Raw genomic sequence first — 72,089 nt, 5'->3', positions numbered from 1 at the left:
TTGTCACACTTTCGGACATATGTTTTCGAGTCTTCTTGTAGTGTGGGCCAGTAATACCCTTGCCTTATTACCTTATTTGCTAGCACTCTAGATCTTATATGACTTCCCCAGTTTCCCTTGTGAATTTATCTTAAGATGACAACTGCCTCCGGAGCCTCTAATCATTGTAGTAATGGTCAGGTCAGAGACTTTTTGTATAACTTGTCGTTTCTGTTTTTGTCTCTTTTTTTACAGCTCTAGCTTCTTTTGGATCTTCGGTAGTAAGACATTTTCCAAATAATTGACTATGAGTCATCCATCCATGTTGGTTTGTACTCATCTGTCGTTATGTATTGGAGCTCTTCCATGTATCACGGTTCTGGCATCTGTTTTCCATAGCTAATCTAGATAGAGCATCTGCTTATTCATTTTCTGTCCTAGGGACTTGTTTGATTTGGATGTTTTTGAAGTGTGGTCTATATTGGTCGAACATAAACAGATATCTACTCATCCGCTTTTCTTTTGCTTCATACAGTCCGTTTACTTGATTCACAATTAATTGTGAGTGCTCTAATATCTATGTTCTGATGTCGAGGCCTTTGCTATACGAAGACTCGATTAATGCTTCATATTCCTTCATTATTTGAGGTTTTGAATTTGAAGTGCGTACATATCTTATTTGAATCCACCGCTTACAGAGTAATCCGCTCCACTTCCTTGTGCATTACTAGATCCGTCTACCAAAGTATCCATTTTTTGACTTGAAATAGCTTCTTCTTCCTGCTTATGCTCCAGTTTTGAAGTTTCGAGGATGAAATCAGCGAGGACCTGTGCTTTAATAGCTGGTCATGGTTGGAACTCAATTTGATGTTCGGTTAATTCGATTGCCCATGTACCCTCCCCCCTCGTTCGTTTTCTTTAGAGAAAATTTGTTAATCGCTATAGGATGTCTAAAATATCCCTTAGCTTTCTTGCCTACACCCCAAAGCTTGTTTATCTACCTCTGATACCTTGTTTCGCATCAAAAGTATGTGACTCACATAGTAGACCGCTTTGTTGTTTTCTTCCTCTATCGAACGCATTGCGCTATAGACGAAGTAGCCAAGTAGATGATCAATTCTTTTCTAGTGGTCGTCTCAAGCAAAGGTGGAGTAGTCAACTTTTTTTTAATTGCTCAAAGTTTGACATTCTTCCTCCATTTCTCCTTTTTGGATATATTCTTTAGAGATTGAAAGAAAGGGAAACACCTTTCCCATGATCGGGCAATGAATCTGTTTAAAGTAGCAACCCAACCAGTGAGACTCAATTTCTTTGATGCTTTTTGGTTGTTTCATCTCTTATGCTTTAATCTTTTCTGGATTGGCCTCTATCCCTCTTTGGGATACCATAAACCTCAAGAACTTTCCTGATGATACTCCAAAAGCACACTTTTTTGGGTTGAGCTTCATTTTGTATGTGAGAAGTATCTCAAAGATTTCTGCTAGGTCTTGGAGGTGGTCGGATTGAGATGTGCTTTTAACCAACATATCGTCAACATACACTTCCATATTTTTGTCTATCTGCTGTTCAAATATTTTGTTAACTGCTCTTTGATAAGTTGCCCTTGCATTTTTCAAACCGAAGGGCATTACTTTGTAGTAGTAACTATCCCTACCAGTCATGAATGCTATATGCTTTTGATCATTTGGATTCAACAAAATTTGATTATATTGTGAGTAGCCGTCCATAAAACTTAGCATCTTGTGGCATGCAGTTGCATCAATGAGTAGATCTATTCTTGGCAAAGGGTAACAATCCTTTGGACAAGCCTTATTGAGTCGGTATAATCCCACTTCTCCATTTCCCTTCTTTTTTCACCATTACCACATTGGCCAGCCAAGTTGGGTGATCAATGGGTTTAATGAATTTGGATTGCTTTAGCTTATGCACTTTTTTTTAGATAGCCTCATGCTTTTCTAGAGAAAATTTTGTTCTTTTCTGAATTGTTGGAATTGCATGAGGTTCGATGTTCAATTTGTGCTTGGCTACTCTTCTATCTATTTCCATGTCTTGCCGCCCAACGTTAATTTTCTTGTAAAAATTTGGTCAACCTAACTTTGAATTCTTCTTCTTGTTTTGCTCCGATCATTGTTCCTTGATCTTCTTTTGAATTCAGACTAATTCTTTCCAACTTTTTGGTTCCGCCCATTGCATTATTTCTTCGTTCGATCATCCATGATTTACCACATGTATTTTTTTTTTTTTCTCATGTAGTTGCGTAACTTTGTCTTCCTTTTGTAGATTCTCAATGCCCTTTTTTGTGGGAAATTTCATCTTCATGTGTAGGGATGATACTACTGCTTCTAGAGTACAAAGGGTTGGTCATCCTAAGATCACATTATAAGCAAAAAAATCCTGGATGACCATAAAATTTGATTGAATGACCCTATCTCTAGGGTATTCGCCGATGCGGAGATCTAATCTAATAGTTCCCTTTGCTCGTGTTGAGGATCTTGTAAAGCCATATAGGTGTGTCCCACAAGGGATTAGCATACTTTCGTCCAGCTTTAACTTTCTGAAATCTTCTAGTGACAGGATATCTGTTGATGACCCTGTATCCACTAGAACTCTATGGACCTCAGTTTTGGCCAAAGTGACCTTGATGACTAGGGCATCATCATGGGGAGTGTTTACCCCTTGTTTGTCTTTGGCTGAGAAGGTGATTAGTTCCCACGTGACCTTCTCGTTTGGCTTTTCGAGTTCGGCGTTCCCTACGTATCATGCCTTTCTCTTGGTTGTCTGTTGATTCCTCTGTTGGGCCGCTTTTGGTTCGTCTCCGTCACCTCCTCCCTCCTTTGGTTGGGGCTTGTGATTTGGGTATCTTTCCCTGCTTGGAGATCTCAATCTTTTTTTTATTCCCTTCTACTTGTAGTCGGCTGATCTGGCCTGGTTGGATATACTTCTTTAGTTGTTCTTGAGATATTAATTTCTCAATTTCTGTTTCAATTGTTCTGCAATCATCCGTCCAATGTCCATGATCTTTGTGGAATTCACAATATTGACTTTTATCACGTTTCTCTGGTCGGGAATACAGCTTGCTAGGCCATTTGAGAATTCCTTGATCTTTGATTTGCATTAGGATCTCCAATCTTTTTAAATCCGATATCCCTTCTTGGTCAGTTCGACCATCCCTGGTCGGCTTTATGGTCGGTTTCTTAACCTAGATATTTTCTTTATGCAATCTTGCTTCAGTGATTGGATGCTCCTTTTTTCAGGATTTGATTGTTTCTGATATCTCTGCTTGTTTGTGACATCGTTCAAGAAGGTCTTCATATGTTTTAGGCATATCTAGCAGGAGTCACTCAAGCGGGCCTTCATGACTGAGTCCTTGGTACAATGCGTGGAAAGCAATCTTCACATCATGATTTTCAATCTGCATGGTTAGATTGTTGAATCTTTGAAGAAAACTTCGGATGGACTCTGTTCGCCCCTGTTTTATAGAAAACAAGGTATCTTCCCTCATTTTGGTACCTACTCCAATTTGAAATCGTAGTAAGAAAGTCCAACCTAGATGGTCGAAACTTTTGATAGAGCCGTTTGGAAGTGCCAAGTACCAGTCTAACGCTGCTCCAATTAGTGAGGCGGGAAAACTTTGACACATGGTTGCTTCACTATGTCTAAAAGTTGACATAACGGACTTATAATGTGTGATGTGATGCTTTGGACACCGCGATCCATCGAAAGTGGTAAAAGTAGGACACTTGAAGCCTTTTGGCATCTTTGCTTCTGAGATGCTTTGGATGAAAGGATCCTCTTTTAAGACAGCGTATAGCTCATCTTTGCTAGGGTTCTTTAATTTTTTGACTGTTTCATCCAACTCAGTGATGCATTTATTCATCTCCTCATCCCGCTTATTTGGACCGTTGTGACTTTTTTGGTCCTTTGAATTTTTTATTGGATCTGTACTGCATCCTCGGTCTCCATCCTCATAGATTGGAGGATTTTCTTTTGGAATAACTTCTTTCGAAGCTCGAGATTTTTCTATCTCCTTTCCCTTCTCTTTCTGCAGCTCTTTTTGGAATGGTCAGACTGCTTGGTCGAGCACAAGTGGTCGGTCATGTGTGCTCCCCCTCGGAATTTTTTGTTTTTCCTAAGGACCTGCATGGGAGCAATTATATGACGCATGGCCATCCTAACCAATTCGCTCAGGGATGAGATTTCTTTTTTGAGCTCAGATTGCTCTTTTTGAATTTCGTTAATTTGATGCATTGTCGCGAATTGATTTGCTGGAGGCTCTTGAAGAATTGGAGGATCTTGCTGAATTTGGAGCTCGGGAATTTTTTCAATTCCTTGTGGAGTTTCACCCTGATTGACCTCCTTTTCTCCGTCAGATTCGTCTCCTGTCAATAATCCTGATCTGGTTTTCATAATGGCTTTTCGATCAAAATTCTCACAGACGGCGCCAATTATTACTACGCAATCCTGCACGTCTCCTCAACGGAATGAACCTGCAAGAATGAGCTCGACCGGGGTGGTCAAGTTTCACCTTCGACGATCTAGTTAGGAATTTCTTCGATCAAGGAAGACAAGAAAGCAATGAACAATAAAGTATTGAGTAATGATCGCTCAATTCAGTGTACCTTTCTCTTGTGTTCTCATACCTTTTTTATAGCTTTTCTATGTACGAGTTTGACTGGGACTCAAACATTAGTCAGACTGTAATACGAATCTCAATAATTGAATCCTACTCAAATATGAGTAGTTGAATCCCAATGAAATACCTTTTCTTTGGCTACAAGTCTTTTTGGATTCGTTTTGCTATTCTGCCGACCTTACCTTGGTCGGTTCGACTTGGTCCAAGCTGCTCGGTCTAACCGAATTGGTTCAGGCTAGTTTATTTCTCCTTTATCACTTCTGGATAGTAATTGTATTACTTCAACAATGTTAAAAGCTAAAGAAGGGAAGGAAATTCTAAAACTTGGCATTTACTCTAAAATATGTGACCATAAACAATAAATTCAGAAAACCTATTTAGAAAGGCAATAATTTGGAAATGTTCAGAACAGTAAATATAACTGAACACCCAAAGAAGATTGAAATAGCAGACTGCATGAATTCATAATAAAAGGAGGAAATTTCAGGGATACCGTAACATATATAGCAAAAATTACAGATACCTCAAAAATATTTTAAGTTGAGAGAGACACCACACCATATCCCTTGAAATGGCTCAATGGTACATTTTGTTAGTAAATTTCGTTAAGTCATGGTTAGATAACTCATAATTTCTAAATTGCCCTTAATGTCTTGTGATTTTATAGTATTATCCTTAACTACTTGTCTCTAATTTTTATTTTTTTTATAATTTTCCAGTGTTGACTTTATTGAAATTTTAATCCTAATTCAATAAATCCCAATTAATAGCATCTTCATCCTTAAAAAAAAAAAAAATAAAATAAAATCATCTATAAAATCCTCTATAGTTTTTTTTTTTTTTTTTTTTTTGGAAATGTAGCTTGTTACTACGGGGTGGGATTTAAATTACTAATATAAGCCACCGAGTGGGTGCAAACCCAACACCTCCCCGTGGGAAGGCAAGTTTTTAACCGCTTGACTAACCCATCATTGGCAAAATCCTCTATAGTTGTTCTAGGGTTCCGATAGGAATGAGGAGGATGAGATCACCGCCATTTTAGGTCTTTCAACATCTGCGGAAACTATCATTCTATCTCTCAACTTCTAGTAGTGCAAGTTCTTCGAAATCCACCCATTTTGTTTTCCACGAAGGATCCTAAGTTGACTCTTCATTCAAATTATGCAATTTTTCTATAAATTTGTATCCACAAGCTTCCATTTTCCCAACCCAGAAGTTTGATTTTCATTCTAGAAAAACTATGGCTTCTTCAAGCCTATTCGTGTTTCTCCTCGTCATCTTCCTCTTCTCTCACTTTTCATCCTTTGCCACTCATGATTCCATCGGTTAGTAAACCCAATATCCTTGTTACTACAAATTTGTTCTCCCAAATATCAGCTAGTTTCTACGATTAGCATACAAGAAAAATAAAGAAGAAACTGAAACCAATTGAAATCAAAAGGAGAAAAGAAGGGACCAATCATGATTATATTTTTTTGGGTAGGAAATCAAGAAATATATTTAATAGATAATAAATGTGTAGATTTTAGTTTTTGGTAATAAAGAAATTGCAAAGTTTGACGGAAGAAGAAAAACATAAAATGTATATTGGCATTTCTAGGTAAAACATATAGAATAGAATGAAATGATAATTATAACTTTTAGTAAAAAATATTATTAAGGATATATTTATCTTTTTCTCTAATTCAATCTACCATTCTAACAAAAAAGGGGCAGTTGCCATTTGAAGAGATATTTTGCGATATTTCTGCCACCTTGAAATATTTTTGGCTTGTTTGTGATTTTTGATATATATTTTGGGTTGTCTTTGAAATTTACCCTATATTGACTTAAGAAATCATGAATGAAAGAAAGTTAGAAATAAATGCCATATATATATAGTAAAGATCATGTATATAAGGTCTAAGAACGATGTTAGTAAATCTGAGACAGAACAATCGGAGGTCCCAATGAATAAAAACAGGAAGAAAAAGAAAGATAAACTTAGGGTGATAAAAAAAATTTTCCACCCAACTGAGAATTAGGGTTATCAAGTCACTGCCGCTTAAAAAACAATAGAGACACAACCTCATACAAAATGGAATAACTGAAAAAACAAATCCCAAAATGATAAAGATAACTTAGTTGGTAAATACCAAAACCTCATAATTAGTAATCATATGCTCATATCACCTTAGAACCAATTTACTAATTACATGTTCATATCATCTTAGAACCAATTCAAATAAAAAAATAGAAAAAACAAACACCTGTTGCCTAAGAGCTTGTGAAGCCGCAGAAGAAGGTCAATTTCATCGTGAGTGAAATTTCCTCTCTTTATATTTGGATTGAGATAGTTTACCCATCTCAATCTGCAGCTCTTTGGGCATCTCCTTAGCCCTGTGGATAAGTAAACCTTTACTTAGTTCATTTTTCTTCTTAAGCCGTCAAAACAGATTTCTCCCGCTCTCTCTTTCTCTTTCTGTGGACAAAAATAGCAAAAAAAACCAGTTTGTAAAGTTACCTGCTCTAAGAGGAACATGACGCCATTTTTGCACTCCATACTTCTCAATGCACTGGCGCAGAAGCATGTCTTCTTCTGCAGCCCACGCTCCTTTTCTTAATGCAAAGGACTGATCCATTCTTTCAAATTTGGATACTCCAAAGCGTGTACCTTACCTTTTTATAGACGAGAGAATCACTAAGGTCTGCAAATATAGCTGAATTAATCAATTCTAATTCTCTTGAACAGGGATTCCTGTTGGCCAATAAAATCCACTAGCATGCGGTTCAATCAAGAGGTAGAACTGTTTCTATTTGTAATTTTCTATTGGTCTTATAAATGGATGTTGTGGTTGTGGCTTCATCTGGACTGTACGCAGCTCAAAGGATATACTTACGTACCATAAATACGTTAAGCTTCAGTTCAAGAATATCACTAATCAATTGCTAATATGATCACCCCTACACTGCACTTAAAATTACCAGCCACAAAGAGCAACTAGCTGTTGAGCAGAAACTTTCTATATGCAGTACGCCATGGGAGCGAAAATGAAAAAAAAAACAAACCTTTGAACGGGGGTTGATTACCAAAAAATGAAAAAAACAAAGTTCAATATGGATTGGGATGACTCCTTTGTTTTCAGAGGTGGGACCTGGTAGGGAGAAGTAATAAATTAGATGGGACTTACTTTCAATCATATACTGCATATTAAGACTACTGTCTTTTACTTTTTTTATACAAACAAATACTGGCGGGCCTCCCCTCCAGGGGAATTGAGGTTTAAATTGGCCAAACTATCTTCTCTATTCTGACATCTCACATCTGGGCTTTAAGTTTCAACTTTCACGATCCTTCTTATTTAGGGTTTTGCTTGGTCAAGTCATGCATTTGGGATGGTTGGATCGAGATTTCGGTTGAGATTTAACGGTCAAGATTTTGATCTCGACTGAGATTTCAGATTCGACGGCCGAAAAATCTCGGCTTAACCGTCATGCCCATTAAATGCGCATGACCCAAGTTTTTCCCGTCTTTTTAAGACTCCCATGTGCGGCTATATCTGGAAATAAAAAAGAAACGTACCAACTTCACTAACTCACCGAATATGTTACTTTGCCATCCCGTGATAAGGAAATGATCATAGGAAAATAAGCAGCACTAGGAATTAGGGCTACAACTGGGCCGGCTGGGTCGAGCTTTTGCAATCCCAAGTCTAGCCCTATATGTTCTAATCCGAGCCCATTCCCCCTCTGACCCTAGTATTGGGCCAAGGATTATTGTCCCTGGCCCTAAGCCCTACAGGGCCAAGCTAAACCCATTCCCACCCTAATTGGGCCGGGTCGGGATGAGTTGGCCCTGATTGGCCCTATTGGCAATGGCTCTGGCCTGACCCTAATTGGCCCTGATTAGCCTTAATTGCCCCTGTCCGTAGCCCTGATTGGCCTTGATTAGCCTTGATTGACCCTGTCCCTGGACCCTAATTGACCCTGACTCTAATTAGCCTTGTCCCTGGCCCTAATTGACCATATCTTGGCCCTAGCCTTAATTGATCATATTATTGGACCTAAAATAACAAATGTAAATTCATAAAATAATAATAATAATAATAATAATAATAATAATAATAATAATAATAATAATAATAATAATAATAATAATAATAAAAGTATCATAAGTAAACTAAAAATATAATTCATAGAAATATAAGATGATTTAAGCTTAAGCAAAATGTTAAAATAGTCAATAAGTTGATAGTGTTGCTTTAAACATAAATAAATTCATACCCATAATTCTATATTGATAAAGTCTCTCATTGCTTTGATGATGGAAATTGAAAACCTCTCCCATTACTTTGGTGATGAAAATTGAAAACCCCATTGATATCCTTATTGAACAAAAAAAAATTCATACTCAAAACTTTGTTAATAAGTAAATCAACGATAATTTAGTATTGATAGTTTTTTCATAGTTAAAGAAAATTATATTTTAGTTACAAACATAGCTATGTGTCCTTAATAAGTTTTTTTTTCTTCTCTGAAATATCACATTGGAGGCAAAAGAAAGATGTCAATATTCATGATGAGAAGTTGGGGTGTAGATTTGTTAGATATTAATTCTCTATATATTAGCTTTTATTATTTATAATATATTATCTCGCCTAAGTCAAAAAAAAAAATCAATGATTTTTTGGAACTAAAAACGACTTAATTCGAAAAATAAAAATTATCTTAAAAATAATATAAAAAGTGAACTCATAGTCTAATATTATCAAAATGACTGAAGGTCAAAGTCAAGACTTATAGTTATATCAATGTTAATGTGAAGATTAGGGTAAAAATCTAATCCATGATCAGGGTCAAATTAACATTAAGATTAGAGCTAAAATTAGGGTCAGGATCGGGCCAAAATCAGGTGGATGCTTACTACATTGGTAATGAAGATATAATCTATTTTTATTAATTTTTTTTACAAAATATGATCATGTTTTCAAAAATTGACAAGTGTCAAATATTCACCCGTGTTGATTATAATTAATTCCTCTCCATATGGGTGGAGAGTCCAGATTCAAATCAGGGCCAAAATCATGGGCCTAGATCAAGGCCAAGATTAGGGCCAATATCAGGGCTAGGATCAGGGCCAAATTTAGGGTCAGAATCAGGGCCAAAATCAGGGCCAGGCCGGGATGGGTTGGGCGGGCCAGAGAGTAATCACAGGCTCTCCCTTGGCCCTAACCCGCCCTTAGGGCCAAAATCTTTAGCCCAAGCCCTATTCGAGCTCAAGGCAGGCTTAGGGCGGGTCACGGCCGCCAGGGCCAAACTTACACCCCTACTAGGAATTAGTATCTCTTAATTTTAAAAGGCTAATATTAGAACAGAGATCAACAGAAATACAGAAAGAATACATGTAGTCTCCTACAATTGGTTTTTGCTCCTGAAGATGTTTTACTATGTAAGGAAGAAGGTTAAAGACTTAAAGTACAGATTTCATATCAGGTTTCTTTTGCAGCCTCAAATCTCATGCATGCTTTACAAGAAAACCTTAACGCATAAATAATTTTTCACTCGAGTTCATTAATAAAGTGTCTTTGGATCCCCATTAGAATATGTCATAACTAAGGCAATCCTTAAAACTGAAGAGCTATTTGGAGAGTCTAGAGTGGAAGATTTCGCACTCCTTTCGTGAGGCTAACTCATGCTGACTTCCTTTAAGTCAGCAGCTATAAAGGATCAGACTTCAACCCCCTATTGGGGAGTGGCCAGAGCATGTTCAAAGGGAATTACAGTGGATGCATTGCAACTCCCTTGCTTCAAGTTTGGTTGAGTCTAACAGCCCTAGCCTTTATGGGGTTTTAGCCTGATTTGTTTTGGCTTTATTTAAAGACAAAAGGGCTAATGAAAATGGACGTATTGGGGAAAACTGATGTTGTAGAGTTGAGTGGTTTGGTTCATGCGTGTATATTTTTTTAGTTAAAAATAAAGCCTCATTCTTTTATTCAAAAACATTAAAAAATAAATAAATAAATTAGTGGGAGCATCATTGAAGGAATATATAGGGGGTGAACGAGCTATACACAACATGCTTTTGCTTTCATTTCTGTTGCTCCAAAATCTGACTGTAGGCCAACTGGTTTGTTATGAGACCAGACATGGTTCCTAAGAAACAACGAAAGTGAGTGTAGGCCGCTTCTAGGGACGGGAAGCCACCTCCAATGATTAAGTCATACTTAGAGGAACACAAATCCTAGTAGGGAGGAGTAATTGCTCACGGAAGACGAAGAGAGAATGTCTTATTGGGTAGTTCCAAGAGAGTAATAGGCAGAGTTAATGTTCTTGGCCTTACCCCATTCGTATAGAGTGTTTACATATATATCACGTCCATACCTCTGAGGTGGTGAAGATGCATCGTGGCCCTTGGATCTCTTGATCCTAGAAGGAGGGTGGCGATAGTATTAGATGCATAGCTTGATTAGCAAGCTAAGTGCCCAAAACTTTCGAAGAAGCCTCAAGGCAGCTGTACATAATTCCATCAAATAAGGTAATCAGATTCACGTTGATATAGACAACAAGTCCAATCTTGGGCAAACAAAACGGTAGAGTGAAATACTTGAGGAAGCTTTCTAGCTGCCAATGAACATTTAATGAATCTCAGTGCATTCAATGTTGAAATTAATGCATTGATTGACGTCTGAAGAGAGATGCGCAGAATCCTCTGGCAACGCTACTTTATCCAATATGTGGCTTGTCGGGTGCTTATTGTAAGGTCATCTGAGAAGTCCCTCATAACAGCTAGCCGTCACCAGGAGTGCTCTTCTCAGGCAAGCGTTCTGCGAGAAGTGCTCAAGACTACTATTTGAACAAAGATCTACAAACATACAAAGAGAATAAATATGTTCATTCGTACTTTTGCTATTGAAGATATTTTACTATGTAAGGAAGAAGTCAAAATAATAATCTCTTAATAACACCTAAAACAATAGGGCAAATCCGGTGCCAAAATGATTCTACAAAAGCAAAGTTGGAGTGGGGGGATTTTCCTACGTACCCAAATTAATGCAATTTTTGCTGACAAGGTTCTTCAATACCTTGACCTCAAGCTATAAATGTGGTCCACCAGCCATTGCGTCAAGACCCACCTCTTCTAAAACCCTTAATATGATTAGTTTTCTTTCACAACCTCAAATTCAAGTATCGGTATGGAGTATCATATCAGTCATGTGATTTTAAGAGGTGTATCATCTCATATTGAGTATTGAATCGTACTATCTAATGTATTATAGTACAATTCAATAGAGAGACGTATCGAGATGTATCGTATCAGTTGTGTCCAATATGGATATGTATCGGCTAGTATCGTATGGTATCGTAGGATAGTTGCTCAAATCTTATGTAGGCTTTGCAAGAGAAAATAAAGACATGAATAATACTTTAATCGAGTTAATCAATTATTTCTATGGATCGCTGTCAATCATTAAAACTGATATAGGAATTCTAGGTAACACCTAACAACTACATGGCTAAACCAACTTGAAGGTTCACCAAACATTTAAGGGAAAAGGAAAACAGATGGAACATCATTGAAGGACGCAGGGGTGAACGAGCATTACGCATGCAGCATGCATTTGTTTATCTTTTTTGTTTGTTGACAATCAAACATAGTGACAAGTGACATGAAAATACGTAAAAGAATTTTAAAATCTTTTAAACAATTACGAAACTAAGACTTGTTACATGTCCTTATTATTGTCTCCGTCTTTTCTGATTCTCACAGAAAAACATATGTGGTTGTATGTGAAACACGAGAAACATCTCAACTTCATCAATTCACTTGATATGTCGCTTTACCATCACACAAGAAGGAAATAGCGATGGGAAAACAAGCAACACTAGAGATGAGTATCTCCTAATCTTAAAGACTATTATTAAAACAATGATCAGCAAATATACAAAGAGAATTACTGTGGTTCATAATTGACACTTTTGCTGCTAAAGATGTTTTAGTATATGTTGATACGAAATCTTGCTCGTCCTTTCCTGTCACGAACCTGCAAAATACGTGTTAGACCTTATGTGGTCGAGGTTCGTCTCCAACGAGCAAGTCAGTACCAATGATATGATTTCAACTACTTAATAGAGAATTCAAGTAATTGATCACACAGAATATGAATACTTACTACATAAAGCCTGCCTGAGGTGCTTATATAGCTTTAGATATCAGAGTTAGACTCCGAATATAACTCTAAGAAGAATTGTGTTACGAAAATAACTCTAGAAAGAGTCTTTTACCTGACTTATCCTTTCTAGGAAGTTGGCAGATGATAGAAGTTTATCCTGATCAGGTACTCTTGACACGATGGTCGGACTGTCCATTAACACTATGGTCGAGACAATTGTATTGAACCCGTTGGTCGGACCGGTCAAGGTAGAATGACTATTTTAGTCATTAAAAGTATATAATAGAAGAAAGTTAAAATAAAGATCTCTTAATACACCTAAAACAACATTGCAAGTTTTCTTCCAAACCCTCATTCTCATGTATGCTTACAAGAAACCCTTAAGACATAAATAATCCTTCGATCGAGTTAATCAATAAAGTATCTCTTCGGATTGCCATTAAAACATGTCATAACAAGTAAATTTCTTAAACTAATACAAGAGTTCATGACGCATAACAATTATATGATTAAATCAACTTCGAAGTTTATTAGAGCGAGTAGAGATGGAGCCTCCCATCTCTCCTGCCCCCACCTCATTGAAGCCCCATCCTTGTCTGCTCTTTTGTCCTCACTCCCACTCTAGTCCTTCTAACCTATCTCTGCATTACTGCCATCCCCCTCCAATAGCTCCTATGTATGCTCTTAATGTAAAATCCCCTAATATCCTAACCCGATAACCTGTCATTTGAGATCTGCGAACCCGAAGTACAAGTAGAAGGCAACTTTGGACCATTCGAGCTGAGCCCAAAAATTCAAAAATAGAATCTATGGACTGGAATGAACTAGAAGTAGACTCGACCACCCTAATTGATTTCAAAAGCAGAGAGAAAGTTAGTCCAGAAGGCCTAAAAATGAAGTTTTGGCATGCAAAACCTATGCTAGAAGACTCCAATGCCAAGGTAAAGTATACCGTGATTCAGAAATGTTTAGAGGATTTTACCCTTTGAAGTCCATCGAAAATGACTTTAGCATGTGAAAGATATAGGGCCGGTTGATTGGGGCTTGTGATCGGTTTGACCGACTGCCCTTGCCCAAAAAAGAGCAGTTTTGAAAATTTGAGTCAAGAAACCCTATTTTATTGCTTTATCACCTTATAAACGAATTGTTTATGCTAGTGGGAGGCTGAGAGCGTGGGAGAGCTTGGAATTTGGGGGGATTCTTGCATGTGAGTTAGTGATGAAGCGCAATTTGTGAGGATAATCTCGTGTGAAGGTAAGAAGACCTAGAAACCCTTCATTCCAACTATTTTCCATAGTATTTATGATGGATATTTGCAATAATGATGGTAGTTGTAGAAGCTAGGTTGAGTTGAATGCTCATTATTGTTTTCCATTGTGTTTCCCAACCTCTTTGAGTATTGATTGGTTTCATTTCAACCATTTGAGACAGAACAACCCTCTTTGAGATGCCTGCGGGCGACTCTCTTAGAACCAATTTAGGGCCTTTTGATTTGGGGTTAATAAGGATGATTGGAAGGTGTTTTTGAGACAATACTAATGTTCCATTGAAGTCCCAAACCCCCCCCCCCAAATTTGACTTTGAAATGAGCTCAAACTAGGGCATTTTGGTCGCAACTAAGGGCGGTCAACCGGCCCTGGGAGGCTTGACTTTTTGCCTCCTATCTGGGAGTGCAAGTTGGGTTTGTTTGATACTTGTTTTGATTCCCAATTTAAACCTAGCTTAGTCTTTATGTTTTCTAGGGATTTTGTAACTTGTTAACATCCTTGATTGTGGATTTCTTGGACTCTTGGAGACTATTTTGTCATTGGCTGGTGAGGAATATATTATCATGTATTATGTATTTGACTTATTCTATTTCTTGTTATTACAAATGTCGAATATCTTCTTATGAATTGCATGAGACTTTGCACAAATAAAATGTAATTTGATGTTTATGAAGCCCTATGCCCTAGCTCAGTCTTGGGTCATTTTCGTCTTACCTGATTTGTCGGAACCTTCTACACGTGTTATTACTATATTCTTGATCCATCTACCAAGTCCGTCAACATCCAAGTTAGATCTTCTTCCAAGTTCTGAAAGAACTCCCAACTTAACATCATCTCCATCTATTTCCATTGGTTTGGAAACCAAACTGATGTCTCAACTTGGATGACCCACAATTGCTTTCTACTCGCACTCCGGGTTTTACGACCTACAATATGAATTTTTGGATTAGGGTTTTGGGGGATTTCACAAGTTTGGCCTAATGCCTCGAACCTTTTAGGGCCTGTTTGGTTACATGAATCCAGAGATTTCAAATCTCTGGATTCATGAATGCGAGATTTATACCTGTTTGGTTGTGAAAATTCATGAAATCTAGAGATTCATCTTTTTACACTAAAAACGTGAATCTGTAGATTTATGGGAATGAGATGAAATCCAGAGATTTCATCCCTACTATAAAAATGCTAAGTATTTGCGCATTCACAAAAATCACAGATAAATCCATAGATTTCATTCCACATATTCCGCTAACCAAATAGTTAATTTTATAAATTATGACTCCATAGATTTGAAATATTTAGATATTTGAAATCTCCAGGCTCACGTAACCAAACAGGCCCTTAGCAATCCTAAACAGAGATACAAGATGAATCTCTATGAACCTGTCGTACTTAATGGGTGTCTCTAAAGAAATTGAGGTACGAGAACTCTACTTTAGGAGTGCCAAATAGGTCAGGACATTGGACCCCACGTCCACAACCTCGACCCGCACCGCGACCACCTATGGGTGTGCGTTTGCCTCCACTGTGAACCATCTATATAGTAAAAGAGATTATAAAAGTAAATGAGAGAATTCAATGAGTAGAGGAAAATTTGGAAAATCTTATAGATGGAGTAAAATATATGCAAATCTGAGCTAAAATGCATGGGATGTAACAAAGAGACTGTACAGAGTGTGAATCTACTGTAATATTCAAGTTTCACGAGTAAAAATGCAGAGAGACATCAAGTATAACATGAATGTGAGGTGAAATCATGAAAAATGAGCTAGATAAAGAGATTACCTATGCTTTCATGGATAAATCATCGATGAAATAAGCAATGAAGCTTTGTAGAGAGCAAGAAGCAAGCGGGAACTTCACCTCAAAGCCGAGAGCAACCAGAAATGAGTGTGAAAAATGAGAAGGGAGGGGTAGCAGTTATTTATGTCACAACCAACCCAGCTGGATCCGGTTACACCCAAATACCCGTGGGGGTGATACACTACAGGACCAAGGTTCAGTGACAATCCCATACAAACATATGATTAGCATAATCCAAGGACAAGAACAAATCAAGTTCAAATACTAAGTTATAAAATCTGAGTTTGCACTGAGATTACAATCATCCATCAACTAAAAGTTAAATATTATCTAACGTTGATCAAAATGAATATCAGAGTTTGAATGAATCATGGTTTGCGATGGAATTTAACTAAGTGTCTTGGTCGAAAATGCCCTCTCCCTTCTTGAAAGATATGAGGGTAAAAGTGTAAAATAGTGCCATGAAAGATACTATCGAATCCCTAAGCACTACTAGCTCCCTACTGGAATTCAAGTTCATAGGAACAGTCCTAGCACGAGCACGAAGTTCCATGCTAGTCCACATTCTCTCCAGTCGCTCCTTCATAATAATCAGTTGGCAACAGATCCTCTACTTGGAGTCCTCATAACTTGCAGAATAATCTAATAAAAACATATATATATATATATATATATATATATATATACTAGTAAAAAACATACGTGCAAATGCACGTAGTGATATATGGGGAAAAAATTGAAGCAACTATAAATTTGAAAAGAAAAAAAAAAGGATTTGCAAAAAAAGGTAGAGTACATGCTTTTATAATAGTAGTATAAAATGCATTCCACGAAACAAGGTAATCATAACTTTCAGCTGCATTTTGGCACGTAGTTATGCGGTTATATATAAGGCTAATCCCAAATACTGGGCACGTGATTTATAAAATATCTAGAGCTTGATATAAAATCATAGAGTATATCCCCGTGCCCAATATAGTGGTAACGAAAATGTCAGCTTTTGAAAGCACATCTTTAAGGGTCAGGACATTGAAGCCTTCCATCAAAGCTTGAAGGGCACAGATGGGCACAAATAATGTTAACCGTATCAGTGATAATGTTAGGATGTTAGCAAATAATGTTAATGCCGTATCAGAAGATAAGATAATATTAATTCTCGATTTTGCGAATCCAGAAGTCAACAAATCAGAATCCAAATTTCGAGTTCTATAACAAATTCGAAGAGCTAATAAAAAACTCTTTAGCAAACTGTTGAATTTCAACGGAATTGAAATTCAAAAAAAATGTAGAAGACGAACACTACAAATGGTACAGAGAGTGGATTAATACCTTGAAAACCCTTGACAGCCCGCTTTATTTTCTTGGCACATCCTTTGCAATATGCATGTCGACCTTCAAAACCGCCATTATCGATCCATCTTCTTTCTTCCCCCATCTCCTTCTTCTCACCATTGTTCAGCTTCTCACCATCGTTCGGTTTCTGATTATCTTTCTGCAATGAGAGAACAAATACATAGAAACCCAATAAATTCCTCGAATATAACTGAACATCAAATTCAAATTTCAAAATTGAGAGGAAGAGAGAAGTAGAAGGCAACCCACCTCACCCATTATAGCTTGCTTTTCTGTGAACATGCGTTAACAATAATATACCAAAAGAAGAACTTGAACTGTGCAAGGGTTTACTTCGAGGAGCTCTTACCTTCGATTCAACGGAAGGTGCGAATATCTCTTCGGTTATTACTTTAATCGAACTCTCGCAGAGGTAAATTCTGCAATAATCGAAAGTTGGGAATTTGGAAAAATTAGATGAAAGAGAAAAAATCGGACGAACGGGAAAAGAAAGATTGAGAGAGATTCAGAGAGATTGAGAGGGATTTAAAGAGATTCAGAGAGAGAGTTCGAGAGGGAGAGGGGAAAAGAAAGATTGAAGACTCAGAGAGATCGAGAGGGATTTAAAGAGAGATTCAGAGAGAGAGAGAGTTCGAGAGGGAGAGGGATATAGAGAGCGACAGACTTTGAGAGAGATTGAGAGAAGTCGTAGAGAGATTTAGAGAGTGCGGTAATTTAGAGAGAGATTCAAAGAGAGTTTGAGAAGGAGAGGGATATAGAGAGTGACAGACTTTGAGCGAGATTGAAAGAGGTCGAGAGATAAATCAAGAGAGAAATTGAGAGAGGGATTAAAATTAATGATAAATTAATAATAATTAATGACTAAAATGTCTAAATTATCCTTATAAAAATAAATAAAGAAATAACAAATAGTACAACATTATTGGTATTTAAAACAATGATAGGGACAGAAAAGGACAGAAAAAGATTTGCGAAAAAGGTAGAGTACATGCTTTTATTATAGTAGTATGATATATATATATATATATATATATAAAAGGAATGAGTTCAATAGAACTCATGAGGTCAATTCGACAACATATCATGCATTCATTCACAAGTTCCCACATCATACATATAAGATTAATAATGATAATATAAATAGTGATGATGATATAAATAATGAATGAATATGATGTTATGCTCTTAACTCTCTCATGAAGTGTCTATAGTAGATATGCATTAAGTTCAACATCAGTCTCCTTTAGGCGGTCTCAATCACTCTCCCTCAACAAGGGGCCTCTGTTGGGTTCTCCGTGGTTGTTGGGTAAAGTTGCACCAATCCGTGGCTGGAGTATAAGTCACCACTCTCTCACATTACCGTTTGGCATGAAGACTAGCGCATGTTAAGGACAACTCTAGCTCAATGCATAGTCATACGGTCCCATACTACATATGGTATGGATATCATTCCTTAACAGAAGACATCTATTGATTTGATATCCTTATCCACCTAGAAATGGGATCCTCAACGGGAGGCATCTATTGGATTCCATTTCTTAACACAATAGTCATCCACATATAATTGACAGAATACTCTCAATGTCCTCTCACGGGTTGGTTACTGGCCTTGAGCCCCCATAAGCCCTTATCTATTATATACAACACTACCATTCCATGATGGCAGTGGGCCTGTTTGGTGCTCACAGGACCCAGCCACTGACATCACGGGTTAATCGATTTTAATACTCTTACTGGAAGGGTATTAGTACTCATAGCGTTATCTAGCCAAACACCTCAAACACCTAGGATTCATGTGTTTAGATCTAAATACATATTTATATAAGGTCATTAGGGTAATAGGCGAACCCACAACCCTAGTTGGTAAATAGATACAAGAAAACTAAGTCTCAAAACCAATCCACACATTCTCATACCATCATCCACAAGATTTAAAAAAAAAAAAAGAAACAATCATATTTTTTTACCTTTCATTCGTGCAAAGTCAAACACAATAATCACAATGTACAAGATATAAAAAATAATGCAAGATACCAACAATAAGAGTTAAATAACACCATCAATCATACAAGATATGGTTAAGTATATTTCTCACATTTCAAGTTAGTAAAGCTCTCCAAAATCTTACAATGTTCATCGAAGAGTATGTAATTTACCCAAAATAGTTTTAGTTGCATAAGAAAAAAATATATATAATTATGACTCAATTTGAGTTCAAAAGAGATCAAAAACACACTTTAGACATTTATAAAAAAATAATTTTTATAATAAAAAAATAAATAAATAGAAGAAGATTGAATGCAAACTAGATGCCTTGTATGTTGTAGTAGTGACAATCGACAAAAACTAAACCATCGCCAATGGTGGAGTAGTAGAGCGGTTAAACCCCAACTTCCCACGGGGAGGTCCTGGGTTCGCACCCATCCGGCGGCACCTATATTAGTAATATTCCTCCACCCTATATATAAACTCTTCGGATTAAAAAAAAAAAAAAAAAAAAAAAAAAACACTAAACCATCATCTGCTCTCTAGATACTCAATCGCTGAGGAGTGTGGAAGAGATATGGTTGAAATGGCGCTTCCAAATTTTTCGCAGTTGTTAGGGGTAGATCAACATTACAAACAGTGAAAACGTGAAAACCTGAATGCAAGCAAACGGCGAAGGGTGGGTTGGTAAAAACCAACTCGTCTAAGTATGAGATCAGCGTTCGAACTCCCTCGGGTGTAGGGCAAAACCTCTCCTACCTATTATGTAAAACCCCATCCCCAATACATTAGAAAAAACATCTGCACCAAAAATAAAAAATAAAATACATTAGAAAAAACATCTGTTACACCAAAAATAAAAAATAAAACACTGAATGCAAGCCACAGTCCAAGTAAACCGAATCAGAAACTCTCATATGATAGAATCAAACGCTGTTGTTTGACTCCATTAGGTCAATTCGTCTTGTTTTCAGATCTGGCCCCAGATTCATTTTGTATTGTCAGAACTAGTGCTTCGAAAGTCACCAAAGCCCATGGAATCATGTAAGACAAAAAAACAAGCTATACCAGAAAACAGTAGCGTGTAGAGATTTTGTTACACAGATAAATGGTCCAACTACTTCATTAGCCACACAACCCTACTACAATCTATTGAATTACCATCAAACAAAAACAGACCAGAAGGGTCTTCCAACACAGAATGACATATTCTACCATGACAGAACAAAATTTATAGAATTCTGGGATACTGGGATATTCACCAAGTAATGTATATAACTTTTTTTTAAAAAGTATAAATTTGAGCTACTAGGTAGTAGATACTGTTTTTTTTCACCGCAGAACCAAACAATCTTGAGGAAGATGAGGGGTGGAAGGCAACACTGGAGTGTCGATCACAACCTCATGCTGCTCGATATCCAAGTCTTTGGCCTCTGTAAATGCCTCTTGCAATGCTGCAGCTTCGAGGATGTACGCCTTGACCTCTTCGAACCTCTCATTTGATAGAGACACTTCAGCTAGTAACCTCCACGCATAGTCCTCTGATGCATCTTCATAATCCTTTTTCCTCTTCAACACCATATGCCCACTTATCTCCCACACTGCCGGGTTCACTTGAGTGTCCAGAAGTTCTTGGCTAACCTCTCCAAGGGCTTGTTTCTCTGCATAACACTGCATGATTCGAGAAGGTATCAGACGATGATGTATAATTTGGTTCAAACATTGCAAAGAAATCCAACATTAAACATTTCCATTTTTGTATACCATCTCTTCAGGGGAAAAATAACAAAATGAAAATTTATTTTAAATCAAAATAGGAACACTAATTGAGAACTAAACAATAAATTAGACAACGAGAAATAGGTTTAACAGGTCTGTTTGCTAATGATTTTTTATCACATTGTTTCTGGGGGAAATGGAACTACACCACGGAAAATAACCATTTTCATAGATATAGGCCCAAAGAAACTGAACCGTATAAGAAAGAACTGTAAATTCCAAACCCCACCACCCCAATCCACTGGTTGGGTACCATTAACAACCCCCCCCCCCCCCCCCCAAAAAAAAAAATAAATAAATAAATGCAGGTATTAATTCTCATTCCCAACTTCTACTTCTAAACCCTCAAAAACCAGCTCCTAAGTTTCAATTATTGTTTTTGGAAACCATACTCCCCCTCAAAGGTCAAAATCTCACCCCCCCCCCCCCCCAAAAAAAAAAAAAAAAAAGAGAGAGAGAGAGAGAGTCGATTCCATCGGCTGCCTCATTCAACAATTAAAAACCCAAAGTTTCATATTTCTTCACTAAGATCCTGATCCACGACTTTTTAATTACTTGGCATTTAATGATCAAAACCCTTCTATTTTTGGACCACAACTACATAAGCCCACACTTGACCTAACTTACAGACCTGCATTCTCCCAACTTCTCATTCCCAACTTCTACTTCTAAACCCTCAAAAACCAGCTCCTAAGTTTCAATTATTGTTTTTGGAAACCCTACTCCCCCTCAAAGGTCCAAATCTCACACCCTCCCCCCCCCCCCCCCCCAAAAAAAAAAAAAAAGGAGAGAGAGAGAGAGAGTCGATTCCCTCGGCTGCCTCATTCAACAATTAAAAACCCAAAGTTTCATATTTCTTCACTAAGATCCCGATCCACGACTTTTTAATTACTTAGCATTTAATGATCAAAACCCTTCTATTTTTGGACCACAACTACATAAGCCCACACTTGACCTAACTTACAGACCTGCATCTCATCCACCTTCGAAACCCAAGGATTCCACCATACAAGCTTTTGACATGAAGACCCAATTTTCAAATCTCACAATCCAACCATCAGTTCCAGCCCATATTTGGATTGATAATTCTCTCCCATAGGTATGAAATGCAAACCAAACTTATCCCCGAATTCCAACTCAAAGCCCTAAAACCCAGTTTCCCCTCTTTTTCAAAACCCAAAACCTTACACCCAAATTGCTGAAATCAAATCCAGCTAACTAAATCCTTCCACGAAACCTTAAACCTTCACTGTTGAGCTTCCCATCATCAATTACTGTAAACCTTTCAACAAATTAAGCCAAGAAAAAGGAACTTCCGCTAAACCTTAAACCTTCACTGTTAGCTTCTCCATCATCAGTTACCACACCCTTCAAAACAAATATAAGTATAGACATAACCTAGCTTCCAAATGCACAACCCTAGTTTAACCCTACCAGAATTGGTTGTTTCATATAATATACTACTGTGTAATTGGCCCCTAGGTTATCCTTTCAACCTGGGGCTACACCAGGGAGCACAATGGTGGATTGAGGAGCAGGGTCAGGGGTTACTTGCAAGGGGACTCCAAAGTTGTGGAGAATAGCAGTGGCGGTGAAGCATGCCTAAATTGTGGAGAAGCGAGGTGGGCAGGCAAGAGTGGAGGGTACTGAAAGTGAGGTTGGTGTCAGGTGTTACAATGCATACAGGGGCTCTGGTTGATGCAGGATGTTCGGATACAAGGTATGAGAACAATGTAGAATTTAGGGCCACAGCAAGGAAGGGTCATGAAGAGGGAGAGTCATTGAGTGTGGTAAGCATAAGGTCATGTTGGTGGCTCTGAAACTCCAATGAACATGTCTTGTGAGTGACATCTCCATCAGGGAAGAACTATACATACTGTGGGAGAGAATACAGGAGAAAAAAAGAAGAAGAAATAAACCTATACTCTGAATTGTAGCAGGGAGAGGGAGAAGAATGCTGATACGAATAAGAAAAGAGGAGAGAGAGAGAAGGGGGGCTGTGGAAAAGCTAAAGCTTTGATTCATCTTTTCAATTCCATTCTCAATAAGCTGATTACAGGTGTTTAAATAATAAAGACATACTTCAATAAGGAAACAAATATAGTATCACTCTTGGAAATTTAAAACTAATTAAAACCGATCCTAAATATCCAACCCAAATTAAAAATCTGATTACATAGTCATCCCAATAACTAAAATCCTACATTATTTTCATAACTCCCACGCAAAACAGCATCTCCTACTTTATCTCCTTGCAAGCTGGACCTGGGGCCCACTAAATGGGAAGAATAATCTCCTGAGAATTGTTCACATTTCTGTGACATGAACATAATGGGTTGTGCTGCATGTATACATGTTCATTTACGTTGTCTTCGTATATATGGCCGAAAACTCTTCTTTTAATTTTTTTGCCACAGCATATAAAGGGGTCTTGAACTTATTAATTATTATGGTTTTAATACTGTTAAGATTTATTTATAACAATATAGGGTCTAGGATGATACAAACACCTACTAAAACATTTTTAGGTAAGAAAAGTAAAGAAAAGAATGATACCGTAAAAGAGCCAAAGAACGCTAATTATCTGGACAAAATAAGAATGATACCTAAGAGAATTTAAGAATGTTGAATCACTTGACCAAGTGAGCAATGTACTCAAAACACCTACCAACCATGGATATAAAAGACCTGTGAATATCGTAGGACATAATAACCCCATAGTAAGAGCAAGTGTTCTAGCATTCCAGGAAAAAAATGAAGTTTCATTGTTATTTTCTGTTTGACCTGAAGATGTAGCCTTCGAGTATTTAAATACCATAGCTTCTGTGATGGAAGCTGTCTGAATGGAAAAAGACCAAAAACCATTTTAGCTAGAGGCCAAGAAGAATTATGGTCAACAATCATCTATTGTTCTAACCATATGAGATATTACCAGCCATCAAGTAATGTAGTCCTTTAATGCAAACCAACCAGAGACAAATATTTGACAGTCTAACCAAAGTTTGTAAGCAGAAACGTATTGACAGTCTAAGTGATGAAAGTAATCTCAAAAATAATGGCAGGCAAAGTAAAGCAAGTAAAATATGAAATGATGTAACCTGTAAAATGTTGAGAGAAGAGAATTTGAACAAAAGCACCAATACCTGGGGGAAGATGAAGACCCGTTTGCCAGAACCCGAGATGAGGATATTAAAAGGGATATTGCTATCTTGAAGGCAAATACAAGAACTGGCAACAGCATCAGAAAGATCTTGCATTGTGTTTCCACCTTCAAAGACCAGTCCCCTAACAGGATAATTTAACAGCTGGGAAACCACCACTCCCCGTTCTTGCAGCCCCTTCACCATGCTTATTTGTCGAGTCTGGGTCTTCTCGACAGGGAAGAGTACAGCTAAGTAGTACGCCTGTATAAAAAAGAAAAAAAATTATCAATCCCAAAGTAACGAAGACACAGCCATTTTTTCATAATGACAACACAAGTAGGTCATGCATTAATGGTGGAGAAGGCAACCAGTTTTCTAACCCAATATGGATTAAGGTCAAAATGGCCAGAAAGTTCAACTTACCTGGAAATGGAGGTGATTAATGGTGGCAAAGGCACCCAAGCTGTTGTAACCCAATCTGAAGAAGGGGCTTGCAGCTTCAGAGGCCATATGGAGAGCAAGCAACAAAGTTTCACGGTCAATCCTCTGAGGCAAGCAGTCAAGCAAACGAGGGATCAGAAGCACATGGCCATACTCGATTGGGCTCACCTGAAAACGAATTCAAATAAGCATTGGAGAACTGAGATGAAGCTTCTCTTAAATCTTAAATCCAATTAAATGGAAAAACTCTCGCAAAACAATAACTTCCTAAAGAAAATGTTCAGGTAAAAGAACCTGGAAACTAAGTTCTGCTTACGTTAATAGCAACTACATTAAGAGAGTGGGCGGAACCAGCATTAACAGATGCATTAGGGACGTAGAGGGTCTTGCCATCATCGCTGGGTTCGAACCTAAAGAGCACCTCCTCCTGTCCAATCTTAGTGAAATTAAACTTGTTCTCATCGAATGGCTGCAGAACCCGGTCGACACGAAACTCGGTGGGTCGCTTCTTCAGGTGGCGACCTTCGTTAAGCTGAGCAATGAAGCCATATTGGCCTGGGATAACCTTGGTCTCGCAGGTGGTAACATCGTAACGGAAGAGCCCTCGACTCATGCGTTCCTCCCACTGTCCCAATAGCAGAGTATCAAGGAACGATATCTCAGACTTCTGTTCTTCCTCCTCAGAGGAGCACACCGGCACAGCTTTGCCTTTCGTCGAATCCACAGCATCTCTATTGAAAGAATAAAGAGGAATCTCTGATCCTAAAAAGAATTAAACTAAACAATTCAAAAACAAACTCTCACAGAATCAGAAGGCGAAAAACAGAAAGATGAGTAATGTTTACAGCTTTACCAGGGAGGCAACACTTGCCGAGGCAATTCCGGCCGCAACCAGAAGATCGGAGGGCTTCGTCCTGGAAGTTGGATACTACAGTTGGAACCCTTTTGATTGTCAACATCTCAACAAAATTGAAAGCAAACGCAGAATTTGGAAAGGTAACAAGCTAAAGCAAGGGTAGGTTAAGGTACGTAAAGAAAGAATTTGGTTTTGGTTAGTAAATCCCCTGTTCGTCGACGAGATTGAAGATTGAAGAAATCGACGAGGGAGTTAGGTTGAAGAAAGCAAGATAACCACCGCCGGCAAGAAATAGGAGATCAGAAGGACTACCGCCTTCGGAAGGTAAAGCACCTCTACCACCGTTAGGGGATGGGATTCGTTTCTCCACCACCAGATGATTCCACTTCTTCTTCTGAATTTTCTGCACTTGCGACGACACTTGTGCCTCTTGCTGGTGGTGGAGATCCCACCAGAGTGTTCCCAGAACAGCCGTGATTACGAATTTCTGTGATTCTTCTCTGCTTCCTCTCGCGCCTTTCGTTCTCTTATCGACTCTTTCTCTCTCTCCCTCCCTCTCTCTCTACTTCTCTTTGAATCTCCGACTCCTTCATGACGGGCTCTTTATAGACGAGAACTTAGGAGAATATACTCCCAAGAGTAATTCTAAAAGTTACGTCCTTATGCGCCCGTGCATGTTGGCCATGGGATCTTCACTCGATTCCAAACTGACGGTTCCCAGTAAAACTCTCATGACGTGAACGATTTTAAGTCTAGCTCTTATATTGATAATACCTAATTTCGATAAATTTCTATTAATGGCCAAAAAAATTAGAGTTTGAAATAAATTAGCATTTACCTGTGGACCAAAATTTCCACAAACAAGAAAGCCAAGCGCACGAAACAAAACCGAAAAGGATAGACCGTTTAAGGTCGTTAAAGTTAAGGCACAAGCGAGAAGGTTCGCGGATGTTTTTGGATTCCAATCCGATGGTCATGATTGAAAAACTTCACAGCATAAACTCAGACTTAAGACGGCTAATTCTTTACTCGTGACGTCGACCAAACCAAATTTTATGGAACAGGTAAAGACCAAAATCAAATTGGATAGGCCCGAATGCACAAATTGGAACGTAAATTTTTTAAATCGATGAACTAAACCGTTAAGAAAAAAAATTCCGACATTTATCAGAAATCGGACTGTACTTAATCCGGTCGAAAAAGACTAATGCTGTCGATTGATGCCGTTGCTTGAGATGAATGTAGACGGGAAGTCTTGAACAAGAATTGCCCCTTTCGGAGGGAGAATTACGAAGTAAACCATTCAATCGTAAATAATTTTCTTTTTCAGTTACCAAATTTGACTTCATTTTTTTTGGGTAAATTACCAAATTTAGTTTTTTTTTTTTTTTTTTTTTTTTTTTTGGTAAAACCAAATTTGACTTGAAATCATAAGCTTTTGGTTCCTTGTTCGACTCGAAACTTCGAGTTTGGAGGCTTAGAGCCCATTCATTCTTATACCTCCTATTAGGCAAAGAGTTGTACCTTTTATTTAGTATGGTTCATTTTTTTCTTTTTCTTTTTTTCTTTTCGAGTAGGGTAATCTTTAGTATAGTCCGGTTATGTGGCTTGTCATGGACAAACCGACCACCTATCGGTTCAGCCGTGTCAGCCGGCAATCCAAATAAGAACCAAAATCAGACCATTACTTTAGATCTCAACCATACAATTGGAACAAGGGGTTTGATCGACGTTCCAAACAAGGCCAACGCAAGAATCACGAATTATAAATACGGCAGAAGTGGAGACAAGGGTAAGATAGTTGGATTAACAAAGAATTATTTGTAATCTTTCTTGCCTTTTTACTCATTTGAGCTAGGGTTCTCAAGAGCTCTAGCTATTTGTTCTTCCAATTTCCACTAATTTGATCGTGAGAGACGGATCGTCAATTGAGTTGAAATATCCTCTACTGTGTACAATAGTACAATTCTATACTAAAGAAGACTAGGGTTAAAAGCTTGATTTTAAATTAAAAAATAATATTTAATAATCTTTTAGTTTTTTTGTTTTTTCAACTACTTACTTGGCATATTAGTACAATGTTGTTGTACACAACAGAGGATTTTTTTCCCTTCTAACACTATCTTCCAGAGTGATTGCACGTAGTCCAATCATCTTTGGTGAAGCGTTGTTCACAGTAGATCACTTCAGTTCATCTTGAATCCCTTGGAGTTGGTTGAGATTGATTTACCTCGGAGGCAAATCCGACACCAATACGCCTTATTGGTATTCCTCTGAGATTGAGCTACCTACTCAAAGGGATGTAGATTTATGAAAGATCAACAAACAGCGTGTGTCAGTCGATCTCAATCAAATACTTACCATAAGTGGTGTAATCTAGTACTTAACTTGCTAAAACCAAAAGGATTATCGATATACTAAATCCATTTTTTTTTTAATGGACTATAGGTAGATGAATATAATTAAGTTTTTGTGGTAGGTATTCTTTTGCTTACAAAAGGCAAAAGTAGGAGGATTGGTTTTTTCTCTTACTGTTGACTAAAGAGGGTCTCGTGGTTCACAGAAAAGTGAATGCGACTTCCATGGCTTCAACTGTCCAATAAAGAAATACTGTAGGCCCAGGAATGCATGGCCATTGTTCTATCGCATGCAAACGAGAGATGGAAAGGGTAGCAACGTGGGTGGTTTTCTATCTCACTTGCTTGTCTGTCTATGTAAATCTCATGGAATGTGATAAGATGAGATGGGTGTTGGATTGAATCTCTTTTCCTTGTTATTATTGATTCCATAAATTTGATGAGATCTCCTGTGGCCCTCCTATTTATCTATTTCGATTTATTTACCAGCTAAAATCTTATGCTAATTTGTGGCTTAAGGTCCCTTCTGTTTGTCATTATCGAAATAAGATCAGATCTTTATTTGATTTATTGAGTAATTAATGTAATGTTGTATTTATATTGCTAATAATTGGAATTATGGTTGAAAACAAAATCTTAATCAATTATAAAGAACCGATCTCATATTGTGCTTAGCAGACATGGTGGGAGGTCAAATTACTAGTTGTAAGCATAGAACAAAAATTCGAGGAAAACTCAAGTTCTGACTAGGTGAAAATAGGAAACCTAGGTGGGAAACTAGAAAATTTCGAAGAAACTTAGGACTTTTTTGTGCAAGTTTTGATATGAAGTTTCAACAGATTTTAGAGAGTATTTTAGGGTGAGATTCTACACTTAAGCTAATTAGAGTATAAAGAACACATTTAATGTATTTTGTTAAAAAGTATATATATATATATATATATATATATATATATATATATGTCATTTAATGTACATATATAAGATCAATGTAGAATTGACCAAGAAGTACAATATATATTTAACTATTTAAATATATAATATTCAATATATAATTTCTAACTTCAAAACATCAAATACAAAATAACTAACAATAAAAGGAAAGTACAACTCAATGCCAAGATGTACCTCGGTGGATCCATCCTGTGAGCTGAGTAATATTATGTATGTATCATCCTCTCTTCCAACCAACTAACATAGACATCTTTTGACATTTTATGCCTATGGTTGTCAAGGTAATTTGACAACTGTAACTTTATAAGTCTGGTTATCAACATGCTTAAGGTAACTAGTTTGAAAGAATACACAATTTGAATAGGGAAGTCTTGATAGAAAAGGTATTTGGGAAACATGAAAGAAACAAAAAAAAATATTGAAAATATGGGAAAGCTAAAAAACTTGCAGGAAAAAAGTCAGGTTTCCACGAAATTTTTCATGTTTTTTATGAAAATTGGAAAAAAAAATTTCTTACGAACCAGCTGGATTGAACCGGGTTTTGAGGTTTCGATAAGTTTCGACAAAATTTCGACAAGTTTCGACGAAATTTCGACAGTTTCGATTGAAACTTTTGAATTTTTTTCTAGTCCCCTAGCTTTTCATTTCAAGGTTCCCAAAATGAAAAACTTTTGTGAAAATTTCACAAATTTTAACGGAATTTTGTTCTATGGTTGTAAGTAGAATCCTCTGGACCCTCTCTCCATATGAGCATAATCACAAAATAGCGCATTGTGGGAGATCAACAGTGAAAAACATCAAAAGCTCCATTGGTATTTACATTGTTTTGGAGATAATTACGAGTAGTAGTCAAGCATCTATATTCGTCTCATTTGATCTATGGTGAGCATTTGCATCCATTTCCATTAAGTATGCAAGGGTTTGTTTGGTTACATGAGTCTAGAGATTTCAAAATCTAGATTTCTAATCTATGGAGTTATAATTCATAAAATTAACTATTTGGTTACTTGAATGTGTGGAATGAAATTGGTGGATTCATCCTAAAAAACTGTTCAATCAACTTGATTTTTGTGACTACGCAAATGTTTAGCGCTTTTATTGTGGGGGGGGGGGGGTGAAATCAAGTCATAAATCTATAGATTCACGTTTTTAGTGTAGAAAGATGAAACCCCAGATTTCATAAATTTAGGAATTTTCACAACCAAACGGGTATAAATCTTGTATTCATGAATCCAGAGATTTGAAATCTCTAGATTCATGTAACCAAACAGGCCCAAACCTCTACTACTAGCTAGCTCTGTTTCCTGCCCCATCTACGCTCAATTGGCTCCGTACCTTTGTTCTTTCTCCCGTGCGCGTCCTTGTTTTTGTCACGGATTGTGCTCCTGATGACTCTTTGCGCGGTTATTTATTTTTATTCATGTATGTATCTGTATCTGCCTTAGCCCCTTGTGACTTCTACTACTATCTCTAGTGCTAGGACAGGAAGGGATGTTGGGCCGAAAAATGGTAGGATATCACGGGCACTGAAACCCCCTCAGTTGTTGCGCTCACATACAATTGGGTTGCAAACTAAAACAATTTTGAAATTCACCTTTGCCTCCTATCGGCCATCTCTTTAGGTATGTTGTCTCTTTTCCCACTTCCAATGCCCTTGCCTTCGTTGGTGCCTAGACCACTGGTGTGGGTTCGCCCCGATCTACTAGCATAGGATCTGGAGACCAACCCCGTATCTCCAACTAGCTCAAGAATGGGTTCTCCAACTAAAGGCTCTACTCCCGCTCTGGGCACTTTGTGCTTTGTTGCAGCTTCCTCCCCAGTAAAACATCAATTGGATCGCTCAATCTGAAACCGGAGAATCTGAAATGGGCTCTCGACCCAGCCCATAATTGCTTTTTTTTTTTTTTTTTTGCTTTGTTTACCTGTCATGCCTATACATACACCTTTGAAGCCCCTACCTATGCCTTCACTGGTGCTGGTTCAACCTTTCAGTTGGTTTGAAGTATGCTGCTGGGCGTAAAATATACTACTAGGCTTTTAAAACATAATTCTCATTGATCCCGACCTTGATTGTAACCCTAGAAGACCAGCTTGGGCCTAACCATGTGACAACTAATCTTGACTTTTGAGAGAATAGAACACTTCATTTGATTCATCTCTAATTGGATTCGAATCTCTTGAATGACTTCAAATCCATCGCCCTATGGTTTCTAGTAAGGAATCAAGTTTCATTATATAAATAGTGGGGGAATTGGAATTCACAAGGATTCCAACCCAAATTGATGGACCCCATCGACCCCATATTCTGTTCTACATTCCCACTATGCCAATATATGTGACATTATGAAATCATGTAAGGTATTCTAACAAATAATAAAATCTAGAGTAACTTATAGATTCTATACTTTATTGAGACTTAAACTATAGGTTGCACATTTTTTCAAAATTACATGTTGCACGCTTATCACTTTCTATCTAAAGATTATATTAAGTTAGGAGTAGAATGTCCATATTACCCTCATTATGATATAATGATCAATCTACTCATTTAAACCCTCTTATGCCCAATCTTTAGCTCCTTTCACCCATTTTTTACCTATGCCTCACGAATTGTCGCCAGCACCGCCACCACCAACCTTCCCCCGCCGCCCGGAAAAAATAATTCCTGATCAGTGACCCACAATGTGAGTGCATATGCTTCAAGAATCCATGAGAGTTCAAAATCAGTTAAACGAATGATCACAAGAATAAGAAAGTATCATCACTGGAATGCAAAGTTGGAAGTAACGTAACGAACACTAATTTTCTTTTCATTCTCAATTAATCAAATCAATCTCACATGGAGAAAACCATTGACCGAACGCTTCAGTCCGGCTCGGTTCGACACCATTCTTGATCTTCTTTACATCGACTTCCATGGCGACTTGGCTGTTACAGAGACGATTCCTCTCCGTCTTTAATAGAAAGCAATCGCACATACTTCTTTGTATAGGTAATATTCTCTCTCTTCCGTTCTTTACACATCGAATTTCAATTTTGGGAACCCTACCGCATGTAATGACAAAAGCCTAATTCAGAACAAATATGCAAGATTTCAAATCGATAACGATGAAGAATTTCGGTTCTTAATTCGATTAAACGATGAAGATCTCAAATTCCGTTCTGTGCACGTCGAATTTCAGTTCTTAATTTGAAATCAGAGCTGGAGATTTTCCGTGAGTACCCGTGGGTTGCAAATGGACCCGCAACGGTTCTCTGGCGACGATTTTTTTAAAGACGAATTCCTTGACTTCCCTAACGACGATGTTGAAGAGGGTGTTTGTCAAGAAGAAGAAGGGGACAAGCCCTGCTCCTCTTTTTCTTTCCAAGCAGATCAACCCCTCCATGAAAACTCAAATTCCGACTCCAACTCTGTTAGCTTTTCCATTTCTGAGCTCAGCGTTTCGGTATGTAACCATACCGTAAAACCCAGAAAGAAACATAGAGCTCCTCCCTTTCAGATTCTTATAACTTGATTTTTCATTTTTTTCCGTTCAGGCGGACGATTTAGCAGACCGAGAATAGTTGTCGCACTTCATGGAAGATTCAATAAATCATCAATTCTGCATAAATCTCGCGTCTGCAACAATGAAAGGTTACTATTCTCAGATCAAATATTTCAAAAAAGAAAAAAAAAAAAAAAAAAAAAGTCGAATTGTAGCGAGATATCAACAAAATTACAGAAAAAACAAGGAGAAGTTGGGGTGGTTTTCGGCGGGAACGGGCAGTGGCAGGGGAGGATTGGGGTGGTTTCCGACCGTGGTAACAAACCGGCAAAGGTAGAAGACAGGTGAAGAGAAATTCTCTTCTCCCTTGGGTGTGAGAGGATTTAAATAAAGGTAGATGGGTCATTATACCATAATAATGAAGGTAATAAAAATATTTCACTTCTAACTTAAGAGAATCTTAGACGGAAAGTAATGAGCACGCAACTTGAAATTTTAAGAGTGCAATATGAAATTCATGGCATTAAAGTGTACAACCTAGAATTTAAGCCTCATTAAAGGGTGCACTCTATAATTTACTAAAACCTAAAAAGGTATAGATGCGTCCAAAAATTGTTTCACCCTCGGGTTCCTACAAAATAAGGTTAGATGTGGTTTGACTCAATGTTTGGGAGGTTATTTCCAAAAGTTAAATCAGTAATGAATCACCACAGAGGCTCTAGCTAGTTACAGAGCTTAATTGAATAACGTTAATTGAGGGAAACGATTCAAATACCTTTGTCGTGTGCAAATATTTAGTTTATATAGGGTTACCTGTTATTCTCGATTGTTGAATTCGTTTATGATCCTTCTTAGTGGCCGTTTGATCGTAAGGTTTCCCCCTTCTTTCGGAGTTAGTTACAGTTTCCTTGTATGGAGTAATCATGCATCCCGAAAACGTTTTTCTCCATAACCGTCGGGTTCCTTCTTCCTCGCACTACTAGATGATTCCATCTCCGAATCAGTCCCGACCGGCGTCATCAACCTGACCTTGGTTGAACCCGGTTCAATGTTATTTTATCCTTATCAGGTATTTAGGAAAAGTAAAGAAGCAAATGCTAACATGTTCCCATTCTCTTTTTTGTTTTTTTGATACAAAAGCGCTTTATATATATAGGGATAGAGATATTACATATGTTGCCGGTAGAGTTGAACCCATGACCTCTCCATTATGTTTTTTTGATACAAAAGCGCTTTATATATATAGGGATAGAGATATTACATATGTTGCCGGTAGAGTTGAACCCATGACCTCTCCATTAAGAAGTAGGTTTCTAACCAACCTACTACTCCTCCATTGGCCCATTCTCCTTTTTTTGGAATGAGGTTCATCTGGGCCAGCTTGCGAGCACCACGATTACATCCTCAAGGCGTTTTTTGGCTTAATCAGGCCCCGAAGGGATTCGAACTCTGACCTCCTATGTGGAAGCGTTGGTCTTTGCCAACACGTTCCCATTCTCCTTTATTCACATTTAAGGGTACACATGCCAAACAGCCGTTATCCCGAGCAAAAATGCCGTGCCAACAATCTGACAATTGCCAAACCGTTAAATGATTCAAGATATAAAATTTAAAATTTAAGTTATTATTATTATTTTTTTCATGCCCTTATGGCTAGAGACAATATGGGTAGGAAATCTTTTTCTTATCAATTATTTGCATATTTATTTCTCTTTTTTTTTCAAACGCGTTATTCCGTTGATTCATATTTCTTTACTGGATTGCTAGAAGCAGATAATCACTCTTTCCTGATAATATATTATCCCTTATTATTGTAGTATAGTAGATGATGCAGAGATATACCGCAATTCAGAGCTGCGGCTTCCATAATCTTCCTAAGTAGATATATTAGAATCTCATTTTAGGCGCCTAACTCTTTATTCAAATTGGAGTGTTTAATTTTCAGTTTAAAAACTCGATCTATGCAATGAGAGCTTGGGCATTGAAGGCCTTACTCAACTCAGCAGCCAAATCCAGATAGGTGGTTGGAGCAGGCACTTCTATATTTTGCCTGCTTCTCGTATACTCGATAGTCCATTTGACTGTGTTCTTGCTGCACTTTGACATTGGCTGCATTGTCGCCATGTAGGATTTGTACGGTTTCCCTGTCTCCTTCATAGAAACTCAGCACAAGCTTCTTGTTGTCGTCGAGGGATTCGATCTTCTCCATTGTTGTCCAATAATCGTCTCCCCTGTAACATAACAACTCAATTAGAGCCAGCTATTCAAGCTTTTTGGTCGTGTATATAATGTAAAACCTTACATACTTGTAAATCTCGCCACCCAATAGTTCAAAATTTTGTGGGTTGATGTTGATAGAACCTTGCGCCTTGTCACTTTTGATGCCTTTCGATCAGAATCTCAAAGTGACATTTGAGACTGTTCTTCCAACGACAACAAGAACTAGTGATGGAGTGTATTATGGAAGGAAACATATAGTCACCCCAGACAATTTTTAAATGAAGAACAGGATTCGGGCCCTTCCCACATCCTTGAATAATCTCAGTATTCTTGATCGTGCCAGGGGCAAGTTTGGTGTAGAGATTTGCATGGTTCTTGTAAACAGCAAAGGATTTGTCTGTTGAAGATTGTATCTTTGTTTCTTTCTCAACCTTACCAGTAAAAATGGTTAATCGACAAGAAGGGCATGGCAATGATACCTCATTCTGGTATGATCATTGATTCCCTGAAGCCATATTTGTGACTGAGAAGTACCATCTTTCTAACATTTGGTCACATGACACTACTGTTACCCAAATGTCGCACTACATTTTAGTGACCAAGGAGTATCTCTAAAACTTTAATCTTTCAAATTTCCCTATTTCTCAATTTGAACTCAATCTCTCTAATGATATATGCTCCCACGCATTTCTACAAATGGTGAATTTTCTGCTAAGTTGGCAAGCAAGGCTTTAATGAGACAACAACATTCTTCAATGTCCAATGAGTTCATGCAATGGTGGAAAATGTTTTGAAAATTACCACTACATCCCAAACTCAAATCTTTCTTTCGGTGTCTCTTGAATGCAGGACTACCAATTAGATCTGGATTATATTAATGGACGGAGATGCACGATGTTTATGAATTGTGCGGAGATAAGATAGAGACTCTCTGCCATGTTTTTATCTCTTGCGAATGGACCAAGAGAATCTAGGCGGTAGGACCACTTGGGCTCAAAATGGAACACTTAGCCCAATAATCCATCATGCACCTATGCAACGACTTCCTAGTTGATTTCCAAGTAGACAAGCAAAAAATCTGGTGGTTTTTTTTTTTTTGCGTTTGTGGCAACATGTTATTTTATATGGGTAGAAAGAAATAATGTAATTATGAACAAACATAAACCCAATCCCCTTAAGATATTAACAAATATTAACGGGTAGCTCATGGGGATGATCATATCACTTTCCATTGACAAGGATCCAAAATCTACTTTGCATGATGCACACCATGCTACTCTTCATACTACCTTGTCTATATCATGCATTCACTCTCTTATATTATTGTGTGCATGGGTATATAATGAATCTCTAGACAAAGCAAGTTGGAGCGTGGACTTGTAGATCATGGTAATATTATTCAATGCTAAGGTAGGACGTTTGGAAAAAGGCAGCTACTGGATTCTTTGCTTTGGGTGATTAAGGATGGCCTGTGCTAGAAACCTTGAGGATTGAGAGAGAGTGTCACATCCCCCCAGTTGGTACCCTAACTGCAATACCCGGAGGTGCGATCCAAAGCCTCGAAGATCAATTCTCATCAATCAACCTTCCACATAACACAACAGTATAATTAAGAGCAAATATAAATCATCGTATAAATATAATTAAAGAAACAATCAATGATGTATTTCAAAAGGATCTCAAATCAATAATCAGAGTGCAGAAAAATGATACTAATATAGAATCAGAGTATAGAGTATAGTGGAAATAAATTCTAGAATCAAATGTGGAAAGGTAGATTAAAATCTTAAAGTATTACAACTGAATAAACTATAGAAGTGTAAGAATAAATCTAAGAACTATTCATAAAACATCTCCAACTCAAAAAGAGTATGTCTAAACTCAAAGATTTCCGTATTCAGTACAGGGTACTCTAGCTCCAAAATAGGACTAATCCTAGTACGCGCAGTCATTACACGCACGTTCTTCATAGCGATGTTTGTGATCGCGAATACTTTGTAGACAATACGGATCAGTCGTCATTGTCTCATAGTCATGGATCTCATCGTAATCTATACCTGCAGCAAAGTCTTAAACGTTGTCCCCGAAGGGTGAGCTCAAAAGAACTTAGCAAGCAGTAGTTCAAGTACAAATAACAATTACAATCAATATTTAAGTACAAAGCATGATGCAAGATGATATAAGACAATGTGCATGTATGCATCTAACTCTAACATATGCTAGTCTCTAGTGGCAAACACGCATTAAGATAGAACACCATATTCCTCTAGGCAGTCTCAATCACTCTCCCTCACGGTTCTTAAGCACGTCTTTTGGGTTCTCTACGATAGTTGTGTCAAGGCATCCATCTCAAACTTTCACCATGGCTGGGGTTTAGGTCACCACTCTCTCACTCCACAATTGGAATGAGTATTGGTGTGTGTTAGGGTTTTACTTAAGCCAATGTGCATCATCTACTGAGTCATATCAATCTTGAGGTCAGATACTTCCCTTTCGTGCCCCTGACAGCAGTCCATTCAAGTACCTTTCCCCCTAAAGTCATCGTATCCTATGGCTCCAACCAACTCAGACTACGAACTCTTAACCAATTTGTCATCCACATATAATAAACGGGAAGCTCTGATGTCCTCTCATGGGATGTCTACTGGTCTTGAGCGCCCATGAGCCCAGGTTTTTTTGTACGATCCTACCAATGAATGACACCCACAATGTGATTATTTCCTCTCATGAATCGGATACCTGTCTTGAGCGCCCATAATCCCAATTGTTGCCACGAGTCACTTGGCACCAATGCCCATCCCGATAGGATGAGATATGATGGGGTTTCCTAGCCAAATACATCTAAACAAGTCATAGCTATGTCATCAATTAATCATGGAAAGTGTCAAAGAGACACTATAGGAAAACGTCCCATATTGATAACTCTACGAAATAGAGTTAATTCTAGTAATTTTATACTTAAGATAGCTTTATTCAAGAGTATCTTCTCTTTGTTTTAGTGTTAATTCTCATTAAATTTTGTTTTAGCAAGTCTTAGTGTTTTAAATCTTGTAAAGGTCTTTTATATTATTCATGCATGAATTTCTCTTGAATTAATGGATGTAATTGATCAACCTTCTTTTTCTTGGCATTATAGGAAAAGAACCATAAAGGATGAAGATATGACATAAAACATAGAAGAAGAACAAATAACAAGTTCTTTTTTTATTTTTTATTTTATTATTATTATTATTATTATTAATTCCTGTTGCACTAGTTTCACATTCCACCACTCAAATTCTTAGCTGTTGCTACTTCTTTTGTTTTCACCAAAAAAAAGAAAAACAAAACAAAACAAAAAAAAAAAAAAAAAAAAAAAACAAAAAAAAACACTCAATGTAATCATCACAAGGGAAGGGAAGAAAAAAGGCTTCAAACAAAACAGCCAAACCTCATGGCCATTGTTACCTCCGACGTTAAAAGTAACTGTCACTTTCCGACAATCAATAATCGATCATTCCTCTTTATTTATTTGTTTATTTTCAAACGATTTGCATCCGATCACCTCTCCATCTTCAATCAACAATCTTCAAGTTGGAAGGAGAATCACAAGAAAGAAAAAAAAATTCACGAATTTTATACCAAAGAGTCATACGTTTGATCAATCCATTGAAATCTTCTCCATTCTCTTTGCACCATTCTTCTCATTTTTAGATCTTCACACATCTTCACCGAATCTTACTATGATACCACTTGTTAGGTATGCGGATGTACGAACACGAAAAAGAAAAGTAAAACACAAGTAAAACACAAAAATTTTAATGTGGTCCTGCAAAATCACATACTCACACCACTCTCACACACCTGATCATGAAATGCTACCTTTTGTTGATCCCCATCCCCTCTAGGGATAGGGGATGAATCCTCACGATAGATTCTTCAATCTTTTGTAGGGATTGAATTATCTAGGTTATCCACATAGACTATTTATAGGTAAAAAAATCTAAAATCTTAATCTACATATAATTACAATTTTATTCTTGTACAAGTAATTGAACCCAAAACCTAGATCTAATTATAAATATAATTGAAACTATAATTATATGGGCCCGTAGAATACAAGACAATAAAACCTAATAGAAATGCTAGATCTCTCCACTAGCCATAATCAATTATACATACAGAAGGAATACAGATAGTGGTTGTTCTATTGAGCCAATAAAGAGGGAAGAGCATAGAGGAGAAGATCATAGTATCAACAAGAGAGTTTGTCCTTTATAGGAAACAAAAGAAAAGATTTTGCTACGTTCTCAATGATCTCCAATTGATCCTAAAGAATATATACTTCATGTACTTATTCTGAAGTTTTAACTTACACATCTTCCATATGTAAGTAACCCATAAAATTCTGTTATCTTAATGCATTGAAATTCCTTACTTCTCTAGTGCACAGGTACCAAATTGTGTTATAAATTGTGACCAGGGTTTATCAAATGGCAATACTTTGACTATTAATGTGGATCAGCTGCCCAGTACAAGAAATCTTTTTCCTTTTTCCTTTGTTTGCATGTTAAGTTTTTTTTTCTCTTTCGGCCTTCCTTAACTCCATTCATATTTCACTACAAGAAAAAGTGTCAATTGCGACAGACTTTTTGCCATGAACATGTTAGTTATTTATTATTATTTTTTTTTCTCCCGGCCTTCCTTAACTCCATTCATATTTCCTTTTACTGGATTAATAAAAGTCAGATTGTCACCCTTTGTTGCAATAGATGATCCTTTGCTAGTACTATAGAGGATCCAGAGAGATATTACAAATTAGCTAGAGCTGCAGCTTTATTAATATCCTTACTAAAGATATATTAAGAGTCTCTTTTTTTGCAACAACTCTTTATTCAACTAGGTAGAGTACTCCAGTTTGTAAACTCGATCTATGCAGTGAGAGCATGGGCATCGAAGGCCTTAGTCAACTGAGCTATGGAATCCAGATGGGCGGTTGGAGCAGGCACTTCCATATTTTCCTTCTCGTACTCGATAGACCATTTGACTGTGTTCTTGTCGCACTTCACCATTGTCTGCATTGTCACCCTGTAGGATTTGTACAGTTTCCCAATGTCTCCTTCATAGAAACTCTTCACAAGCTTTTTGTTCTCATCATCGATGGATTCGATCTTCTCCATTGTTGTCAAGCCATCATCTCCCCCTGTAACATCACAACCCAATTAGATCCTAGCCATTCAAGCTATTCTAATTAGTATAGCATAGTTGAACGTAATGTAAAACCTTGTATCAAAAGATCATATATACTTACCAAAGGCGTATTTTATATGGATAACAGAATTCGGGCTTTTTCCACATCCTCGAACAATCTCAGCATTTTTGATCATGCAAGGGGCAACTTTGGTGTAAAGATCTGCATGGTTCTTGTAAATGGCAAAGAACTTGTCTGCTGGAGATTGTATCTCTACTTCTATCTCAAGCTTACCACTAGTAGCAGCCATGCTTTCACACCTTAAAATAGTCAAGAAGGCCAAACAAATTGACGAACAAGGACACACTTGGGGAAGTCTTGTGGATTTTGGGTGCAGATGATAGTCTCATAAGGGTCATATTTATATCTCCAATGAGAGGAATGGCCCACCGCATCCGTTGATTATTAAATATATATGTATAAGTAGATGCTAGGCGGATGGTTCTCTTAGACCCATCCATGAATAGTGGTCTGAGTTAAGCTTTGTACAAGAAAAGGTGCTGGATAACGTAAATAAACTCTTAGTGCAAGAATATATTCGAACGACCACTTCAAAAGGATAAGGAAAGAAAAGTGTGGTGGCTGCCGGTCCTATTCTGGGGATTCACTCAAAGCCAAATTTGGCCCACAGAATCAAGCATGGAATTTCTGGGTGGGCCTCGTGCGGGCTTGGGTTTTAGTTCTAACTTCTAACCACAAGTCAAAATCTAATGGTGGTCTGCATTGACAATCTTCACATCATTAATAATTTAATTCTAATATTCTTTTTTCTTTTTTTTGGTTGAATTAATTATAGTATTCTACCATAGGAAGAAATCAATTTGGTTCGAACTTAACCAAGCTTTGATAATGGGGATTCTAGCATAGGATAATATGGTCCATTAACAATCTCTTTAACTCTTGAATTAAAATAAAAAATAAAATCTAGAAGCTAGAGACTAGGGGCGTCAATTTTCAACCCGAACCGTTAAAATTACACAAAACTGGCCTGTTATAGCCCGAACCGGCCCGAACCAAACCTGAATGGGCCGTGCTACCCTCGGCCTGAACGGTTTCAGGCTGGGGCGGACCAGCCCATGTGCGGCCCCACTAGCCTGAACCTATAGGCTCGAACCACAGCTCGTTAATCTGTTAGTGTAAATTAAATTAAAATATTAAATGAACCATTGAATTTGAACCCTAATAAGTAATAACCCTTACGGTTCAGTGTTTCACACAATTTCAACTTTCAAATTTCTTTGATTTTAAGTTTTAACTTTTAGCAGTTTCAGTGTTTCACTTTCACTATTTCACAAAATCAAATAAGGGTTTCACTTTCCCTGTTTCACATTTTTACCTTTTCTCCTGTTCATCCTCTCGGCGATGGCAACTCTAGTAGCAGCAAGCAAGTAACACCGACAACTATGCTCGACTGCTTTTGTAGTCTTCATCTTCTTGGTTCTTCTTTCTCTCGCCCTTCATCCCCTCGTTGATTATTTAGACTCTAACAGTAGCAAGCAAGCAACGCCAACAACCGTGCTTGACTGCTTTTGTAGTCTTCATCTTCTTGGTTCTTCTTTTTCTCGCCTTTCATCTCCTCGTCGATTATGTCAACTCCAGTAGCAACAAGCAAGCAGCGGTGATGATTGTGCTCGACTACTCTTCAGTCTTCATCTTCTTGGTTCTTCTTTCTCTCACTTTTCATCTCCTCGGAGATTCCAGGTAACCTCACAATCACATCTTGCTGGTTCTTCTTGCCAATGATCACAGATTCACAGACCATCATGTGAATACCTTTGTGTGTCTGTGTTGCCTTGTGGGTCGAGAATATGGATTTTAGTTTTCATATTAACTCTTAATTGTGTCATTCACTGATAGTACTTTTGTCTTGGTCACCACTCACCCTCAACCTAACGCATTAGATCATCATTCAAAAAGAGTATTGAAACATGATAGTGATGTGGTAAGGAGACCATTATCAAGACAAAACTTCATGTCAGCACTCAATTGGCCGTTTTAAGTTGTTAAACAAAACCAATAATGGATCTTCTAGAATTAGAATTATGCTTTATTGGATTAATCTTCATATGTTTTGGTAGTTTTAGGTTTTATTACCAAACGTATCTGATAAGTGATAAGTGATAAGTGTTAGGTTGGAGATGAGATCTGTGATGTGGTTTTTAATTTAGTTCAAACCTTTAGCCCAACATAACCCAAACTGCTAGTCAACTCGAACCCAAACTGCACTGCACCGAAACTGCACCAAAACCGTTATCTTTTAAATGGGTTGTGTTTGGACTGGGGAGTTTTCAGCCCGAAACCGCTAAGCCCAGCCCAAAACGGTTCCAAACCGCACCGTTGACGCCCCTACTAGAGACAGAGCTAGTGAATAAAAAGATATTTAAATAGAAAAATTTTCAATGTCCAACACATGAGAAATGGTGAATTGGATGGAAGTGACTTGCCAAATTCCCCTTTCATGAGATCTTAGAGATTCAATTTCCCAAGAATCCGGCAGCTTCCTTTTGCATTATGTGTTAACTTTATGCGTCCAACTATTTCTTATTTCATAGAAGATGATAAGCTGATGTTAGTGAGGAGTAGCCAAATATGGAAAGTGTTCTATCTTCTTATCTCCTTTATCTTTTGGTATGGCATATACTTTTAAAAGATTAAAACATCAAATGATGTTAATGAAGAATAGCAAAATATGGAAAGTGTTCCATCTTCTTATCTCCTTTATCTTTTGGTAAGGTGTAAACTTTTAAAAGAATAACACATCATACAATCCTATGAGGAAAAAAAAAAAAAAAAAAAAAAACTAACATCATACAATGATATATGGCTTATGTACAATAACTATGGTATACAATAATATCTAATCCCTAATAGGTGAGAAGAGGTAGATCTGTGGGAGAATGGCTCGCAAGGAGTGGAAGGTTCATCAGAGAGGGAGGAAGAAAAATAGGGAAATGTCACGTTAAATCTATTTCATGATGTAGTAAGGTTCTCATATCAATGATGTCACATTACTCCAAATATCAACTTGCAAAAGGGGCAGAATTCACGGAGTGCATGTAACTTGTTTTTCTTTTTTGTTGTTTGTTTTTTCGGTGAAAAGGTTAGCATTGCATTGAATAATTTTTACATGTATCTTCGGCTTTGTAAAAAAATATGCAAAACCCCCCGGCCGTCCAGATCACTTTCTCGTTGGTGCTTCCTTGACATTTCAGACGTAGGCCCCACACAATATGTATAATAATCATATAAAAAAGTTCTACAAAACTTAGCATCATCCCTTAGTTGTTAACATTTGAGAAGAAATTACCATTTTAGCTTCAAATAAAAGATGAATTTTAAATGATAATGTGAAATTCCTATTCCACCCTCAATATTTCTATTTCTTCTTTAAAACTTCTCTTTTGAGAGATGCTTTATTCAGTTTCCAAGCAACAACCCGATCCATCATTTTAAAACTTCTTATTAAGGCAGTAGAAAATAGATCCTCGCTTACCTAGGGGTTGGTTCTTGGCCTCATGGATAAACCAGTTGGTGAAATTGTTATTCTTCAACATCCTTCTATTCCCGTCTCAAAACCTATTACATTTGGCAGAAGATAGGGATATGGGAAACCAAATCACAATATCATCATTAATCCTAGATCGCAAAAAATAATGTTTTAATTGGAAATTTGGATGTTGTTGGGAGATCATTGAAATACTTAGATCTGATGTTTAACTTTTAATATATATTTTTTCCCCTTTTATTATCTAAAAAGGTAGATGCTAGAGGGACTATTCTCTTAGACCCATACATGAGTAGTGGTCCTGATTTAAGCTTTATATAACAAAAAAGTGGTGGACAATATATTTTTCAGTGGGAGTAATGGGTTGCTAGGAAGAATATATTCGCATGTCTACTTCAAAAGAAAAGGATAGCCGCAGCTATTCTGGGGATTCACCCAAAGCTGAATTTGGCCAATGGAGCCAAGCATGAAATTTTAGGGTTTGGGTTTTAATTAAGATCACGGTCCATTAATAATCTTTTTAATTCTTGAACAGAAAATAGAAATTCACGGTTTTCCCCCAAGAAAGGGAAAACATAAATTTTTTCCCGATAAGAAAAAACATAAATTAGAGAATCTAGAGTGAGAGCTGGTGACTATAAATTGAAATCTAAATATATATACAATTTCTGTGGATGTGCTTCTAGTGATAATAACCTCTTATGCAAAAGGCATTGAGATCAAAGAGGTCTTAAATCCAAACTCTCATCCCTCTTGGTGAGTTGAATTTGAGTTAACTTTATACATGCAACTGTTTCTTATTTCACTGAAGAAGATATGCCAATGTTAATGAGGAATTGCAAATACGAGAAAATGTTCTATCTTCTTATCTTCTGTACCTCTTAGTAACACGTAAAGTTTCTTTTTTCTATAGAAAGTGGTCTATCTTCTTATCTCCTTTACCTTTTAGTAACACATGAAAGAAATACAGAAATGAGCAGTGCATGAATGTAACTTCATCATAAAGTTGTAGGCAAGGGGCGTGAGGTCCATAGGAGAAAGGCTGAGTGATGTTGAGCGTTTGGTAAATAGGGGTAGGTCTATTGGAGAGTGACTGGGCAAGGAGAGGTTCATCAGAGGTTGAAACCCTATCAATCAATAAGTTTGAAGAGTATAGAAAAGAAACTTTTACATGTACCTCTCGATTTTGCAGCAGAACGCATGGAACCCTCTTCCCCTACTTTGCAAACCTTACAAAAAGGTTCATAAAACTTAACATGTCATTTGGCTATTAACAGCTAAGGGGAAATTATCATTTTATGCCCAGATAGAAAATGAAATTCAGAAGTTCATGTTGAATTCCTATTCTAACTTCAACCCTATTTCTTCTTTAGAACCTCTCTTTTCACCTATCTACTTCAATTCCCAAGCAACGACCCAGTCTATCCTTTTAAAACTCCGGTGAAGGCAGTTGAAAATAGATCTTGGCTCGTCTCTGCAAATATAGAAAACCTACACGGAGGTTAGTTCTAGGTCTTGTGGATTACCCAATTGCTGGTGAAATTGTTCTTCAACATCTCCAAGCCTCTTAAAGTCTTGCCATCAATGGTTCAATAGCTCCTCAAATCTATAACCTTAGCTGTTTTAGATCGAAAATAACATTAGAATACCTACAAAAAGCTTTTGCTCATAGAATCACAATTTAGCTGTGTTCTCATTAAAAAAATTCATGGCTTCTTCGGAGGGAAAAGTCCACAACTATTATCGTCAAGCTTTAGCTCATTTGCCACTAATTCTGAAATTCTTTTAGACTTAATTAATGGAATTGAAAAGAAAATTGAAGAAGTACACCGAAGAGATTGCTCAGGATGAGTGTCTGGGTAACAAATTAAGCCGAGTAGGGTGGAGAACCAAAAACTGTTATTTTTGTGCCAATCGGACCCATCTCTTTCGATTCTGCAAACAAAATCCTTGGTGGTGTGTGTCCATGCAACTCCGCCCATCTTCCTCCTCCAGTTCGAGCTCACAGCCCGATCCTTCGCCATAGGATTATTCCTAGCAAAGGCATAGAGGCTAGCGCGTACATTGCATAGTCTTATAGGTCCTAGCGCGCAAAGCAATAGGTTTCTATTTCACTCGAGAAGAAGAACGGTAGGCAGTTGCACTCAGAGTGCGCAAAAGAAAAAAAGGGGCAATTGGACTCAATGCCACGCGGCACTAAAGCGATTTCCGTCAGGCCTAGTAGGCCTAGCGATGGGAGTGGTTCTATCGAATACCCAGACACTCGCTACGATACTTCAAGTCCTTGGCTGAGCTTGATCCTAGATTGCAAAAAATTTGAATGTCCATTGGATAACCATTTTGGTTTTAGGACCTTTATGTATATGATTAACTTAGAAAAAAGATGTAAGACCAGAGGTATTTTAGTTATTTTGACAGGTCAAGAGCCTTTTGGTGATATTAAAATGAAGTGTAAAAGGCTTTTTTTTTTTTTTTTTTTTTTTTCGGTAGAAGTGTAAAAGGCTTTTAATGGTGCCTAAATTGAGTGATTTCTTGTGAAGGTTTTATAGTGAAGGTCAGTCGTGGTTCCCCAAATTTCACTGCAAAGTAGAGGAATGCATATAAAAATTGAATTACGTACTAAAAGGAACGGGAAAGAACGTACCAATAAGAACAAGAAGGGAATAAAAAATTAATACCAAACACAAGAATGATTTCTTAATGATTTAGTTTACTTTTGCTCCACCGTCAGCATGACCATCAAATGGGAAACAACAAAATCAAGTACAAAATGCTAAAATGAGGTTTGCTTAGGTGGCGTTTGGTTCTGCAATTCTGCAGAATCAGACTCAAGGGAATCATGACTCCAACAAAAAAGCGTTTGGTTAAAATTTGAATCGGTTTCTTCGTGAGTCTGAATCTCCAACAATCCCGTTTTGCCTAAAAATCGAATCGTTGGAAACCACCTTTGGGTGGTTTCCATCGGTCGCCATTGGCTCGATATAAAGGATAAAATGCGGCTCGCCCACTCCTTTCTCGCGTGCTCGCACTCGCGGAAGCAGCTCTCCGCCCCGCGGTCGTCCATTCCTCCGCGCGGTTCGTCCTCCCCTCGTGCTCGCCCCTCCTCCTCCTCGTTCTTGGCTCCCCCCGGGGGCGCCCGCCTTCTCGCGGGGCGGCCTTTTTGAATCCGGATCCTCACCTCGTCGGGGTGGCACGAGTGCTCCCCGGGGCTCGTTCTGACCACACAAATAGTGGGGCCCACGGATGAAATAAAAGTTTTTTTTTTTTATTTTTTCCAAAAAGTGTTTTTCACCTGGGCCCCACTGTTTTGTGTGGTCAGAACCCGTCGGGGAGCACTTTGTGCTCCCCGTCGGGGAGCTGATCCGGACTCTTGCTTATTTAGGGTAAAACTAGGCATGTCCTTTTCGGCAAAACATTCAAAAAATATAGAACCTAAGAAGCTGTAGATTCCAAGCAATTGTTGCTCAGCCATCCGAGGTGTAGACAGTGCTAAGAAAGCATACTCAAAAAGTATAGGGAAAATTACGTGATTAATCTAAATTCCCTGCAGAAGATAGTTAGATGCAGTTAGTTCTAATTAAACGAATTTTAATGGAGTTTATTGACTCTAGGTTATTTTGGTTTGACATGGAGACTAGCTAATGTGGGCTAAAGCACCGTTATTAGATCTTAATGGAAGGTCTAATAGGTTGTCTATATACATAAATTCTTAGGACACAATCAAAACATATGTGGAATTTAACGTGATTTGACAAAACTGCTTACATCGACCAATGATAAAAAAAAATCCACTATTTTAGATAACCTTTACACTTCATTCACACCTCATAAAGTGCTACTGCCATCCCTTTCAAGGATGAATCCTCACGATGGATTTCCCAATCCCCTGTAAGGATTGATTTATCTAAAAGTCCCACAGAGACTATTATATTGAAACTTAAAACCCTAATCGCAACATAAATACAATTTTATCCCCATATAAGTAATTAACCCAAATCCTGATCCAATTACAGATTCAACCAAATTATAATTATACGGAATAAAACACAATACACCAAAATCTAACAATCTATACCTTAGCTTGAATTTTGCAAACCATCTTGAAGAAAATCATTGTTGATACTTCTCAGCAGTCACCCGTCTTTGTATATTCGGCATACCTTACTGCATTACCTACATCCTCACCAGGGATGCCATTCCAAACCACCACCACCTAATTCAACATGGCACACCCCCACCTAGGGTGTCATGTACAGCTCTTCGCCTCCTTACGATGTGGCATGGCTACATCTCTCCTATTGTTGCAGTTTACTTTGAGAAATCTCCATCTGTCACTAAGTTTGAAAGGTAGATCACCTACTTCCTTCCCAGATTTTCCTTTTCTCGATACCTAGACAACCTGCAAATTTTGTTTGCTTATACCCCTTATCCTAGTAATAACTTGACCTCCATCTGTTTCAACAAAACCGTTCAAAACCCCTCTAAAAAATCCAATGATAAAACTAAACCCCCCGCCCCCCTTGTTTTCTTTCTTCCCTTCTCCATCAAATAACACATTTTTTTTCTTTCCTGCCGCACTAGTTTGACGTTCCACCACTTAGATTCTCAACCATATATATTATTTTTTTAACACAATGTAATCATCATAAGGGGGGAAAAAAAAAGGATTTAAGCAAAACAGCCAAACCTCACGGCCACTGTTACCTCCTACGTTAAAAAAATAGCTGTCACTTTTTGACAATTAATAACTGACCATTCCTCTTTATTTTTTCAAACGACTTGTGTGAAATCCCCCAGATTTCTACCCCTTTCACCCGTGGTTTTAAGACCGAGAACCTGGGCCTTGATTCGGCGACAATTGTGGACCATTCAATTCGAGCCCGAAGGATTGGAAATTAAACAAATGTTAGTAGATGACCCTTATAATGACTCAAAAATTCTCCTAGAGTTTAAGTGAAGATTGTCTCATGCGTAGGGTTTTTGGTATTTTTGATCGTGATGGATCCGTTGCGTAATAATTCAATCGATCGTGACCTTTAGCAAGATCATCAATCGGGTTCTTTGGGGTCAACCATGGCCGGTTTGGCCGTTTGGTGAACCAACCCCATCCATTTTTTTTGGGGCTTGTTGGTTTTTAACCCTATTTATGTTTTATCTCATCCGTCATTTTTGGGGCTGGGCGGAGGCTTTGGGGGGCGAAGAGGGCGTTTCCATTCTTCGGTGTTGTGATCGATCTTTGGGATCATTCGGGTTAATTTTCTTTAATGCTTCTCTTACTCACAATTTTGTGGTATTTTCTCTCCTTTCTTTTTGAGGAATCTTGAGGGGGTCGTTAGGTATCTTGGTTGCTTTCCTTTATTGTATTAATGTCCCTTCCTAATTTGTGGGGTGATATCTTTTCTCTTCTATTGAGGGATCTATGGGGAATAATGATAGGTACCCTAGATGCTTATATTTTCTTATATTAATGTTTCCCTTGAGTTTGGGAGTTGCTTTATCCTCTTGCAAGATTTTAGATTTGACTCTCTAAGTTACCACGGGTGATTTGAGAGCCAATTTGGGGCATTTTGATTTTGGTCAAATTTAATAAATTGGGTACCGTGGATCCTTTTGTTTCAATTAGATTTTCCCAAAGTTTTGTTTCATTATAAACTTCGAGTTGGTGGCAAATTAGTGACCATTCACTAGTGAGGTTGAGAACTACCCTTTTTAACCTAGTTTTCGGATTTGGGTTTTTGTGGGAAGATTTTAAGATATCATTTGAAACCCAAATTGGCTCTAATTTGTGATAATTATTTCTTTTGCATGAATAGGTTAATATATCTTTAGTCACTAATTTGTGAGAAGGATTATTGATCATTGGAGGAAGAATAAAGTAAAGGTGAGGAATATACTTAACTTTATATTACATGTGTAATGATGTCATTTACTTTTCATTATTGATATCTTGTATTGCTTTAGTATTATCTTGTGGTTATTTTATGTCTTTTGTTAAATATGAATTGCTATGATTTATGTTTATTATTACTTCGATGTTGCTCCTTGCTTTGAAATCTATTATTGTTGTTATGAATGGAATGTGATTGTATGAGAGGAGAAATATTATTATTTCTTCTACCTTGTATTTTCTACTAGGGTTGTGGGTTCACCCATTGCCCTAGTGATATTATATGATTGTTTATATTGTGGTTGGGATGGGAATGCCCTTTGGGCATTTCTGCCATGGATACCAAAGGAGGCGGTATGGGACGCATTCCTATGGTGCCCTTGGCTCTTTCCCGATTACTAATTTACATATTTAGGGCATGTCTAGAAGTGTTTGGTTAGGTGACCTCATGAGTACTACTACCCTTTCGGTAGGGGTATTGAAGCCGGTTAACCCGTGATGTTAGTGGTGGGTCCCGTATGTCAAGCGGGCCCACTATCATCATAGAGAGGTAGGGTTGCATATAATAGATAAGGGCTCATGGACGCTCAAGACCGGTGAAATGACCCGTGAGAGGACATGGAGATCATCCTGTCTATTATATGTGGATGATCAGTGGGTTAAGGGATGTAATCCGACAGATGCCTCCCGTTGAGGATTACATTCATAGGTGGGAAGGTATTGAACCAACGAGCACTAGGCGTGAGGGGAGATATCCGGACCATTGTAGTACGAGACCGTGTGACCACCGCTGGGCTTAGGTTTGTCCCCGACACGCGCGCAGATCTTATACCAATGGTGATGTGAGAGAGTGGAGACTTAATCCCCAACCATGGCTCGATGAGACTTTACCCAACAACCGCGGAGAACCCAACGGACGTGCTTAAGTGCCGTGAGGGAAGAGTGATGAGGCCGCCCAAAGAAGATTGGTGTTTGACTTAATGCGTGTCTACCATAGAGACTTCATGATAGAGTTAGGAGCATAATTATTCACATATCATATCATTGTCATTAATTACATTATTGATATTCATGTTATATGTGTGGTGTGAAATCTTGAAAATGAATGTGTGATATGATGTTGAGTTGACCTCATGAGTTCGTTGAACTCATTCCTTTTATATGTCTTTTCTATTAGATTATCTGCAGGTTATGAGGACTTCTTCCAAATGGAGGATTCGTTGCTAGTATATCTTCTTGAAGGAATGACCGAAGAAGAAGTTGACGCACATGGAGCTTCATGCCAGTATCAAGACTATTCTTTTGGGTGGGATTCCATTAGAGAACTAGTATACTTTAGTTTTCCGCTGCGTTGAAAATTACTCTCTTTTCTTTTAAAAACTCTGATGTTATATTTTTATTTTGAAGTAATGGATGATTGTAACCATTATTTCGGTTTTGATAACTTAGTATGATAAACTTGATTTATTCTTGTCCATTTAATTATACTATATCATGTTTTGTATGGATTTGTCACTGAACCTAGATCTTGCGGTGTATCACCCCCACGGGCATTCGGGTATGACCGGATCCGGCTGGGTGGGGTGTGACAACTTGCATCCCATCATCTCTCCATGATCTTTTTTTTTTTTTTTTTTTCTTTTTCGATCACCAATATTCAAGTCCGAAGGAGAATCACAAGAATTTTTTTTTTTTTTCATGATCTTTATACCAAAGAGTCGTACATTTGATCAATCCATCTCCATTCTCTTTGCATCATTCCTCTCTTTTTTAGATCTTTGCACACATTTGTTCAATTAATGCCACTTGTTAGGAATACAGGATACACATAAAAAAAATAACAAATAAAAAAAAAAAAGAAGAAATATAGAATTAAAACACACGAAAATTTTAATGTGGTTTTGCAAAATCACTTACTCACACCACTCTCACACGCCTCACGAAATGGTACTGTTTGTTGACCCCCATCCCCTCTAGGGATAGGGGATGAATCCCATGATAGATTCTCCAATCCTTTGCAGGGATTAATTTATCTAGACTATCCATAGATATTATTTATAGGAAAATCTAAAACCCTAATCTACATATAATTAATATTTTATTCATGTACAAATAATTGAACCTAAATCCCAAATCCAATTACAAATATAACTAAAACTATAATTATATAGGCTGCAGAATATAAAACACCAAAACCTAATAGAAATGCTACATCTCTCCATTAGCCCTAATCAATTACACATAATTTTCTGCACATAAGGAAGGTATAAAGAGAATGATTGTTCTATTGAGTCAATAAAAAAGGAGGAGCATAGAGGAGAAGATCTTAGTATCAACAAGAGAGTTAGTCCTTTATAGGAAACAAAAGAAAAGATTTTGCCGTGTTTTCAATGGTCTCCATTGGTCTAAAGAATGTATACTTTAGGTATTTATTCTGAATTTTTAACTTACACACCTTCCATAGGTAAGTAACCCATAAAATTCTGTTATCTTCATGCATTGAAATTCCTTATTTCACAAGTGCACAGGTACCAAATTATGTTATAAATTGTAACCCAGTACAAGAAGTCAAGAAATCTTTTTCCTTTTAACTTTGTTTGCATATTTAGTTATTTATATTTTTTCTCCCGGCCTTCCTTAACTCCATTCATATTTCCTTTTACTGGATTAATAAAAGTCAGATTGTCACCCTTTGTTGCAATGGATGATCCTTTGCTTGTACTATAGAGGATCCAGAGAGATGTTACAAATTAGCTAGAGCTGCAGCTTTATTAATATCCTTACTTAAGATATATTAAGAGTCTCTGGTCTTTTTTCTTTTTTTGCAACAACTCTTTATTCAACTAGGTAGTGTACTCCAGTTAATAAACTCGATCTATGCAGTGAGAGCATGGGCATCGAAGGCCTTAGTACTGAACTGGGCACCGAAATCCAGATAGGGGGTTGGATTAGGTACTTCCATATTTGCCTTCTCGTACTCGACTGACCATTTGACTGTGTTCTTGCCACACTTGGACATTGTCTGCATTGTCACCCTGAAGGATTTGTATAGTTTCCCAATGTCTCCTTCATAGAAACTCTTCACAAGCTTTTTGTTCTCATCATCTATGGATTCGATCTTCTCCATTGCTGTCAAAGCATCATGTCCTCCCCCTGTAACATCACAACTCAATTAGATCTTTGCCATTCAAGCTATTCTGATTAGTATAACATAGTTATGAACGTAATGTAAAACCTTGTATCAAAAGATATATATATATATACTTACCCAAGGAGTATTTTATTTGAATAACAGAATTCGGGCTTTTTCCACATCCTCGAATAATCTCAGCATTTTTGAACATGCAAGGGGCAACTTTGGTGTAAAGATCTGCATGGTTCTTGTAAATGTCAAAGAACTTGTCTGCTGGAGATTGTATCTCTATTTCTATCTCAACCTTACCACTAGCATCATCCATGCTTTCGCATGCACCTTAAATATAGTCAAGAAGGCCAAACAAATTAACGAACAAGGACACACTTGGGGATCGAAGTCTTGTGGATTTTGGGTGCAGACGGTAGAGTCTCATAAGGGTCATATTTATATCTACAATGAGAGGAATGCTGGCCCATCCATGAATAGTGGTCTGAGCTAAGCTTTGCACAAGAAAAAGTTCTGGATAGCATAAATAAACTCTTAGTGCATGGAAGAATATATTCGGACGACCACTTCAAAAAGATAAGGAAAGTAGAGGTTGGAGGCTACCGGACCTATTCTGGGGATTCACCCAAAGCCAAATTTGGCCCACAGCATCAAGCATGGAAAATTTCTGGGTGGGTCTCTGCGGGCTTGGGTTTTAGTTCGAACCACAAGTCAAAATCTAATGTTGGTCTCCATTGACAATCTCCACTTCATTAATAATTTAATTCTAATTTTCCCTTTTTTTTTTTTTTTTTTTTTTTTTTTCCCTTTTTGGTTGAATTAATTCTAGTATTCTACCATAGGATCGAAGAAATCAATTTGGTTCGAACTTAACCAAGCTTTGATAATGGGAATTCTATCATAAGATAATATGGTCCATTAACAATCTCTTTAACTCTTGAATGTAAAACAGAATTTTTTTTTCCAGAAAATTACAAAATATTAAAATCCAGAAGCTGGAGACAGAGCTGGTGAATAAAATGATATTTAAATAGAGAAGTTCTCAATGTCCAACAGATGAGAAACGGTGAATTGGACGGAAGTGACTTGCCAAATTCCCTATTCATGAGATCTTAGAGAAGCACTTTTCCAAGAATCCGGCTGCTTCCTTTTGCGTTTTGGGTTAATTTTATGCATACAACTGTTTCTTATTTCATAAAAAATGATAAGCTGATGTTAGTGAGGAATATAAAGTGTTCTATCTTCTCATCTCCTTTATCTTTTGGTAAGACGTAAACTTTTTAAAAAATAACACATCATACAATCCTATCAAAAAAAAAAAAAAAACGTACAATGATATCTGGCTTGTGTACAATAACTATGGAAAACAGTAATATCTAATCCCTAATAGGCAGAAGAAGTAGGTTTGTTGGAGAATGGCTGGGCAAGGAGAGGTTCATCGGAGAGGGAGGAAGAAAAATAGGGAGATGTCATGTTAAATCTATATCATGATGTAGTAAGGTTAAAAACATCATTAAATTTCAGCTCATATCAATGATGTCACATTAGGTTTGTTGATATAATACCCCAAATATCAAATTGTAAAAAGGGCAAAATTCAAGGAGTGCACATAACTTGTTTTTCTTTTTTGTTTTTGTTTTTGCTTTTATGAGTGAAAAGTTAGCATTGCATTGAAGAATTTTTACATATATATATCTTAGACTTTGCAACAAAACATGCGGACTCTCCGTCTAGATCACTTCCTTGTTGGTGCTTCCCTAACATTTCAGACGTGGGCCCCACACAATGTGTGAGAACCATATAAAAAATATTCTACAAAACTTAACACTATCCCATAGTTGTTAAAAATTGAGGGGAAATTACCATTTTACCTTCAAATAAAGGATGAAATTTAAATGGTAATATCAAATTCCTATTCTAACCTCAATATTCCTTTTTCTTCTTTAAAACCTCATTTTTAAGAGATGGTTTATTCAATTCCCAAGCAACAACCCGATCCATCATTTTAAAAATTCTGATTAAGGCAGTAGAAATAGATCCTTGCTTGCCTAGGGGTTGGTTCTTGGCCTCATGGATAAACCAGTTGGTGAAATTGTTATCCTTCAACATCTTACTATGCCCATCTCAAAACCTATTAAATTTGGCTAAAGATAGGGAGACTATGGGAAACCAAATCACAATATCATCATTAATCTGTATTAAGGAATAGAAAATATTATTGTAGTAAGCCATGTAGCTATTCTATTATGTACCTACATTTTGTGTATATATATATATATATATATTATGATGAACCTATATCCAAGGTTTAAAGTATCGGTATCGAGTATCGTATCGGTTAAGTGATTTTAAGAGACATATCGTCCTGTATCAAGTATTGTATCGTTCTGGCTCATGTATTTTAATGTAATTCAATGGAGAAATGTATCATATCGGTTTAGTCAAATATGGATACGTATCGGCTAGTATCGTATGGTGTCGTGGGATACTTTAAACTTTGCCTGTATCATGGGGAATTATCAAAACATGGTATTAGAGCAAGAAAACCGAACCATATTGCTCACGAACAGATATGATATTTTGTACGAACCAAGGTCAAACCCAAGTCTCTGATACCAAGAATGTGGGTTAGATTATTATGAGACCTTTGGTCCCGTTATCAAACCCACAATTATCCGTATCATACTCACCTTATGTCCCCAAACACTGGCTTGTTAGACAGCTTGATGTAAATAATGACTTTCTACATGGCAATCTCACCGAGGATGTTTCTATGCACCAACCACCCGGTTATGTTGATACTCGGTATCCCTCCTATGTATGCAAACTATAGAGATCTCTCTATGGGCTCAAGCAAGCACCCAGAGTATGGTTTCATCGTCTTAACTCTTATCTTATTACTCTTGGCTTTACGGGATCTAAGACTGACTCGTCTCTTTTCATTCGTCATCACTCATTTGCGCCTCTTTATGTGTTGATATATGTTGATGATATTTTGGTCATTGGACCCTCTTCGCTGGCCATTGACTCCTTACTACACAGTCTCTCTCTCTTCGGATTCGCTCTCAAGGATTTGGGTTGAGTGTTTAGATGATTCTTGTGCCCAATGGTATTCTTCTATCTCAGCAGAAGTATATCTATAGTCTTTTGGCTAAAGCCATATTGACTAATGTCAAACTGATCTCCACCCCGATGACACCTGCTCACCATTTGTCATGTTTGAGTGGCAAACCCTTATTGGATGCCACACTTTATCGAAGTCTTGTTGGTGAGCTCCAGTATGTAACCCTCACAAGTCTTGATATTGTTTTTTCTATTAACAAATTATGTCAGTTTCTCTCCTCTCCCATCGAGGATCATTGGGTTGCTTTAAAGAGGTTGCTTCGGTATTTTAAGGGTACTATTCTATTTGGCTTGCATATTACTCCATCTTCCACCTAATCTCTAAAGGCTTACTCTAATGCAGACTGGGCAGGCTGTCTTGATGATCTTAAGTCTCATGGTGGTTATCTTATCTTTTTGGGCTCTAGTTTGGTATCTTGGCAATCTCGAAAGCAGACTACTGTTGCTCGTTCTAGTACTGAGAGTGAATACCCCGCTCTTACCATTGCCACCAATGAGTTAACTTGGGTTCAATCACTTTAATTTGAGTGGGGCATCTTGTTACCGTCTTAACCTATTCTCTGTTGTGATAATATTGGGGCGACCTACCTCTCTGCAAATCCAATTTTTCATGCCAAAATGAAGCATATTGAGATTGATTTTCACATCGTTCGTGATCATGTGGCCAAGGAGCTATTAGTTCGGTATATTTCCACATCTGACTAGCTAGCCGATATCTTGACAAAGAGTCTGTCCTCTCATCGGTTCTCTTTGCTTCGATCCAAACTCAAGGTCCTTGAAAGGCCCTTGACTTTGAGGGAGGGTATTAAGGAATAGAAACTGTTATTGTAGTAAGCCATGGATCCAAAATCTACTTTGCATGATGCACACCATGCTAGTCTTCATACTACCATGTCTATATCATGCATTCACTCTCTTATATTATTGGGTGTAGGGGTATATAACAAATCTCTAAAAATAGCAAGTTGGAGCATGGGACTTGTATCATGGTAATATTTATCTATGCTAAGGCAAGACATTGGATGCTTTGTTTTGGGCGATTAAGGATAGCCTACAACACTGGCATTGATCTGATCCAAGAAGTTTGGTTTAATGATAAGGACACAACTCTTAGCCTTTGTGCCCACCTAAGAATCATTGACCCATTCACCTAATCCTGATTTTGGTAGATATTAAGTCTACACTTTGTAATGTCTCGTTTTGTAATTACAAATCCCCAAAACTCTTGGATCTTTTCACTAATATAGCAACTAAGGCTACCAGTACTAACACCTCTACCAATGGTAGGGACAGTTACCTTTTGAAGCAAACTAGTGAACTATGTATGATGTTTAACTTTTAATATATATTTTTCCTTTTATTATCTAAAAGGGTAGATGCTAGAGGGAAGATTCTCTTAGAACCATACATGAGAAGTGGTCTTTGATTTAAGCTTTGTATAATATGTTTTTCAGTGGGAGTAATGGGTTGCTAGGAAGAATATATTCGCACAACTACTTCAAAAGAAAAGGGTACGATGGTGAATCTGGGGTGGCCGCAGCTATTCTGGGGATTCACCCAAAGCCGAATTTGGCCAATGGAGCCAAGCATGAAATTTAGGGTTTGGGTTTTAATTCAAATCACAGTCCATTAATGATCTTTTTAATTCTTGAACAGAAAATAGAAATTCACGGATTTCACCCAAGAAAGGGAATACATAACCTTTTTTTCCGATAAGGAAAAACAAAAACTAGAATACCGAGAATTTAGAGTGAGAGCTGGAGATTAAATCAAAATATATATATATATATATATATATATATATATATATATATATATATATATATATATATATATATATATATATATATATATATATATATATATATATATATATATATATATATATATATATATATATATATATATATATATATATATATATATATATACAATTTTTGTGGATATGCTTCTAGTGATAATAGCCTCTTATGCAAAGGCATTGAGATCAAAAGAGGTCTTGAATCCAAACTTTCATCCCTCTTGGTGAGTTGAACTTGAGTTAACTTTATAGATACAACTGTTTCGTATTTCACTGAAGAAGATATGCTAATGTTAATGAGGAATTGGCAATTACAAGAAAATGTTCTATCTTCTTTTTTCCTGTATCTCTTAGTAACATGTAAGTTTCTTTTTTCTACAGAAAGTGGTCTATCTTCTTATCTCCTTTACCTTTTAGTACCACATAAAAGAAATATAGAAATGGGTAGTGCATGAATGTATCTCCGTCATAAAGTTGTATGCAAGGGGCGTGAGGTCACTAGGCAAGGAGAGGTTCATAGAGGTTGAAACCCTATGAAACTATCTTATCATACTATCATACTGTTTTTTTTTTTGGTAAACATCATACTATCATACTATCATACTACTACTATTATAAAAGTATGAACTCAAGAGACACGCTACATTTCGTTTTCCACAAATACTCTTTTGTATTCAATCAGTTAGATATTTGAATTAGTAATAAATGATGTCTAAAATTGTAAATTTAAATTATTGAATTAATTTTATTTCTCAATTTTCTCTCTTTTTCATTTTTCAATAAATCATTAATTGCTTGATATGATGTCTCATTGTATTCTCAGAAAAATGAGATTCAAATTAATTAGACATGTTACCCCAGGTAATAAAATCTAACAAGTGAAAGAATACTGAATACCCAAAGAGCATAGAAAGAGCAAACGTTTTATGCCCAAAGCACATAGGAAGAGGAAAAGTTTTTTAAATTTCAATATTACACTGAAACTGAACTTAATTAATTGAAGCCCACAGTTGTAGGCAATGAAGAAGAAGAAACGTTTTGACCGGAAGAAATTGTAGAATATGGAGAGGACGATTCAGCTTTCAGGTTTCCCCCCCATAATGTTACTGCAGAGTTAGTAAAAGAATTTCTGGAGTGTTATACTGGAACTGGTACTGTTTATGCACTGAAAATCAGGACCCATAATTAAAGATCAGGGAGGCGAACTTTTGTTTTTGCTATTGTGCAATTTACAACTGTTGGAAGTGCTGATATTATAACTTCCTTGGTAAATCGACGCTTGTATTATGGAACTACTTATCTGAATGTTTGGGATGTAGAACGAGATATAGTACCAAAACCAAGGCCTCAATTCTCACTTTGGAGCATACGAGACTGCATTTTGGTTGTCAGGTTTCAAGTGACCAATTCTATGGTCTGGTCAGGACAGGATGTTATGGTGAACTTTGGTTTTGAGCTGTGGATCGAAGATATACTTCTTTTTGTCTTATTGTGAAGTTAATTATAAGCTTGAACTCTCTTACGAGGATATCTGGCAAATCCTGCTTCGTCCTCCACCTGGTCAAAGTAGAAACAAGTTTCTCCTACTTCAGGTAAGCACCTTATGAAGTAATTTAATTTTGTTATAGCTACTTCTTTCTACTTGATTTTTTTTTTTTTTAATATTGCTGGGATGAGATTGAATATGCCTTTGTTCTTGCAATAGTTGTAATCCTGTTACTGTGATGTGCCAGCCCCTACCAACAGAACCATGATCTTTAGATTTAATATTAACCAATCACCCTAGAAGTTTTATGGAGTTACTGTTTAAAGAATTTATATTGTGTGAACACCTAAACTTGTGCGACTACCTGATTTATTCTACAGAACTGCAGTTACTCTTCAAAGGATGCGCAACAAGGCAGAAGATTCTATAGACAAGTCCAATGAACTTGTCAGTAATGGACAAATCCGCCGACACCTTGAGCTCCCATCTCATTGCCATACTGTTCTGAACATGTGGAACTTCATGGCTATGCACACTACGTTATGTTACTGGAAACTTAAAAGAAAAACCTTTTTGATGAAACAAATACAGTTATCGTTGTATACAATTCTCCTTAATTAGAGAAGCTTCTCAAGGAAATATGGAATTGGATAGACGCTAGGCATGACCTGAAACCCGTTGCATCATGTAAACTGATGCAGTTCTCTGTCCTATTTGCTCATTTTACTGTTATCTTATTTTTCAGTCATAGGAGATGTGAAAGGTAAAGGTTTAATGTTTGGTGTATAGCTTGTCACCGACAGGAAAGAGAAGACACCCGCAAAGGCAGAAACTGTTGTTTTGTTTGAGAAGCTGAGAGGTAAAATGCATGTATACTTGTGCATGTATCTGTTTTCTTGTCTGTTTGTCTTGTAAAATCATTTATGTTGTTCCTTATATTGAACAAACACAATGTGGACGGTATAAGTTTTGATCAAGCTCTATGTCTTCTTTTTCCTTTAAAAACGGTTAATCTACTACTCACCTATAATTCAGTCGTGAGAAATGATTTTGGAGAATACATCACACGTGCATATACAAGTGCGTCTTTACTAGTCGATCAACAAGTTTGAAAAGTACAGAATTTAAGGAAGAAAAAGGGTAGAAATAGAATTTCAAATCTATATTATGAGCCAAGAACCATGAACCAATAGCTCAAACGGGAAAATCAAGAAAGAAACCACTTCGCTTGAGAGAAGTCAGAACTGGAAGGCTTGATATCATATGAGAATATTGAACAGTAAAATAATATTTCATTAACTAGAATAAGGGGATATATAATACCTTTCTTTTTTTGTAGAATAGGAGGATAATGCACCTCTATATGTAGTCTTATTCAAGGAACTTAATTTCGGCGAAATATCGCCGAAATTCACTAGTTTCGTCCCCTGGCGAAACGAGAATTGTAGTTTATTGCCGAGATTTCGGCGATTTCTAGCCCTTTATGGTCGAACTGACGAGATTTCGCCGGAATCACTAATAGACGTAGAACCGTAGAAGAAATCATCAGAAAAAGAAAAAAACAAAAAAAATGATCTTCAGCACTGTCGTCAGTCTGCAACTTTGTTTTCTTCGCCGGAACCACCATCGAAGCTTCAGCCTTCATCCTGGAACCACCGTCGAAACTTCCGCCTTCATCCTGCAAGTAATCACTCAACTCTGATCAGATTTATCAAAGCACATGAGAGAGGGTTTTTAGGGAAGCATTCGAACTGTTCTTAGTTGTTACCCATCTTTTGGTATTCAAAAAATTCCGTTCTATTCTCGTCGTCTTCGTCGGCCGTCGTCTGCAACCATCGTGAAGTGAGAGACGATAGAAGGAAGATCACATTTTCTACACACAAAGCAAATATAGAAAACCTACATGGAGGTTAGTTCTAGGTCTTGTGGATTACCCAATTGTTGGTGAAATTGTTCTTCAACATCCTCGTGCCCATCTCCAAGCCTCTTCCAGTCTTGCCACCAATGCTTCAATAGGCCTTCAAATCTATAACCTTGACTGTTTTAGATCGAAAATAACATTAGAATACCTATAAAAAAACTTTTACTCATAGAATCACAATTTAGCTTTGTTCTCATTAAAAAAAATTCATGGCTTCTTGGGAAGGAAAAGTCCACAACCATCTATCGTCAAGCTTTAACCCATCTGCCACTAATTCTGAAATTCTTTTAGACTTGATTAATGGAATTGAAAAGAAAATTGAAGAAGTACGCTTGTTGATACATTTTGCAGAAGAAAAGGAGACAATGGAGAACCAAATCGCAATACCGTCCTTGATCCTAGGTTGCAGAAAATTTGAATGTTGTTAGTGATATTAAAAGAAAGTCTAAAAGGCAAAGTAGAGGAATGCATATAAAAATTTACAAAAAGGGATTTGTTTTTATAATTAAGTTCAGCGGATGTTCCGCATATTTCACTGCAAAGTAGAGGAATGCATATAAAAATTTACAAAAAGGGAAACGAATGTACTACTAAGAAAAAGTTGAACAAAAAAAAAAAAAAAGTATTACTAACTTAAATTATAATTATAGGGGCCCACATAATACAAGACACCAAAACTTTATGTAAATGCTAGGTTTCTCCACTAGCCCTAATCAAGTACACATAATTTTTTGCACATAAGAAGTGAATTCAGATAGTGATTGTCGTTCTATTGAGCCAATAAAAAGAGAGGAGCATAGAGGAGAAAATCCTAGTACCAACAAGAGTGATTGTCCTTTATGGGAGACAAAAGAAAAGATTTCGTTGTGTTCTTAATGGTCTCCAATTGATCCTAATAGACGTATGGTACTTCATGTATTTATTCTGAACTTTTAACTTGCGTACACACCTCTCACATGTAAGTAACCCAACAAATTATGTTATCTTCATGCATTGAAATTCCTTATTTCACAAGTGCACAAGTACCAAATTGTTATATAAATTGTTGTTCCATTGGCCTAAAATAAAGGTGTTGTCATTGTTGGCAACTTAAGTGGGCTTTGATATGGTATAGCAACACACAAAAAGGTTTCGAGAGAAAGAATCAAATTCAAATAAAGAAAACTCAAGAATCCCGTTTTTGAGGGTCTCTGTCCAGTTTTGATCAACTTCTTCATCGGATGGTCATCCAGTGTCCGATTGAGCCGATTTTTGAAGGAGAGCTTCACGACTTCTTGATCTTCAAATCCAACGGTGGGATTGTTTATTGGAGATCTCTAAGTTATTGGTTTACATTGTGACCTAGCAAGTTGGAGCTTGTCTAGGGGGTTGGGGTTGGTGTCCTTGTCTGAATTGCATTTTAGACTAAAGCAGGGATTGGTGTTCCTGGACTGTTGTAGTAGTCAAAATATCTAGGAGTGTATTGAGTAATATATGAAACCCTAGGTAGGGTATTACTCCGTGGATGTAGGCAATTTGGCCGAACCACGTAAACTTTGGTGCATTGCGTTTTTGGTTTATTTTTCTTTGTTGCACATATTGGAGTGCCTTGATTGCAGAGTGGTGGTACACTGTCTGGTAGACCCAGCCACATTGTGGTGTGTGGTAGACGTGTCCTTGTGCAGTTGATAGCTATGAGAAAGTTTTAATTAATCTTATTTCGAGATTAAAGAAGCTTCACATTGAAGTGAATTTTTGAAGACACTGATTCACCCCCCTCTCAGTGTCAATCTGGGAATAACAAAATTGTAACCGGAGTTTATAAAATGGCAATACTGACTATTAATGTAGATCTGCTGCCCAGTACAAGAAATCTTTTTCTTTTTCCTTTTGTTTGCATATTTAGTTATTATTATTTTTTTCTACAGACCTTCCTTAACTCCATTCATATTTTCTTTTACTGGATGAATAAAAGTCAGATTGTTACCCTTTCCTGATTGTTGCAATAGATAATCCTTTGCTAGTACTATAGACGATCCAGAGAGATATTACAAATGAGCTAGAGCTGCAGCTTTATTAATACCCTTATTTAGATATATCAAGAGTCTATTTGTTTTTCTTTTATTTTTTTTATTTTAATTTTTTGAAATTTTAACTAGGCAACAACTCTTTATTCAACTAGATATATAGACTCCAGTTAATTTATAAACTCGATCTATGCAGTGAGAGCATGGGCATCGAAGGCCTTAGTCAACTGAGCAATGAAATCCAGATACGTGGTTGGAGCAGGCACTTCCATATTTGCCTTCTCATACTCGATAGACCATTTGACTGTGTTCTTGCCACACTTGGACATTGGCTGCATTGTCACCCTGTAGGATTTGTACAGTTTCCCAATGTCTCCTTCATAGAAACTCTTCACAAGCTTTTTGTTCTCATCATCGATGGATTCGATCTTCTCCATTGTTGTCAAGCCATCATCTCCCCCTGTAACATCACAACTCAATTAGATCCTAGCCATTCAAGCTATTCTGATTTGTATAACATAGTAGAATTAACGTAATGTAAAACCTTGTATCAAAAGATCATATATACTTACCCCAGGAGTATTTTATATGGATAACAGAATTCGGGCTTTTTCCACATCCTCGAATAATCTCAGAATTTTTGAACATGCAAGGGGCAACTTTGGTGTAAAGATCTGCATGGTTCTTGTAAATGTCAAAGAACTTGTCTGCTGGAGATTGTATCTCTACTTCTGTGTCAAGCTTACCACTAGTAGCAGCCATGCTTAATTTCACACCTTAAGATGGTGAAGAAGCCCAAATAAATTAACGAAGAAGGACACACTTGGGTAGTCTTGGGGATTTTGGGTGCAGATGATAGTGTCTCATAACGGTTCATATTTATATCTACAATGAGAGGTATGGCCCACCACATTCGTTGCTTATTAAGTAGATATAGATAGATGCTAGACGGACGGTTCTCTTTGACCCATCCATGAGTAGTGGTCTGAGTTAAGCTTTGTACAAGAAAAAGTGCTGGACACATAAATAAACTCTTAGTGGAAGAATATATTCGAACGGCCACTTCAAAAGGATAAGGAAAGAAAAGTGTGGTGGCTGCGGCCTGGGGAGTGGGGGACCTATTCGGAATTTTTTCGGTTGAGTTTTTCTGACAAAGAAATATACTATCAATTATCCTTTGAATGGAGAACAGGACATCCAGAGTTTAAAATTAAATTAAAATAAAATAATTTTATCTTTTAATTCTTAGATGTGATTGATCGACATGTATTTTAATCCATAGAAAAATAATAATTTATTTTTGTTTTAGAAATTGAACGGATAAAGATCCACCTATTTTGGAATTCACTCAAAACCAAATTTGGCCCACAGAGTCAAACACGGAATTTCTGGGTGGGCCTCATGCGGGGTTGGGTTTTAATTTGAACGAACAAGTCGAAATCTAATGGTGGTCTATATTGACAATCTCCACATTATTAATAATTTAATTCTAATATTCCTTTTTTTTTTTTTTCTGGTTAAATTAATTCTAGTATTCTACCATAGGAAGAAATCAATTTGGTCCGAACTTAACCAAGCTTTGATAATGGGGATTCTATCATGGGATAATATGGTCCATTAACAATCTCTTTAACTCTTGAATGTAAAACAGAAATTTTACTTGAAAAAGAAGAAAAAATTAAAATCTAGAAGCTAGAGATAGAGCTGGTGAATAAAATGATATTTAAATAGAGAAGTTCTCAATATCCAACAAATGAGAAACGGTGAATTGGATAGAAGTGACTTACCGAATTCCCTCTTCATGTCACATTAGGTTTGTTGATATAATAGTACCCCAAATATCAACTTCTAAAACCGGGCAAAATTAAAGGAGTGCATGTAACGTGTTTTTCTCTTTTGTTGTTTGTTTTTTAGGGGAAAATGTTAGCATTGCATTGAAGAATTTCTACATGTATCTTCAACTTTGCAGCAAAACATGCGGAACCCCCGGCCTTCTGAATCACTTCCTCATTGGTGCTTCCCTGACATTTTAGACATGGGCCTTACACAATGTGTGAGAACTGTACTAAAAAGTTCTACAAAACTTAACACCATCCCTTAGTTGTTAACAGTTGAGAAGAAATTACCATTTTACCTTAAAATAAAAGATGAAATTTAAATCATAATGTAAAATTCCTATTCTACCCTCAATATTCTTTTTTTTTTCTTTAAAACCTCTCTTTTAAGAGATGGTTTATTCAATTCTCAAGCATCAACCCGATCCATCATTGTAAAACTTCTGATTAAGGCAGTAGAAAATAGATCTTTATTCGCCTTTGCAAATCTAGAAGACCTCCCATGGAGGTAAGGATGTCAATTGCATACCGAAACGGATTTTTATTTGCAGCAGCAGCTGCCTGCGGCTGCCGACGGTCCTCCTAGTGCCACATCATTAATACTTGATCAAACGGTTGAAATTCAACTAGTGAAAACTTATCTGTAAATATTAATTTTTGTTTTGTATTTTAAAGGCTTAAATTTTATAAATTTACAAAGAAGTCCCTCATCTCATCGCTCCTTCCTCATCGACAGCGTGTGTTTTCCATCGTCGTCGGAGACGAGCCCTCCCCCTTCAAGAACACGGGCATGCTCAAACAAACCGTTCTTCTTCAAGAACACAAAGAGGTTCAGCACGCCAATGATAATTTCTTACAATAAAAATGCCCAGGCAACGAAAACTCAGATACTGTGACTAGGGTTTTTCACAATCCAGGTGATCCCAAATCTGCAGCTCCAAAAACCTTCTATCTCTGTTCTCTGCCTCCGCCGCCGGTGCTTCTCCTGGAGAACTTACCGGAGAGGTTGTCGCCGTCGTGGGTGGTGATACTGCAGATGGACCTGGTGCTTCAATGGCTGCCGGAGCTGGGGTTGGAGATGCTGCGGGGGTGGGAGATGGAGAAGAAACAGGCGCTAGCGATGGTGCCGGAGAAGGCGCCTTCCCGAACAGATCGGTCAGAAGAAAAATATTGTCATCGGTGAAAATGCATACCGAAGTGTTATCAATCACCGTGTTAGCAACTCTCGAGGAATCGACACCGGTGTCCAAGGTCACAGAATCTCCAGCTGTTTTCACCATGAGGTCATACTTTCCGGCGCCGTTGGTTGCAAGAGTGCTGATTAGAGTCTTGGTGGTCTTCAAACTACTCATCCGACGGTGCAAACGAGGTTAAACCCTTAGCCATGGCTGACTGATAAACCTTGACAGCTCTAGAGCTTTGGATGAGCGAAGCAAATGTTTTGCATCCGTGGTTTTCGAGCAGCGTCGTAATGTTATCGTCGGAGGCGGAAGGAGCAACAGGATCTCCGATGCAATGATCGGCGAATTAGCCAATGACGGCCGGTGCTCCCAAATGGCGTCGGTGAGAATGAGATAGGGTTTCGGCTGTTGGGTAAATGAGGGATTTTTTTGTAAATTAATAAAATCTAAGCCCTTCAAATACAAAAAAAAAAATCAATATTTACAGATAACTTTTCACTAGTTGAATTTCAACCGTCTGATCAAATACTAATGATGTGGCACGTTGAGAACCGTCGGCAGCAGCAGGCTGCCGCAAATAAAAATCCATACCGAAAATGTTTAACCGTACCGAACCGCGCCATCTAAAACCGCACCATATTGTACTGTTAATCCGGATCTGCTGTCAGCAGAGGAGATTTTTTTTTTTTTTTTTTTTTAATTTTTTACCTTTTCCCTTTATTTGTATATATTTATATTTATTTCTCTTCTTTTTTTTTTTTCTTCTTCTTTTTCCTCTGCCTTCCTCACCTTCATTCATATTTACTTACTGGATTAAGAAAAGTAAAATTATCACCCTTTCCTGACTGTTGTAATAGATAATACCTTGCTAGTATTGTCGACGGTCCAGAGAGATTACAAATTAGAGCTGCTGCTTCCATAGTAAACCTAATAATAGAATCTCTTTATTTATTCATTTTAGCTATGCAGCTAACTCTTTATTCAAATTGGGTTGTTTCCAGTTTATAAACTTGCTCTATGCAGTGAGAGCATAGGCATCGAAGGCCTTAGTCAACTCAGCAGCCAAATCCAGAAAGGTGGTTGGAGCAGGCACTTCCATATTTGCCTTCTCGTACTCGATAGTCCATTTGACTGTGTTCTTGCCACACTTTGACATTAGCTGCAATGTCGCCCTGTAGGATTTGTACAGTTTCACAATGTCTCCTTCATAGAAACTCAGCACAAGCTTCTTGTTCTCGTCGTCAACGCATTCGATCTTCTCCATTGCTGTCAAAGAACCGTGTTCCCCTGTAACATAAGAACTTAGTTAGCCCAGCTATATATTCAATCTTTTTGGTTGATATAAATAGTCGTAAGTATCTAATGTAAAATCTTATATATATATATACTTGTGAACCCCTCCATACAATAGTTTGAAATTTTGTGAGTTGATGTGGATAGTCCCACCGTGTCACTGTTGACGCCTTTCGATCAAAATCTCAAAAGTGAGATGTGAAACTCTTCTTCCAACAACAAGAACTAGCGATGGCCGGAGTATATATTATTAATAGAAACATATGCTTACCCCAGACAAGTTTTAAATGAAGAACAGAATTCGGGCTCTTTCCACATCCTCGAATAATCTCACTATTCTTCATAATGTTAGGGGCAAGTTTGGTGTAGAGATTTGCATGGTTCTTGTAACTGGCAAAGAACTTGTCAGCTTGGGATTGTATCTCTGTTTCTCCCTCAACCTTACCAGTAGTAGCAGCCATGCTTTCACACCTTAAAATGGTCAAGAAGGCCAAACAAATATAGAACAAGAACACAACTGGGGAGTCTTGAGGATTTTGGGTGCAGATGATAGTCTGATAGGAGTGATATTTATATCTATACCGAGAGGTAATTAAGGACCACCTTACATGAATAGATATTATTAAATAGAAATAAGAAGATGCTGAAGGAAGGATTCTTTTAGACTCAACAACTAGTGGTGGTCCTGATTTAACCTTTGGATGAGAAGCAGTGGTGGAATAAGTATATTTTTAGTGGATTGTGCTTTGCTATGGTGTAGTGGTGTCGATGGTGCCCACCGCTGGATGCACACTTTGTGAATTTAATCAAATTCTAGCCGTTTAAAATACCATGTACACATTTAATCAACTTAAGTGAATCTAAACCAGCTAGTGTTTTTTTAAATTAAACCAAACCATGTTTTGAGCGGTTGGGATTGAATAGTATCTATGAGCACATATCCAACAGTGGGCACCACAGACACCACGAGCACTACACAAGTAAGATTAATTTTAGTGGGAGTAATGTGACTCTGCTGTGATTGTTAATTTTTCTGGTACAACAACGACATTTCCCTTAGTGTGCTCTTCAAAGATGACGAGGCCTTAAGGCAATTTGGACGCTATATAAGGTGGAAGATTTCTCATTGTTACAAGGAGATGAAGAATGCAATAGATTTCTTGGTAGGGTCAACAAGAATGTCTCAAATTTCAGAGGTTAATTTAGCTACTTGGTTAGCTATAATCAGGTCTAAATTAGATTGGGGTGTCTCGATTTGAACTTCCTCTCCATTAGTTTTGATCATATATTGAGCTCACAGGTTTATCATATCGAAGAAGATAAACCTCTGTTAGTATGGAATAGCCAAAAGACAGAAAGTGAACTAGTATCTTATCTCCTTAACATTTGGTGAACTATTTATGTATTTTGGATGATGAATAGAGGTCTATTTCCGTATCTCCTTTTCCTTTTTAGTAATACAACATAAAACAAATATAAAAAGGTAATGCAAGAATATATCTTTGTCGGAAAGTTGTTGGGCAACTAGAGCGAAGTTCATAGGAGAAATGATGAACTCTTGGGCAAGTGGGGGTAGGTCTGCACATCTAGGTTCGTTGTGTAATACTCCAAATATCAGCTGCAGGGTGCTCTACCAAAAAATATCAACGAAGTTCATGTAAAAGGAGCAAAGTCAAGTGGTGCATGTAACCTTTTGGGAAAAAAAAGAAAAGAAAAGAAAAGAAAAGGAAAACACTTTTTCGGTGCTAAAAATTAGCATTGCATTACATTAAAGATTTTTTCACATGTACCCTTAACTTTGCAGCAAAACATCTGTCAGGCCCCTAACCCAATTTACAAATCTCCAATAATTTGAGAAAAATTTGAGTCAGTCCAGGAAAGAGAATTAGAGACTCCCTCTTGGTGAATAAATGCTCAAGAAGATGAAGAAGAGAATGTTCTTTAGGAGTAAATGCAGGAGAGTAATGACTGGAGCATTAAAGTCTTACCGTTGTTCATGCATAGTAATAATTTATATAGCTAGTCCATACCTAAATTTGATAGTGGATGCTCCAAAGCCCTAGATGCTCGTCTGATGAGATGAAGGGTGGAGGTGGCTTCTTGGAGAGGCTTACTTGGCAAGCTGAATCGTGTGATCCTCATGACAACTGGAGATCTTGTTGGTGAATCAAGTGTTCAGCATCAGGTTGATCCTGATGTGACACCAACCCACAGTTGGGGGACAAAAGATGTATATGTAATACTCGATGCAAACTTTGGACGAATGAGAAACTTCCTCATGAACAATGAACATTTATGATTCTTAGTGCATTCAATGCTGAATTAAATGTTGTGATTGACGTTTGGATAAGGATACGCCGAATCCCTTATTTGCGCTACTTTTATCGAGAAGTAGCATGAGGACAACTGTGTGTCACTACATGGTCTTTTTTGCTACTTCTTAGCTAGTATCTTTTCCAAGAAGTGTCAAGTCAAAGAAGTACCAGATGAATCATGTTGGACTAGATTTGAACCCTTGGCTCAGTCCAAATGATCTGCTCTGGTTCATGGTTCATTGGCTTGAACCATAATGACCATAACACCTACCATGGAGGCTAGTTCTAGGCCTTATAGACACGATCACTAATGATATTATTCTTCATCAACATCCTCCTGTGCCATCTCAAAACCTCTTACATTTGGTAGAAGATAGGGTGACATGGAGAACCAGATTGCAATATCGTCCTTAACCCAAGATTGCAAAAATGAAGGTTTAATTGTAAATTTATATGAAATCGTCTCAAGTTTGGATGTCATTGGGAAGAGCCATTTCTCCAAAAAAAAAAAAAAAAAAAACCTTATATAGATGAAAACCCTAAAAAACTTCAAAACTTCTTTTTTTGTTTTTTTTTTTGTTTTTACTTTCCTTTGGTTAAAACCATGTTTGAGTTTGTGCATCTAGTTAGAATTTGTTTCATGTATGGATGTGATTCTAGCATAGTAGTTGCAATTTCCTATGTAGAGACTGTAAGTCCAAGAAAGTTATAAGTTCGAATCTCCGTCCTTACCACACCTCCCCCCCCCTCCTCCCCGAGCCTATGGGCCCCCAGTAGCCATAACTCGTTTGATGATGGCCCAAGAAAAAAAGAAGAAGACTTTGTTCCATATTAGTTACAAGACTCCCTCCCCCCACCCTTCATCCACCTCTGTATATGATTAACTTTGAAAATAATATGTAAGGTCAGGAGTTTTATTATCATTTTAGCACATGTTATGGGTAAACCACTCATTACTAGTTTGTACTAGGTCAGCTGGCGGTCTAAGTACAAAGTAATGTTGAACCACATATTATACTCAGGAAGAATCGTAACCATCGATTGAGAGATGAACATCCGACGAATCAGGTAAAATGAAGGCAAAAGTTGAAACCTATAAATACGAGAAAGACGAACGCAGAGGTACGATACTAATTTTCCTGCCTTTTGGCCTTTTGGACCTAAGGTTCTTTGGAGATCTAGATTTTCCTCAACTCGAGCTCTATTGACTTGACTGTCGAAAACGAATCCCAATCAATTAAGTTGATCAACTTCGTTTTAATATTGTTCTTTAGATCACTTGCGGGCTAGCAGAAGTTCAACCAGCTCAGATCAGAACGATCTAGTTTAGTTCGGTCTACTATCTCATAAGATTTGACACCAATACCACATAGCGTCATTTTAATCATATCAAAAAATATTTTGAATTTCAGTCATAATGTGTAAATTGTAAGAGGTCCTTAATGGTGCTTAACGTAGGGGAGCTTTTTGTAAGGATTACAAAAAGGGGTGTCACCGGCTAAGGATGCATGTAAAAGTTTCCATTAAAAAAAAAGAATTAAGAATATTGAATGTGCTACTCCAGAACAAGAAAGAATCGATGCTAAACATAGGACTGATTTCTTAATGATTATTTTGATTAGTTGATTAGTTTCCTTGTGTTCCACCATCAGATGACCATCAAAAGGGAATCAACAAAATCAGTTACAAATACTAAAATGTGCTTGCACGTTTTTTTGAAGATATTATTTTGTATGTGTCATTTCTTCTTCTATATAAAGAGCTGAGTTGGTTCCTAGTGGCTCTAACAATTTTTAAATCGAACTTATTTTCTTAATTTTCTATTGAAATGTGTCAGTGTGTGTGTCTTATCAATGAATTTGGGAGTTATTTTATCTTGGAGGTAACGATACAAAGGTCAATCCAATCTACACTAGAATGGGGCATTCAAATACTTTGAAGAGAGTACGTCTTTGTACGACTCAACTCATGTATGTGTTTATACTTGAAGATTCATGAGATGTTACTGAACTCTTCTTCAATTTTTACAAAAATATTATGTATCGCCAATCAAATAAATCTTATAATATTTGTTTTTCAGTCTTGTACTTTGTGCCCGAATATAATTTCCATCTCTCCCTTTCCGCATTCTAGTTAACTTTATGGGTACAACTTTTTCTTAATTCACTCAAGAAGATAAGCAGATTTAGTGAGGAATTTCTATGGAGATTCTGACTTTAGGATAATATGATAAGTGTTCTATCTTCTTCTTATCTCCTTTCTCTTGAAGTGGTCTTGTGAATATATTCGTCCAAGCAACTAGTTGCTCCACTAAGAAATAAATAACGCCAACCCAATATATTATTTTTTAACTATTCATCCATTACCCAATAGCCTGTTATATATAGATTAACGTTCCACCACTTTTTTTCTCAACCATATATATTATTTTTTTAACACAATATAATCATCATAAGGGGAGGGAAAAAAAGGATTTAAACAAAACACCAAACCTCACGGCCACTGTTACCTCCGACGTTAAAAAGTAGCTATCACTTTTTGACAATCAATAACCGACCATTCCTCTTTATTTTTTCAAATGACTTGCATCCCACCATCTCTCCATGATCCCTTTTTCTTTTTTTTTTTCCTTTTCGATCACCAGTCTTCAAGTCAGATGGAGAATCACAAAAAAAAAAAAAAAATTTCAATTTCATGATCTTTATACCAAAGAGTCATATACATTTGATAAATCCATCTCTGTTGTCTTTGCACCATTCCTCTCTTTCTTAGATCTTTGCACACCTTTGTTCAATTAATGCCACTTGTTAGGAATACCGGATACATATAAAAATAAAAAATAAATAAATAAAAGAAGAAGAAGAAATATAGAATTAAAACACACGAAAATTTTAATGTGGTCTTGCAAAATCACCAACTCACACCACTCTCACACACCTCACGAAATGGTACTTTTTGTT

At 37.2% G+C, this 72,089-nt stretch overlaps 5 protein-coding genes and 2 pseudogenes across 5 annotated transcripts; all 7 read right to left on the bottom strand.

Moving 5' to 3' along the window:
• Window positions 1-20,149: 20,149 nt before the first annotated feature.
• On the bottom strand, window positions 20,150-25,956 carry LOC149024838 (GDP-L-galactose phosphorylase 2-like). The gene is made up of 5 exons (XM_089145026.1): window positions 25,386-25,956; window positions 24,849-25,294; window positions 24,515-24,700; window positions 24,092-24,352; window positions 20,150-20,840 (listed from the first exon to the last, which is right to left on the bottom strand). The coding sequence occupies exons 1-5, from the start codon at window positions 25,489-25,491 to the stop codon at window positions 20,502-20,504; spliced, it is 1,338 nt and encodes a 445-aa protein (XP_089001152.1). The 5' UTR covers window positions 25,492-25,956; the 3' UTR covers window positions 20,150-20,501.
• Window positions 25,957-34,143: 8,187 nt separating this feature from the next.
• LOC149024837 (kirola-like) lies at window positions 34,144-36,946 on the bottom strand (annotated as a pseudogene).
• A 2,308-nt stretch (window positions 36,947-39,254) lies between these two features.
• Window positions 39,255-39,957, bottom strand: LOC149024836 (kirola-like). Its single transcript, XM_089143003.1, has 2 exons — window positions 39,695-39,957; window positions 39,255-39,586 (listed from the first exon to the last, which is right to left on the bottom strand). Exons 1-2 carry the CDS (start codon window positions 39,882-39,884, stop codon window positions 39,315-39,317), a joined length of 462 nt encoding a protein of 153 aa, XP_088999129.1. The 5' UTR covers window positions 39,885-39,957; the 3' UTR covers window positions 39,255-39,314.
• An 11,662-nt stretch (window positions 39,958-51,619) lies between these two features.
• Window positions 51,620-52,560, bottom strand: LOC149024835 (MLP-like protein 423). Its single transcript, XM_089143002.1, has 2 exons — window positions 52,295-52,560; window positions 51,620-52,179 (listed from the first exon to the last, which is right to left on the bottom strand). Exons 1-2 carry the CDS (start codon window positions 52,482-52,484, stop codon window positions 51,902-51,904), a joined length of 468 nt encoding a protein of 155 aa, XP_088999128.1. The 5' UTR covers window positions 52,485-52,560; the 3' UTR covers window positions 51,620-51,901.
• A 10,057-nt stretch (window positions 52,561-62,617) lies between these two features.
• On the bottom strand, window positions 62,618-63,345 carry LOC149024834 (MLP-like protein 423). Its single transcript, XM_089145025.1, has 2 exons — window positions 63,078-63,345; window positions 62,618-62,965 (listed from the first exon to the last, which is right to left on the bottom strand). Exons 1-2 carry the CDS (start codon window positions 63,265-63,267, stop codon window positions 62,694-62,696), a joined length of 462 nt encoding a protein of 153 aa, XP_089001151.1. The 5' UTR covers window positions 63,268-63,345; the 3' UTR covers window positions 62,618-62,693.
• Window positions 63,346-65,193: 1,848 nt separating this feature from the next.
• LOC149024833 (fasciclin-like arabinogalactan protein 10) lies at window positions 65,194-66,110 on the bottom strand (annotated as a pseudogene).
• Window positions 66,111-66,198: 88 nt separating this feature from the next.
• Window positions 66,199-67,355, bottom strand: LOC149024832 (MLP-like protein 423). The gene is made up of 2 exons (XM_089145024.1): window positions 67,086-67,355; window positions 66,199-66,808 (listed from the first exon to the last, which is right to left on the bottom strand). The coding sequence occupies exons 1-2, from the start codon at window positions 67,273-67,275 to the stop codon at window positions 66,537-66,539; spliced, it is 462 nt and encodes a 153-aa protein (XP_089001150.1). The 5' UTR covers window positions 67,276-67,355; the 3' UTR covers window positions 66,199-66,536.
• Window positions 67,356-72,089: the final 4,734 nt, after the last annotated feature.

Source organism: Hakea prostrata, chromosome 2, assembly GCF_041222555.1.
Source record: "Hakea prostrata isolate BN-2017 chromosome 2, UWA_Hpros_2, whole genome shotgun sequence".
Lineage (NCBI taxonomy): Eukaryota > Viridiplantae > Streptophyta > Magnoliopsida > Proteales > Proteaceae > Hakea > Hakea prostrata.
This window is presented reverse-complemented; position numbering and strand designations above follow the sequence as displayed.

What these genes read in the sequence shown, in the direction of transcription:
- LOC149024838 (XM_089145026.1), bottom strand. Translation starts at nt 25,491, where the DNA reads ATGTTGACAATCAAAAGGGTTCCAACTGTAGTATCCAACTTCCAGGAC. An exon ending in TTAATGTAGTTGCTATTAAC is followed by an intron (nt 24,701 to 24,848) that starts GTAAGCAGAACT and finishes ATTCGTTTTCAG; the next exon opens with GTGAGCCCAATCGAGTATGG. An exon ending in TTAATCACCTCCATTTCCAG is followed by an intron (nt 24,353 to 24,514) that starts GTAAGTTGAACT and finishes TTTTTTATACAG; the next exon opens with GCGTACTACTTAGCTGTACT.
- LOC149024834 (XM_089145025.1), bottom strand. Translation starts at nt 63,267, where the DNA reads ATGGCTGCTACTAGTGGTAAGCTTGACACAGAAGTAGAGATACAATCT. An exon ending in CCATATAAAATACTCCTGGG is followed by an intron (nt 62,966 to 63,077) that starts GTAAGTATATAT and finishes GTGATGTTACAG; the next exon opens with GGGGAGATGATGGCTTGACA.
- LOC149024832 (XM_089145024.1), bottom strand. Translation starts at nt 67,275, where the DNA reads ATGGCTGCTACTACTGGTAAGGTTGAGGGAGAAACAGAGATACAATCC. An exon ending in TCATTTAAAACTTGTCTGGG is followed by an intron (nt 66,809 to 67,085) that starts GTAAGCATATGT and finishes CTTATGTTACAG; the next exon opens with GGGAACACGGTTCTTTGACA.
- LOC149024836 (XM_089143003.1), bottom strand. Translation starts at nt 39,884, where the DNA reads ATGGCTGCTACTAGTGGTAAGCTTGAGATAGAAGTAGAGATACAATCT. An exon ending in CCATATAAAATACGCCTTTG is followed by an intron (nt 39,587 to 39,694) that starts GTAAGTATATAT and finishes GTGATGTTACAG; the next exon opens with GGGGAGATGATGGCTTGACA.
- LOC149024835 (XM_089143002.1), bottom strand. Translation starts at nt 52,484, where the DNA reads ATGGATGATGCTAGTGGTAAGGTTGAGATAGAAATAGAGATACAATCT. An exon ending in TCAAATAAAATACTCCTTGG is followed by an intron (nt 52,180 to 52,294) that starts GTAAGTATATAT and finishes GTGATGTTACAG; the next exon opens with GGGGAGGACATGATGCTTTG.